The sequence below is a fragment of the Elephantulus edwardii genome, unplaced genomic scaffold, assembly GCF_000299155.1.
Source record: "Elephantulus edwardii isolate Elephantulus edwardi_28Jun2011 unplaced genomic scaffold, EleEdw1.0 scaffold00332, whole genome shotgun sequence".
Lineage (NCBI taxonomy): Eukaryota > Metazoa > Chordata > Mammalia > Macroscelidea > Macroscelididae > Elephantulus > Elephantulus edwardii.
The window spans coordinates 1688566-1739067 of record NW_006400082.1 but is presented as its reverse complement, the minus strand read 5'-3'; the positions used below and the strand labels follow the sequence as shown (position 1 = coordinate 1739067).

Genomic DNA, 50502 nt, shown 5'->3' with positions numbered 1-50502 from the left:
GGAGGCAAGGATTCTGAGGCTCCGTCTAACATACTTTGGACATGTTGTGAGGAGAGACCGGTCCTTGGAGAGGGACATCATGCTTGGGAGGATGGAGGGACAGTGCAGGAGAGGAAGGCCCTCTATGAGGTGGATTGATTCAGTGACTGGGATAACCGGGATGGGAGTGTCGGAGATAGTGCAATTGGCACAGGACAGAGCGGAGTTTGGGGCTGTTGTACATAGGGTCACTATGAGTCGCAGGCAACTTGACGGCACATAACAACAACAACAACAACAACAACAACAAAATAGAAAATAAATTTATGTTTAATAAAATATAAAAAATATTTTTAATCTAAATTATTATCACTCCCAACTGTAGAGGTGAGCTCTGGTGGCTTAATAGTAAGTAATTGGGCTCAAGGTACTTAGTGTGAATCCCTGAGGTACTCAACAGGAGAAAGATGGACAACATCCTTTCATGGAATTTAATGCCTCGGAAAACACACAAGAAGGTCAGTGATGGTTTGATTCCAACTCAGCAATACACAACAAAACCAAGGTCAGTTATGGGTTGATTCCAACTCATCAATACACAACAAAACCAACCAATGTTATGTTCAGCTTTTTGAGGAAGTGACAAACTGCCTTCCATAGTGGTTGTACCATTTTACAATTCAACCAACAATGTATAAGAGTGCTTGTCTCTCCACATCTTCTCCAACATTTATTACTTGCTGTCCTGTTAAACTTTGCCACTGCTACTGGAGTGAGATGGTTTTGATTTGCATCTTTCTTACTGCCAGTGGTTTTGAACATATCTTTGTGTGTCTGTTGGCCATCTCAATATCTTCTTCCGTGAAAAGGCTTTCCATGTGTTTTGCCCATTTTCTAATTATGTGATCCATCTTTTACTTTTAGAGGCCCTGTAGGGTTCTGTTAACTTTTGACATGAGACCCTTGTCTGAAATGGTATTGCCAAATATTTTCTCCCATACACTGGGTTTTCTTTTCACTCTGTTGGAAAATGGTTTTTTGATACACACAGGGATTTAATCTTTTGAAGATCTTTGTCATCAATTTTATCGTCTTCAGACTGAGCATTTCTGGCTGTATTTGGCAGTGTCTTTATACTGTAGACTAAGCCCTCCAGGCTTGATCTCAGTTTGTCTCTGATGAACTTTATGGATTTAGGCTTTACTCTCAGGTTTCTGATCCACCTTGAGTTGATTTTTGTGTATAATGTGAGATGTGGATCCTGTTTCAGCTGTCTGCAGGTAGCAGTCCATTTGTTAAAGAGGTTATAATTTTCCTACTTGATAGGTTTTATTTCCTTGACAAATATCAATTGACCATACATAGCTAAGTCCATGATTATATATCCTGAAACTCACAACACATATACCTAAACCATTGCCATCAAGGTGCTCTAAAGGAAGAGGCAAAAAACCAAAATCCCAGGAATTGATGGAATATCAATTGACATATCACAACAAACAGATGCTGCCCTGAATATGTTGACCAGGTTGTGCCAAGAAATCTGGAGGAAATCTACCTCGCCAACTGACTGGAAGAGATCCATATTTATTCCCATTCCAGAAAAAGGTTATCTGACAGATTGCTAAAATTACTGAACAATTTCACTAATATCACATGCATGCAAAATCCTGCTGAAGATTATTCCAAAACAACAGGAACAATACTTCCCACAGAGAACTACTAGAAGTACAAGCTGGGTTTATAAGAGGCTGTGGTCCAAGAGACATTAACACCAACGTCTTGGGTGGTTCTTGGCTGAAAGCAGAGTGTATCAGAGGAATATCTATCTGTGTTTCATTGACTATGCAAAGACATTTGACTGTGTGAATCACAAAAAAAACTTGAGGCTAACCTTGTGAAGAATGGGAATCACAGAACATCTCATTGTGCTCATATGAAACCTATTCTTGGACTGGGAGGCAGTCATCAAAGCAAGAAAACACTGCATGGTTCAAAATCAGAATAAGAGTGTGTTAGGGATGCATCCTGTCTCCATACCTTTTCAATCTATACGTGGAACAGATCATTCAGGAAGATGGACTTTATGAAGAGGAATATGGCATTAGGATTGGGAGGAAGATTCATCAACAACTTGTGTTATGTAGATGACACAATATTGCTTGCTGAAATGGAGGAAGACCTGAAACACTTGTTGTGTAAGGTCAAGGATTGTAGTGTTCAATAATGATTGAAGCTCAGTGTCAAAAAAAAGAAAGATTCTCATCCCTGGACCAATTAGTAGCAGCATGATAGATTGAGAAGAGATTGACTTTGTTAACAATTTCAGCTTGCCCAGTTCCACAATCAACACTCTTGATACCAGTAGTCAGGAAACCAATAGATGAATTGCACTGGGGAAGTCTGCTGTCACAGAAATCTTTAAAGTGCTAAAAAGCAATGGTGTCAGTTTAGAGATTAAGGATCACCTAATCCAGGCCATGGTCTTAACAATTACTTACTGTGCCTCAGAGAGCTGGAAAATGACCAAGGATGACAGAAGAAGAATCAATACCTTTGAGTTGTTGTCCTGAAGAAAAGTCGTGAACATACCATGGACTGCCAAGAGAACGAACATGTCTGTCTTGGAGAGAGTGAAACCAAGTTTCTCCTTGGAGGCAAGGATTTTGAAGCTCCATCTCACATATTGGGCACGTGTCCTTGGAGAAGGACATCATGCCTGGAAGGTGGAGAGACAGTGCAGGAGAGGAAGACCCTAGATGAGATAGATTGACATAGTCCCTGGGGTAATAGAGGTGAGTGTGTCTGATTCAGTGAGATTCAGGATAGGGCAGGATTCAGAGCTATACTACATAGGGTCACTAACAGTCACAGATGGCTCGATGGCACATGAAAACAATAACAATCCTTTGCCATGGAGTAAATACTGATTCTTAGTGACCCTGGAGGGTAGAGTTGAATTGTCCTATAGGGCTTTCAAGGCTATAAATCTTTAAGGAAGTAGATTGCCTCATCTTTGTCCTGTGGAACAGGCTGAGAATTTGAACCTCTGACCTTTTGGCTCGAGGCTGAGTGTTTAAACATTTAGCCACTAGAGCTACTCAGACTATATTTAGTCCTTATTATTTAGCTCTATTCACCTAAAAATATTTGTAGCCAGCAAAATATTGCTGAAGATTATTCAAATACAGATAGACTAGTATGTTGAAAGAGACTTTCCAGAAGTTCAAGCCGGGTTTAGAAGAGGTTGTGGCACTGGGGATATCATTGTTATCTTTGACACAGATTGAAAGCAGAGAGTGCCAGAAGAATGTTTATTTGTGTATTAATGATTATGCAAAAGCATGTTTAACTGTGTGGATTGTTATAAACTATGGCTAATATTGAGATGGTTGATTCAGTGACTGGGGTAATGGGGGTTAGTGTGTCAGAGATAATGAGATTGGCACAGGATGGAGCAGGGTTTAGGGCTGTTGTACATAAGGTCAACATGAGTCACAGGTGACACAGTAGCACATAACAACAACAAAAACAACAACAACATTGAGAATTAAGATCCTAGAATACTTAATTGTGCTCATACAGAACTTATATCTAGACCAAAAAGCTGTAGTCTGAACAAAGTGAGGGAATACTGCATGGTTTCAAGTCAGGAAATGTGTACCTCAGAGTTGTATCATTTCTCTATACCTAATCAATCTCTACACTGGACATTGTACACTGATAAAATAATTTAAAAACCTGGACTCTGTGAAGAAGAATGTGTGGCTCAGAGGAAAACTCATCAACAACCTACATTATGCAAACACCACAACCTTGCTTGCTGAAAGTAATGAGGACTTGAAATATTTGGTGCAGAAGTTCAAACACTGCAGCCTTCAATATGGATTGCATCTCAACATTAAGAAAACACAAATTTCCACCACTGGACCAATAGATGGGGAAAAGATTGGAATTCTCAATGACTTCATCTTACTTGGATCTACAATCAATACCCTTGGTGTCAGCAGTCAGGATATCAGAAGATATATTGCACTGGATAAGACTGCTGCTGTTAAGGACCTCTCCAAAGTACTAAGAAGCAATGATGTTGGTTTGAAGAGTAAGTCCAGGGTATGATCTTTTCAATCACTTGCTAGGCCTCTGAGAGCTGGACCATAAATAGGATGACAGAAGAAGAACTGAGATCTTTGCATTATGGTGTTGGAGAATACTGAACATTGCATGATTTGCCGAAAGAACAAACAGATATATCTTGGAAAAATGCAACCAGAAGGCTCCTTAGAAACAAGGATGGTGAAGCTTCATATCAGATACTTTTCAGCATGTTGCTTGGAGAGGCTATTCCTTGGAAAGGGACATCAGGCTTGGGAAGGTCAGCAAAAAGGGGAAGATCCTCAACAAAATAGATTGACACAATGACTGCAGCAATGGACTCATAAATAACAAAATGCCTTCCTTTGGTTTTCTCTTCCTGTCATGTGTAGAAACACATTGGATTAAAGAACAGAAAAGAATCCTATTTCAGCTACAACAGCCTGATTAATCTAAGACTCAATTTACCTATTAATGAAGGGATAATCTTACTCTATTACTTCATTCATAGTGTGTAAGATTGAATGTGATAATGGAAATAAAAATGTGTAAACCAGAACTAATTGCTATCAACTGGATTCCAACTCATGATGACCTCATTGTATTAGAGTAGAAGTTGTCTCTGGAGCAGGTAATGGCGGGTTTTTTTGTTTGTTTGTTTGTTTTTTTAAGAAGTAGATCATTAGCATTTTCTTCTGAGGGACTTTTGGTGGACTTAAACTTCCAATCTTTAGACTGGAAGTAAAAAATGTTAACCATTTGCATTGCTCAATGTCCTATCATTTCAAGTGGGTGTCCACAGATGGGACTTGACAAATGAATTCGGGGTCTCTGGCCCAGAGTCTGCCAGCATTTTGGCATGCCTGGATTTTAAAATACTGAAATTCTTGGCCACTCCTGCAGGCTGAGGGCTAGGGTGTTGTGAATAGATTTATGCTGGATCTTGGGATGGCCTCTTGCGTCTTGAGGAGGAACATGTATGGCACTCTTGCCTCCAGGAAACCCTATGAACCTGGAGAAACAATGAAAGTTATACAAATGTTCAGGTCTTTTATTCATAGGATCACTATGAGTAACCTACGACTTGATGACACTTAACAACAACAACAAAAACAAGAGAGCTCAGTTGGCCTAGTGGACAGAAAGTGATGCTACCAAGCCAAAGGCCTGGTTTTAATTGTTTTTGGTCAAACATTCTGCTAGGTTGTATAGCACTGGTCTGTTCATTTGCTATACAGAGGTGACTCATGGTTGTTGTGATGCTGAACACGGTGACAATGGTGTGTCAAATGTGGTAATGGTTATTCACGTTGGACAGTGTTTGGTGGAGCTTCCTGATTAAAACAAGCTTGGAAGCACAGTGTTTGGTGCAGTTCTACGATTAAAATAAGCTTGGAAGCAGGAGTTACATCCACTTCTGAAATAGCTTGCCTCTGGAAACTCTATGAACATGGAGGAAAAAAAGAAAGTTATACAAATGTTCAAGGCTTTCATTTATAGGGTCGTTATGAGTTGCCTATGACTTGATGGCATTTAACAACTACAGTCCGTTTTAAAGAGAAATGTCAGCATTTGCTTGCTTCTTTGCCCATTTCTCATAACACTTATAGCATGTTTTTTCACTCTGGATGTGGTCTAATAAATTCAGAATATAATGACATTATTACTTCTCACAACCTGTCTCTCACATTTATATTATGACAGACTGAGTTTGTTCTTCTCTTTCAAAGGATAAAGTGTATTTTTCTTGTTGTTTTTATGTGCCGTCAAGTCACCTGCAACTCATAGTGGCCCTATGTACAACAGCTTTAAACCCTGTTCTATCCTGTGCCAATCTCACCGTCTCCAACCTATCCACTCCAATTACCCCGGTCATTGAATCAATCCACCTCATAGAGGGTCTTCCTCTCCTGTGCTGTCCCTCCACCCTCCCAAGCATGACGTCCTTCTCCAAGGACTGGTCCCTCCTTGCAACATGTCCAAAGTATGTCAGACAAAGCTTCAGAATTCTTGCCCCCAAAGAGCAGCCTGGTTTAACCTCTCCAAGATGAACCTGTTTGTTTTCTTAGCAGTCCATGGTATATTCAACACTCTTCTCCAGCACCACAGCTCAAAGGCATAAATTCTCCTTCTATCCTCCCTAGTCATTGTCTAGCTCTCTAATGCATAACAAGTGATTGCAAAGACTATGGCCTGTATCAGGTGCACCTTAGTCTCTAGAGTGACACCATTGCTCTTCAGTACTTTGGAGCGGTCCCTAATAGCAGACTTTCCCATTGCAATACATCTTTTAATTTCCTAGCTGCTGGTGCCAAGAGTGTTGCCTGTAGGGCCTAGCAAACTAAAGCTGTGAACAATCTCAATGTCTTCACCATCCATCCTGATGCTGCCAGTTGGTCCAGTGGTGAGAATCTTTGTCTTTCTGGTATTGAGCCTCAATCCATATTGGAGGCTGCAGTCCTTGATCTTCTGCATTATGAAGTTGAAATTGTTTCTTTACACAGTGGACAGAATGTGTTCCTCGAAAAGGTGGTCCTAATACAACATCAATGCAACACACATTGCTAAATAGTTTGTATGAAGCAATCACTATGGTAATGAAGGAACATTTATAGAAGAAATAGACTTGCTTCTCAGGAATTTGTAGAACAGTTGGAGGACGAGACCAAGCGTTTAAAACAACCAGAGAGAAATGTAAGAAGGATAACATAATTTAAGGAAAAGTAGTTCAATGAGGCTTCAGAGACCCAGGACCCAAGTGTTGGCAGGGGAGTATCATGAAGAGTCCTGGCAAGGGGTGAGCATGGCCTGCATGCTCTGAAGCACGCTCAAAGCAAAAAGAGGTCCACAGTTGCAAGGGAAACAGAAGTAACACATGCAACGATCACAGAGGAAGCACCTTGAATTGAAATACATGACTTCAAGGGGAGTTTATAGAAGATCTTTATAGAAGCAAGTCATTTCAGGAAGTTGAAGCTATTTGAATGATAAAACTAACATGTAGGAAGGAAATTTGTCCTTTCCACAAACATTTCATAAGGATGCTTTTAGAGATAGACCATTTGTTATTCTGTTATTCAAGGACCTCAGTTACTACAGAACAGTTATTTCAGTTTGAAAACTAAAGTGCACTTAATTTAGGCCATGGTCTTTTAGAACATTTGTTATGCTTCTGAGAGCTGCACATCGGATAAGCACAACAGAAGAATTGAGGCCTTTGAGCTGTGGTGTTGAAGAAGAGCACTGAATATCCCCTGAACTGCCAAAAGAGCAAACAGATACATCACGACGAAGATATAGCTAGAGTGCTCTTTAGAGGCAAAGATGACAAAGCTTCATCTCATGTACTTTGCTCATGTTGTTAGGAGAAGCTATCATGTCAGAGATGATACAGATGACACAGGCTAAGTCAGGGTACAGGTCTGTTGTCATAAGGTCACTATGAGTTGTACTCGGCTCAACAACACCTAATAAGATAGCAACTCTATGTTCAACAGAATGAAACCCTGTTCAGGCCTGCACCACTCTCCTGAGCTCTGCTGAGCTTAAGACTGTGGTTGCAGTCCCTGTGCCAATCCATTTCATGGGTGATCTTTATTTTGCTGATCCCCTGCTTTTCCAAACAAGCTATCCTTCTACACAGACTCACACCTCCTTGTACTTAAGTGCACTCTAAGTATGTGAGATGAAGCTTCACCATCATTGTTCTAATGAATGTCCTGGTTACACTTCTTCAGAGACTGAGGACTTTGCTCTTTTTGCAATCCAAGTCACATCTGATGTTCTTCACCAGCTCCTAATAGATGAAGACAAAAGACATTACAGAAAAACAAAGATGTCCAAGAAATCTATGGAGATACCAGAGCACACAACACATTTTTAAGGAGTCATAAACACTTTATGGTTACCTCTAGTCCGTATTCATAGGACGGACACCAAAATTACTTGGGGTACTTTGACCAAAATCAACTGCAGGACCTCCTCCTTTGGAAATATTAACTGACAAATCTTGGCATGTGTTTTTTAAAAATGCCCTAGAATAGGATTCTACATCAAGCCCTTAGTTAAAAAACATAGTGGATTGAGATATACTAGAAAAGAGGCTTGTTTAGCCTGTTTGATGGATTCAAAAGTGTCCACTTTTAAAAGTGTTCAAAATGCTTTTCAATTTCTTCATCCAAGAGGTAGAGTTTAATTCCTTACCTATGAGTGTAGATTGAAATTGTTGTTGTTGTTATGTGCCATCAAGTTGCCTGCGACTCATAGTGACCTTATATGTACAACAGTTCTAAAGCCTGCCCTGTCCTGAGCCAGTCTCAATGACTCTGACACACCTACCCCCATTGCCCCAGTCACTGTATCAATTCATCTCATCCAGAATCTTCCTTTCCTGCACTGTCCCTCCACTCTCCCAAGCATGATGTCCTTCTCCAATGATCAGTCCCTCCTGTCCACATACCCAATGGATGTGAGACAGAACATCAAAATCCTAGTCTCCAAGGAGAAACTTGGTTTCACTCTGTCTAGGACAGACATATTTGTTTTCTTGGCAGTCCATGGTATGTTCAAGACTCTTCTCCAGCACTACAACTCAAAGGCATCAATTCTTTTATTCTTCTATTATCCTTAGTCACTATGCAGCTCTCTGATACATAGTAATGAATTGCGAAGGACATGGACTTGATCAGGTGTGACTAATTTTTTAAATGACTAGAATGAGGTAGAAGACAGTATGTGATTCCAAAGACTAGGTCATAAAAAAGGCATTGTGATTTTCTCTTTTCTCTTTTACAGTCTCTGTATTTATTTTGAGTACTGAGAAGCAATGATGTCAATCTAGAAACTAAGGTGTGCCTCATCCAGGCTATGATCCTTCCAATTACTTGCTATGCATCAGAGAGCTGCACAATGCCTAACTAAGGATGATGGAAGAAGAATTGATGCCTTTGAGCTGTGGTGCTGGAGAAGAGTCTTGAACATACTATGTGTCACCAAAAAAAGAACTAGGTCTGTCTCGTACAGGATAAAACCAAGTTTCTCCTTGGAGCTAGGATTTTGAAGCTCTGTGTCACCTACTTTGGGCACATGCTCAGGTGGGGCCAGTCTTGGAGAAGGACATCATGCTTGGAATGGTGGAGGTATAGCACAGAAGAGGAAGACCCCGGATGAGATGGATCGATACAGTAACTGGTGCAATGGTGCTAGGTGTGTTGAAATCAGTGAGACTGGCTCAGGATAGGGCAGGCTTCAGAGCTGCTTACATACGGTCTCTATGGGTACAAGTGACTTGACAACACACAACAACATATCTCTTATCCTATCTTCATAACTCAATCTGGAGGTTGTCAGATGCTTTGCCATAAATACACTCAAGCAGCTTTGTGGACAGACCTATGTGATTAAGAGTTGAGGCACACAATCATGATGACAATCTTAGAAGTTGATGCTGCAGCTTCAGTCAAAAGTTCAGAGGACTGGAGCTCTGGCTAACACCTTGACTTCAACATCCTGAGACATCCGAAGCTAGGGCTACCTGCTAAGCGGCTCTCAAATTCTTGACCCAAAGGAACTTCATGAAAATAAACATTTATTATTTTAAGCCAAGGAGTTTTTGGATAATTTTTTCATACAAATAGTAACTAAAGGTCTAAATATTTGTATTTTAGCAGATGCCATACTTTTAAAGAAGGAAAACAGCAGACTTTTTTTTTACAAGTAAAGCTCCTTTCTAGCAGTTAAGGGGATGATGAATGAGTGGAGATAGAACAAAGAGAACATTGCACTGGACTCACCATTGATCTCACCTATGTGCAAATCTTATGCTTTTATATTGGTAAGGCAGAAATACACCCTGCTGTTGTTAATTGTCCTCGCGTCTACTACAACTCACAGCAACCTTAGACAACTGAAGAGACTGAAACCTTCCCTTCTCCTTGCCATCCTCACAATCTCCACCAGGCTCAAGGTCATTGTAGCAGTCATTGAGTCAATACTTATTGAATATCTCATTGAAGATTCTTGTATGTAATCTTTGATTGCAGCTTTGAAAAGGGTACACAGAGGACTGACTAGCATATGTGTTATTTTCAAAAGCACTGTTTTATCAGGGCCTTTTATGACAATACTAATTTTCCCCTTTGGATGTCAATAGATGTATTTACTGACAAGAGTTCTCATTCTCATGTTACTTTCTCCATCTCTTAGGAGGGTCTGAAACACCTTGTAACACCTTCTTTTTCTGTGATATTGACTTGCTTTCTTAGTTTAAATACTAACTCAGAAGACCCTTCCCAACAGTGAGAGCTTAAACCATAGAGATGGGACAACTTCAGGACTAAATAATTCAAGACTAGCTAACTAAGACCTAGCAGTGTGTGGGATGGGACTATAACCCATCTTGCAAAAAGGAGTCTTGTAATTGACCTAACAGCTTTCTTCATGTGTATGAAAGGTTTATCCCTCTATAGAAATCGATGCTGGGATCAGTTGTTTATAGAAGAGAGAGTAAGATGAAAAGGATTTAAGTTCCTGCATGGAGTATTTAACTTGGAAGTAAGGAATGGGTTTATGATTGTAAAAATGGAAAAAAAAGGAAATAACAAAACCAAAACAACAAAAAAACCCCAGACCAACAAACCCATCACCATTTGCTCAGACCAGATTCAAATGTCCTTCCAGCGGGTTTTCAGAGGCTATAAATTTCATGAGAGGAGATTGCCTATTATTCTCTCATGAAGCAGTGAGGATTCAAACTGCTCACCTTTGGGTTAGCAGTGCAATACCCTACTGACTAGGCTATCAGAGCATTCAAGCATGGAAAGAAAGTATAACACTTATTCAACACTAGCACTCTTTTTACATATCCGGACCCTGCTCTTTCAAATGTGCGTTGTTAGAATTAGGTACTGTCAAGGACATTTTGACTCATAGCGACAGAGTTGGACTATCCAATAGTCTTTTGTCTTGGCTGTAATCTTAATGGAAACCGACTACCAGGTGTTCCCCTCCTTGAGGCACTGAATAGGTTGAAATTGTCATCTTGATCATTCTCAGCTGAGCATTTAATGTTCATGCCACTAGGGCTTCATTCTAAAGCTATAACTCCTGCTTAATTTTATTGAAAGGGAGTTCTGGTGTCTTAGTGGGTAAAGAGCTGCACTGCCAACCCAAAGCCTGAAACTCCCCTGGAGGGTCAGCTGTGTTCTGACTCAAGGGCAATTATCACCGTTAGCAACTGTAATGATTTCTTAAAATCTGTATTAAAGTACATAAGGAAAAAAACCCAACCTGAATAAACTAACAAATGTCAAAACTAAACTGATTGCCATTAAGGCAAATCCAAGTCACAGTGAACCAGTAGCACAGAACAGAACTGGCCCATAGGTTTCCAAGGCAACAAATCTTTGCGGAAGCTGAATGTCCCATCTTTTTCTCATGAACTGCCTGGTGGATTTGAACTTCCAAAATTTTGGTTAGCAAGGGAATGCTTAACTGTTTTGGCATCAGGGATTTTTTAACAAAGGTAATCATCACAATAAACTATCATCCAGTGAACAAGGAGAATTATACTTTGATAATTTACTTGATTTTTAAGAATGGTTACAATGACATACTTTGGTATTGGATCAAGACAGAACATGTGAATTAGTAATCTCTGAGGTTAGTGAATTTGCCACCAGATAGTACCCCCAAAGTGTGAGTGGAGCCCAAAATGTTTCTAAGAGAGATATATTTGTGGGTTTTCTTATTCCTTTAAAAGGCTATGCTAATTACCAAGACATAGTTATAAAGTATTGTGATGCAAATTTACATTGAAATTTCAGGCAAAATATCCAAATGAAATTGCATTTAAATTTGAAGAATTTGTTCAGTTTTTGAAGACTGGGAGCATTGTTTGAGGCAAATTTGTCTCCCATTATTATCAGTGTGGGGATGTTTAAAGCAATGGAGATAAATAGAGACAGTCCCTTTGCCAATTGGAGAAGACTATTGAACTCATGGATTGCAAAGAGAACAAACAGGTCTGTCATGGAGAGGGTGAAACCAGGTTTCTCCTTGGAGGCAAGGATTTTGACATACTTTGGGCATGTGGCCAGGAGGGACTAGTCCTTGGAGAAGGACATTATGCTTGGAAGGGTGGAGGGACATCACAAGAGAGGGATACCCTGAATGAGATGGATTGACACAGTAACTGGGATAATAGGGGTTGGTGTGTTGGAGACAGATTGACTTAGGAAGGGCAGGATTCAGAGCTAGTGTGGGTAGGGTCATTATGAGTCACAGATGATTCGTTCGCACATGACAACAACATTTGCCAACGTTCTTTTGTCCTCTGAGTAAACATAACCAGCAAGTACTCTTGAATTATAGCAGCTGGGTATGGGTACTATCTGATTGGAACGCAGTACCATGGTAGAGGGCATTTTTGAAGTCAGTGTTTGGGATCTTAGCTGTGACACTTCTCTCAGACTGTTACTAATCTCTTTCTTTTCTATGAACATCCATTCAACCTCTCTCTTGACTACAAACTTTATTTATCCTAGAAGCTTGTCGGACTTCTGCTTCTGATCTTAGACACAACATGAATTTTAAACCAATGTCAAATAACTGTCGTATCAGCCCAGAGCTGGAAAAGTGCTTATGAAAGAAAATCCTTCCCCAGAATGTTTCTGTTGTGGTCGTCTTCCTCTAGGTGGCAGCACACTCCTGTTGAAGCAGGACTTGAACAAGGACTCGGCCAAACAAATGCCCTTTCCAAGAGTATCATTGGCACTGGGAGAGCAAGGTAAGACCAGGTCACTGCTCCAGTTTTCCACCCTCACTCTGGGCCCTCTTGCTCTTCCAATCCATTGTCCATTACCCACTCTCCACATCTCAGCCTCTCTCTGCCTCTTGTCTCTCCTTCCCCTTATCTTTCTCTCATTCTCCCTCATTCTCTTTCTCTCTTACACACCCCCCCAAGCCCCACCCCCTTTGCCTGCACTTCCCTTAGGTCACCCTGTTCTCTTTTAGCTTGAAAGGTTAACATAGTGGCAACTCTGGGCTATTCTGCCCTCAGGTCAGTCTTAATTGTTTGCTAATATCTTGTTAATGATTCCTCAGCAGATTAAATGACAGGGGAGTATATTTTGCTTCCTGAGGGTAATCCCCAGACAAGAGGGCTCCAGCCTGTCAAAGTGACATCAGGGTGCTGACATTGGAGCTGCATGCCCTGCACCTGCCTGCCATGGCTATATTAGGGGACAACAGTGCCCCATGAAGCATGCTGCCTTCCAAGGCCATGCCCTGCAGATCGCAGCTGGGATGCCCTCTTTGGTAACACACTTAGAGCCCACAAGATGCCAGAAATGCCAACAACTCAATCAGTGCACTTGGCACTACACTTTGAACTTGCAAATGCCCGCAGCATGTGATCGTGGGCAATGTTGACTTAGAAGCCTGCTGAATCCTAGTTCTTACAGCTGTTTATTGGAGGGCCGCTAGTGCTGTTATAAAGTGTCCTCAAGTACAAGGCCATGAGTGAACACTGAAACATGTGAAATGCGTACTAAGCCTTTCTGAATCTGGGAGTCTTTTGGTATGGAAAAGAGCAAGGGTCTTGGCTTTTTATAAACAAAAGTACAGGTACCAGTCTCAACAATGCCACCCTTCTGAAAAGTGGCTTAATTGCTCACGATCTTTGTTTGGAAAATAAAAGATGTAATACTTGGCAAAGTGGTGAGGTCTAGAGATTGTGCATGAGTATGTGGAGCCTACTGTTTGACAGTGCTTTGTTCATACAGTTATAATAAGCTATACAAATGAAAGACAACAATTTCAGTGGGGTTGCCCAGCAGCTTGTCCTCTGAGACCATTCCTAGAGCTGGTTAAGAGCTCAAACAGGAGCAGTCTGTAGCATGCCTGCTGATCATACATGGAGTCTTAGAGTCTGTTAAGTTTTCATTTCTCTGAGACCCCTCAGGAAGTTAACACACTTTCAGTAAAGCTAAAGGACCTTGAACAGGCGATATGGGGTAGAACCACTCATTTCTTTCTTCCCCTCAGGCTAACTCTCTTTGCATTGTTCAACACAGCAGCAGCTTCTATGTTCATGCCCTACCTCAATGTTATCAGTAAATCAAGACCTCTGTCTGCTGACCTAGAGCTTGGGAGCTCCAAGAAGCAGCTCTCTGTCTCAAAACATGTACCATCTTGGTCTTCAACAGGATAGTCTGCAACTCAATCTACCTTCTCTGAATTTTAAAATGCAAAGGCAATTTTCAAAGTTGATGGTTCTCTTCTTGAAGTCAACACATTTTACTCACCTATGGAGCTTTCCCCAATAAGCAAAGTGTGGAACACATAACCTCCCTGCATCTTATCTGTAGGGATCAGAAGTGATATCTCAAAGTTAGAATTCCACTGTTCTATATCTTGACAAACACTGTGGAAGGACGAATACTCTCAACAATCTCCTATTCTCTGCTTTGATGACTGCATGACAGAGAATATGCCGTTGTCAAATTTTCATCTAGACCTGGTATTTGTGTGTGTGTGTGTGTGTGTGTGTGTGTGTACTTTCGCATTAGATTCAACTGGTACAGGAGGAAATTGCCCCTGCTTCTCCAGCAGAGCATCTGGTGGATTTGAACTACGTGCTTTTGGGGATTGCAGCACAGCTTCTTGCCACTAGGCCAGCAGAGCTCCCTAATGCCTGGTATTTTTAATATAAATCATTATGTGTAGAATATGTTTGTTTATAAAATATAAGCATCAGCAATTGTTATAGTAGAGAAGACCAATATCAAAATCATACAGCATGAATAGTAAAGTATATCAACCAATAATATCATAATATGTAAGCAATCGGTACTGTTTTTTCTAAAGAGCTGGCCTTGCATATGGAGAGAATGAGAGGAAATGGTGACTAATTAGGAAGTACATACAAGATAGTTAATGGATTTCCTAGACCTGGAATTTTGCAATATAATGTAGCTTCTGAAAATAAACACTTAGTTTGGAATCCTGGATCCTTCATGTACTGGTTTTGTGGACTTAAGAAAAAAGGCAAACCCAATACCATTGAGTCAGAACCTGTCCTTAACCTTCCACTTGTTTCTGAGGCTATAAATTGTGTGAGAAGAGACAGCTTATTTTCTTCCTTGAAGTTGTTGGTAGATTTGAACTCCCAGAGAGTTAGGCAAGTGAATTAGCCAATGTAAACTGCAGTTTCTTTGTAAACACTAACCATAGTTGTATTCCAAGTAGATATCTAATGCAGCTGAGATAGCCCACACATGTTACATGGTATGTACAAACATTGGTAGCTACTTACTATTAGATAATCACACCCTCTAACAGAAATAAAGGATGAAAACCAGCACAATATGAATAATCTAGAAAAATGAAACCTCTTGTTTCCCTGTTTATTTTTCTCAGATAAGTCAAACTGTCAACATGATATCACTTTTGGGTTAGAAGCATAAGTCTCTATTGATTATATCCCCAGAGCTGAGTGTCTCTCTCTCTCTTGCTTTCTCTCTCTCTCTCTCTGTGTGTGTGTGTGCTCATGTGTGCATGTACGTGTGTGTACCATTAAATCAGATCTCATTGGCACAGGAGGAGACTGTCCTTCCTTCTTCAGCAGAGCATCCGGTAGATTTGAACTGCTCACCTCTGGGATTGTAGTGCAGGTTCTTGCCAGTAGGCCACCAGAGCTCACCTCCACAGAGATTTTTAACAACCTTCCTTGGTGAAACTGAGGAGGACCTGAAGCGCTTACTGCAGAGGGTCAAGGACTGCAGCCTCCAGTATAGACTGAGGCTCAATGTCACAACAACAACAACAACAACAACAACAACAATGTTGGAGAATGATAAAGTATTTGCTTTATAGCATAAATGAGATCATATAACCAAAGTGTGTCAAAGTTTGTCAAGCTTCACAGCAACGTAAAGCAATATGAAGAAACAGAGCTAAAAAATTATGAGTGATTGTCAAGGTTAGTGGAGCCTGGGCATGAACTTTAGACTTAAGACTACTTATGACTGTAGTTCTGGTGACTCATTCTTCTCAATTAAGTGTCACAATCGAGTAGTTATGCTCCTTTGCATGGAGTTACTCTCGGTCAAGTGCCTCTGGCCTCCCTTGGGAAATATGCAAGAGCATAAACAGCCCAGCAGAGCTTGTTCCAGGGAGACTGGATTGGAGTGTCATTGTCTCACTCTGACGCCTATCTGGTAGCTTCAAATATGACATCAAAGAAATGGAAACAACCTTGTACAGAGTGGCGTCTACTTGGATGACGATGGTACACTTGGCAGGCCCTGAAGAGATCTTTAAAGATAAATTTGAAGAGGACACCGTAGGCTGCACTCCCGGCACACTGCGGGGAAAGGCTTTTCTAAAATACTGTGGGAACTGTGGAGCAGAGGTGAAAGACTTTTTTTGGTTGTTGTTTCTGTCATTGTGAAAGTGTCTTAAGCAGGACTTTACAAAGATAGGAAAACAAATTGTCAGAGGACATGTTCAACTACCCTGGAAATAATACAGCTACAAAGAGGGCTGCTTTAACTGCAAAGAGCCTAGGCAAGTCACAAAAGGATTATAAGACAAATGGCACCCTTGCTGTGAGGCTAGTCTCTCCCATTTGCCCTGGCACACTCAGAGAAGAGAAGCCAGAGATGTGGTCCCCTGGAGTTAGGACCTCAGTGCAAAGCTGGGGCAACAGTGCTTTGAGGAAAAAAGGAAACGGATTCTGTTCTTCAAAAGTCAGACATTATCTTCCTATTGTCAAAGTGTCATACTTGGACCAGCAGCATCACCATCTCCTGTGGACTTGTTGTTATGTGCCACTGAGTCAAAACTGACCCATAACTGACCTTCCTTTGGGTTTCCGGAGGCTGTAAATGGCAAGGGAGGAATTTGCCCATCCTCTTCCTACAGAGCAGCTGGCAGATTCCAACCAAGTGCCTTTGGATTGGCAGCGCGACTCCTTACCACTGGACAAGAACTGTGAGAGGTCAAGATTCTAGGAGCTGCTGTGGTGTGGTGGGTTATGCATTATGCTGCTAGCTAGAAGGCTGGTGGTTCATTTTCACCACCTATCCTGTGGCAGAAGTATGAGCAGACTCCTCCTGTAAAAGATGTACAGCCTCGGGAACTGAGTGGAGTTGCCATGAATCAAAATCATCTCAACGACAGTGGGTTTGCATTGGGTACACCAGCCCTACTGAGTCAGAATTTCATGGCTGAGACCCAACAATCTGTGTTTAAAAAGCACTCCAAGTGTTACTGATGTTTGCTAAAGTTTAAGAACCCTTGGTTTATTTAAACATCAATCTGAAGGTATGAATATTTATTCAAAACGTCAAGGAGTTAAGCAGAAATTTATAGCTCCTCTAGTTCTAGGAATTTATTTTCATTTCTAGTAATTGATTCTATGAATACATTCATACAAGTGTGTGAAGGGGTAGCTGTGAGTTGTATAAAAAAAGGAAACAATCTAAAGGCCCATAGTGATGGTTAGAATTATATTTCACCCTAATTAGGCCAAGGTTCTCATTAGTTTGGCAATTAGATAATGATGTAGTCTGTGAATTGACACGTGGTGATGATGTAATTCAACAGTTCTAGAATGATGTGATCATTTCTATGATGTGATCTGCCAATCATTTGAAGTGAGAATCTCCTAGGAGGTATACTGGCTGTATCAGTATATATCACAATTTCATTGTGATTCAGTCAGAACTAACTCCTAGCGGACCTTCCTTTGGGTTTTTGAGACTTCTTTCTCCTGAGGAGTGGCTGATGGCTTCAAACTATCAGAAAAGCACAGTCTTTGGGTTAGCAGCCCAATTCTTTAAGGACTAGGCTGCCAGAGTTTTCTCTTTTTTAAAATTTTTATATTATTTGTGTACAAAAATCCATACACATTGTGCTTCATTCACATATATTGTGTTTCACATATTTCTACATTCACATTGTGTTTCATATGATCATTCATATACATTGTGTTTCATAAAATTACTCACCATTGATCTATAACTACTATTACCCTGTCTTTGCAGCTTCCCATTGGATCTTTTCTACTTCCTTCACCCACTCCCTTCACCCTCCAAACTCTATCATCCTAGTGATTTCTCCCTTTCCCCACATTTCACACCCCTGCCTCCCTCTACTTCCCCTTGTGGACTTTTATACACATTTTACTAGTCATCCTTCTATTTTTTACAATCATGTTCTTAGGCAGTTTTCATCCTTATGAGACTGAGTTAGTTCACTCAGCATTGTTGTTACTGTGTACCTTTGAGTCAGAACCAACCCACAGCTGATTCTCCGGTGGGTTTTCAGAGGCAGTTGATCACACAGGAAGAGATTACCTATCCTTCTCCTGTAGAGCAGCTGGTGGATTTGAGCTGTGTGCCTGCGAGATTGTAGTGCAACTTCTTGCCACTAGACCACCAGAGCTCTCTAAACTCTCCCATATTATATAATATTTATGAAATTGTTCCTCCTTAGTGCTGCATAGTATTCCATAGTGGGAATGTACCAGAATTTCTCAATCCATTTCTTTGTTGATGGACATTTGGACTGTTGCCATTTTCTTGATATTGTGAGTAATGCTGCTATGAACAGAGATAAATGAATCTCCATTCCTGTTTCAGTTCTATTTTCCTTGAAATATATTACTCACAATGGAATGTCTGGGTCATAAGGGCTTTCTATGCTCAGCTTTTTGAGGAAATGGCAAACAAACTTCCTTCCAGATTGTTTATACCATTTTATAATCACACCAACAGTGTATAAAGAGTTCTAATCTTTCGATATCCTCTCCGAGATTTATTGCTTGCTGTCCTGTTACATTTTGCCACTGCTGCTGGTTGAGACTGTGATTTTTTATTTGCATCTATCTTATTGCCAGTGATTTAGAGCATTTCTCCACGTGTCTGTTGGCCATTTAAATGTCTTCCTTTATGAAAAGTCTTTCTATGTCTGTTACTTATTTTGTGATTAGGTTATAAGTCTTTTCCTTGTGGAGGCCCTGTAAGGTTCTGCAAATCCTTGACTGAGATGCCATTGCCAGATGTTTTTTCCTGGTTTTTAGGTTTCTGTTTACACTATTGGAAAAAGTTTTTGAAGCATATGGGGACTTAATCATTAGAAGGTGCCATTTGTTGATATCTTCTCCTGGTTGTGCATTTCTGGCTGTATTTGTCAGCCTATTTATACCATAGACTGGGGCTTCTAAATTTGGTCCCATATTTGTCTCTTATCTTTATGGTTTTGGGCTTTACCGCTAGGTCTCTGAACCACATTGAGTTGATTTTTGTGTATGGTTGAAATGTGGATCCTGCTCCTTTTTTTTTTTCATATAAGTCCAATTTTGCCAGCACCATTTGTTGAAGAGGTTGTCATTTCCTCAGCATAGTGAAAAGCATATATGCAAAACCAAGGACAAGCATCATTCTCAATGGAGAAAAAAAACTAAAGGCATTCTCTTTCAAAAAAGGACCCGACAAGGATACCCATCATCACTATTCCTATTCAATATTGTATTGGAAGCATCTGCTAAGGCAATAAGACAAGAGAAAGAAATAAGAGGCATCCAGATTGGCAAAAAGGTGACAAATTTATCACTATCTGCAGGTGGTATGAAAGTATACACAGAAAACCCCAAAGATTCAACAAAAACCTGTTAGATCTAATAAACCAATTTAGTAGAGTGAAAGGATGTAAGATCAATATACAAAAATCAGTAGGATTGTTCTACAATGACAAAAAATATGTAAAAGGAAACTAAGAAAGAAATACCATTTGCAATTGTTGTTAGGTGCTGTCGAGTCAAGTACAACTCATAGTGACCCTATGAACAACATATCTGAATTCTGTCCTAGCCTGTGCCATCCTCACTCATCATCATTGCTGAAGCCACTTTGTCAATTCATCTCATTGAGGGTTTTTCTCTCTTTAGCTGATCCTTCACCCTTCCAAATGTAATATCCTTTTCTAAGGGATAGCCTCTTCTAGCAGCATGTCCAAAGTATGAGAGATGAAGTTTTGCCATCCTTCATCCCAAGGAACACTTTGACTATACCTTTCCCAAGACATACCTGTTCATTCTTTTGGTAGTTCATGGGATATTCCATATTCTTTTCCAACACCAGAGCTCAAAGGCATTGATTCTTCTTTTGTCATTCTTATTCATTGTCCAGCTCTCAGACATATAGCAAGTAATTGAAAAGACCATGGCCTGAATCAGGTGCACCTTAGTCTTCAGACTGACATCATTGCTCTTCAGTATTTTGGAGCTGTCCCTGACAGTGGACTTGCCCAAAGCAAAGTGTCTCCTTATCTCCTGACTGCTGACATCAAGGGTGTTGACTATAGATCAAAACAAGAGGAAATCATTAACAGTTTTGATTATTTCTCCATCTATCATGGTGTTATCCCTGGTCAAGTGGTAAGGATCTTTGTCTTCTTAATGCTAAGATGTAATCCATACTGAAGGCTGTAGTCCTTGATCTTCTGCAATAAGTGCTTCAGGTCCCCCTCTCTTTCAGCAAGCAAGGTTGTTGATGAGTGTTCATCTTATCCTGATACCACATTCTTCTTCATGGAGGCCGACTTCATGAATTATTTGCTCAGCACACAGATTGAATATGGTATGGAGAAAGGATACATCCACAATGCACATTTCCCTAATATTAAATGATAAAGGGTTCCCCTTTTGCATTTTGACAATAGCTTCTTAGTCTAGTTATGTTGTTGTTGTTATGTGCTATTAAGTAGACCACAAGTCATAGCAACCCTATGCACAGCAGCTCTGAATATTGTTCTATCCTTGGCCATTCTCACCGTCTGACACACCTACCTTCATTACCCCAGTTATTGTGTCCATCCATCTCATCCAAGGTCTTCCTCTCCTGTGCTGTCCCTCCACCTTTCCAAACATGATGTCCTTTTCCAAGGACTGGTCCCTCTTGGCCACGTGGCCAAAGTATGTGAGATGGAGCTTTAAAATCATTGGTTTCACCCTCTCTAAGACGGACCTCTTTGTTCTCTTGGAAGTCCAAGACTCTTCTCCAAGCACCACAACTCAAAGGAATCAATTCTTCTCCTGTCCTCTCTGGTCATTGTCCAGCCCTCTGATGTGTAAAAGGTAATTGTGAAAACTAGGGCTTGGATCAGCCACACCTTAGTCTCTAGTCTGACATCTCTTTAGCACGCTGGAGAGGTCCTTGACAGCAGATTTTTCTAATGTAATTTGTCATTTGAATTCCTGACTGATGGTGCCAAAAATGTTGATTATAGAACCAAGCAACCTGAAATTGTTAACAATTTCAATGTCTTCTCCAGATATCATGATGCTGCTAATTGGATCAGTGGAGATAATCTTTATTTTCTTGATATTGAGCTTCAGTCCATATTGCAGACTGCAGTCCTTGACCCTCTGCAACAAATGCTTCAGGCCCTCCTCAGTTTCAGCAAGCAAGGTTGTATTACCTGTTTAACACAGGTTGTTGATGAATCTTCCTCCAATCTTGATGCCACATTCCTCCTTATAAAGTCCAGCCTCCCGAATGACCTGTCCCACATATAGATTGAAAAGGTATGGAGACATAATGCATCCTTGACACATTTTTTCCCTGATTTTGAACCATGTGGTGTTTCCTTGCTCTGTGCCAATGACGGCCTCCTGATCCAAGTATAGGTTTCCCAGGAGCACAATGAGATGCTCTGGGAGTCCCATTCTTCTCAAGGTTAGCCATAATTTGTGTAGAGTTCCCACTTCTGTTTTTTATAAAAGATATTTGCAATTAATAAATCACTGATTGTACATCTCCAGCCTCATTTCTGTCACCAAACCCATATTTTCCAACTACTTATCTTTCTTCTCTGTTCCCAACTTTTGCATTCTAGTCACCCATTATTATTAGTGTGTCTTGGTTCCATGTTCGATTGCTTTCTGACTGCAAAAGTTGGTAGAAATCATCTATTTCTTCTTCTTTGGCTCTGATCATTGGTGCACATATTTTAATGATGGTGGTATTAACAGGTGTTCCTTGTATGTCTATGGATATTATCCTGTTGCTCACAACATCAGTTTTCAAGATGGATCTGGAACTAGTGTTCTTTTACTTCATTCGAACAACAGCTTCTTGATCTAGGTAGATTTAAGATTAGCAAAATTAAGTGTTCTGGGCTTCCTGTTCTTCTCAATGTTAGCCATAGTTTGTTGTGATCAACACAGTCAAATGCCTTTGTATTGTCAATAAAACAAAGATAGATATTTACACAGATGAATAACTAAAACAATAACACCCAGATGGGCATAAATAAACTATTTACAATAGCTGACCACAAATTGTGATACTTGGCAAGAAACCTAACCAGAGACACCAAAGACCTTTATAAGGAAAAAGACAAAATCCTACTACAAGATATAATAAGAAACCTAAGTAAAGAAAAAAATATTACCTGTTCATGGATAGGAAGACTCAACATAGTGAAAATGACAGTCCTGTTACACACAATCTACTTGTTTAATGCAATCCCAATACAGATACCAATTTCATTTTTAAAGAGGTAGAAAAGGCAATTGGCAAATTTATTAGGAAATGAAAGATAGCCTAAGAAAAACACATCTGAAAAACAAAGATGAAGTGGAAGGCATAGCACTCCCTGATCTCAAAACATACCACACAGCTGTAATAACCAAAAGAACATGGTACTGGTGCAATGATAGACACATAGATAGATGGAACAGAATTGAGAACCCAGAAATTAACCCTTCTATGTTCAGCTAGTATTCGACAAGTAAACAAAATTTATCTCTGTATATGTATGTGTGTATACAGGCTTGGTCTAGATCTTAAGTCTAGTCCACCATAACTGATGTCTGGTGTTGCTGTTCATCAACCTGGACAGCTTGTGAGTCATCAGCCTGCTGTGTAACCTGCTGGTCTTGGATCCATTAGCCCTTACACAGAAAACCCAGCCTACACATGACTTAGGGAATGGTATTTTGTCAGTTTTACAAATTCACAAGTCATTTCTTTTAAGTTACTTTCTTTTCCTCTTCGCTGGGTTTTTTTTTCTCTCTGTAAAATCCAGCCTAAAACAGCTATCAATAGTGTTGCCATTGTTAGGTGCCATTGAGTCAAGTACTACTCATAGCAACCCTATGAGTAACAGACCTGAACCCTGCCCTACCCTGTGTCATCTTCAACAGCTCTGGTGACCTTGAACCCATTACTGTGGTCACTCTATCTATCTCATTGAGGGTCTTCCTCTCCATCACTGATTCTTCACCTTCAAAAGCATGATTTCCCCCCCCCCCCCAAGGAATAGTTTCTCCTAGCAACATGCCCGAAGTATGAGAGATTAATCTTCCCAATTTTTCCCTCCTTGGAGCACTGTGGTGGTACTTTTACCAAGTCATATCTCTGTTCTTTTGGTAGTCCACTGGATGTTCATTATTTTTCTCCAAAATCACCACTCAGTGATATCAGTTATTCTATCATCCTTATTCATTGTCCAGCTCTGAGTCGCATAGCAAGTGATTCAAAAGACCATGGCCTGAATCAGGCACACTTTTGGTCTTCAAACCAACATCATTTCTCTTCAGCATTTTGAAAAGATCCCCGACAGCAGCAGACTTGCCCAATGGAATGGAATATGTCTCCTGATTTCCTGACTGCTGGTACCAAGGATGTTGATTGTGGATCCAAATAAAACGAAATCTCTGAAAATGTCAATCCTTTCTCCCTCTGTCATGATGTTCCCTATTGGCTCAGTGGTGAGAGTTTTTGTCTTCTTGATGTTGAGATGTAATCCATATTGAAGGTTGTAGTCCTTAATCTTCTGCAGCAAGTGTTTCAAGTGCTTCTCACTTGCAGCAGGCAAGGTTGTGTCACCTGCATAATGCAAGTTGTTGATGAGTCTTCCTCTTATCCTGATGCTGTGTTCCTCTTCATAGAGTCCAGCTTCATGAATTACTTGATCAGCATACAAATTGAGTAGGTAAGGAGAAAGGATACATCCCTGGTGCATACCTTCCTGATTTTAAACCATGCAGTGTTCCCCTTTTCCAACTATTTGGACAACAGCTTCTTGGTCTTGGTATAAATTTTGCATGAGCAGAGTTTAGTGGTCTGGGATTCCTATTTTTTTTTCATCAATAGAGAATTGCCATCAATAGAGTAATACTTAAATGCAATAGAGTAATACTTAAATGTATTTTGAGGTATATAAATATACAAATATGCATATATATATGTAAGTGAATTATATTTGCATAATTTAATACATACATAAAATATATATAATTATACATATTTTATTATCTATTTATCAAGGTATGTATGCATGTATGTATGTATGTATGTATGTGTGTAATGAAATCAGAAGGGAGCTCCGATGTCTTAAGGGGTAAGAAGTTACATTTCCAACCCAAAGACACTGCCAACCCAAAGCTGGTGGTTCCACCAGCTGTTATGCAGGGGAGAGAGGGGAGATCTTCTCTTGTGTGATTTACTGCCTCTGAAACCCTCTGCAGGTTTTCAGCTATAAGTGGTTTCCAACTTGACCTCACAAGTTAGGTCAACATGTGATTCGAAGAGAATCAGTTAAGCCATGAGTTTGTTCTGACTTGACAGCACCTAACATAATAATGAAATTAGAAGTTATATTATAAATAAGGTACATTTCTATATACCGGTTTATAAAGTTGCCCACATGAATTATTAAAAGAAAAGGGGGAGGGTTGCAGAATGGTATACGAAATGTAATCTTATTTGTGATTATGAAGTGAAGCAATGCCTGCACACACAATTGGTAGCTTTTGTCTTGAGGAATATATGACATGAATAGGTATTCATAATTTTAGAATATCTCTTTACAAAAATATCCAAGGCAAACCCCCACAGATCTACAACCTTTCCTTGAGGCACCTTCTTTCAGAAGCCCTTCCCTCGGCACTGTTGTTATTATTATTATGTTCTCGTCAAGTTCATGCCTAAGCTCATTTCCTCCTGTCTGTCCTCTATGGAAACCTAACCATAAGGTTTCATGATGCTTGAAGACATTAAACAGCTTCATAACCTTTCTTTCCAGGATAAGTATTTTAATCTCATTTCTCCTCAGAAAACCTTAGTTATCTCTGAGAGTTTTTTAATGAAAATGTTTAGAGTTGTGTTAATTTGAAAAGATCAGGCTAAGGTCCAATATGTTTCCCTTTTGTTGCAATACACTGTGGAGTCAGAACTGACTCATAGTTCACCCTTCGATGGGTTTTCAGAGGCACTAAATTGCCCAGGAGGAGATTGTCCATCTTTATTCTTTGAGCAACCAGTGAATACGAACCATATACCTTGGGGCTGGGGATCCAATTCCTTACCCTGAGCCATCTGAACTCCCTTTGTTTCCCTAGGCAGCTTAATATTTTAGAATCATTATGAATCAATGGTTATCATGTGCACATGCCTGAAGTAATCATTTACCAATGACAAATATTCTTGTTTGGAAGCAGGAGTGGCATCCACTTCCTAAACAACATACCTCTGGAAACTCTGTGAACTTTGATAAATGTCCATAGTTGCAGAGGGGCTTCAGGCCTTTTGTTTATAGGTTTGCTAGGAGTCATGCTTGATTCGAAGGCAATCAACAACAACAACAACAACAACAACAACATTTAACTGATAGATCAACAGAAGAAAATTTTAAAATGAGGTGCAATAAATGAATGTGAAAAACTAACAGAAACAATGGTCTGAATATGGAAGTTGTCAATAACTAGTCCTTGATCATGAAACTTCATTGAAAAAGTTCTGTGGCACAGAGAGACTGTATACAAAACTGATGTCCCAGGCTTTCTCCGAAAGGATGACAAGACTGACAATCAAAATACTCTCAAATGAGAGGATACATGCTGATAAGATATTAAGACCATCTGCTAATCTCTCATGTGGTGGGATTGGAAAGCATCAACAAGGACAGCTGCCTCCACAAAGGAGTACTGATTACCCAGGGCTTTCTGGATCCTAACTAGATACCTTGGGAAGAGACATTTGCAGACATATTTAATCAAAAGCACAACTGAAAACCCTTTTCCATGCTCTGGAAATTTCAGGTTGAAGTACAAATGTATATATGTGTATCTATGTTTTATGACTATGTGTAACTGGAGAGAAAATAGATAAAACCCAGCAATGATTAAAGTTGTTAAAATGTAACTAAAGATGTTAAAAATAATATTTTAAGTCTGTTAGTGGATGCTCAAAATTATTCTTTCTTAAATTGCTCTATTGCAAAGATACATTTACTTGTGTAAATTGTGGGAGAAAAAAGAAAAACTGTTGTTCTCATTTGGAACCCAATTACACAACAAGGAGCTTGGATTGCTTAACTTGAATAAAGTTGTTCTAATTTAATAACATTCAAATGACTTTCTTTCACTCAATACTTTGTGAAAGAAAGAATTTGAAATACTGGACAACTACAATGGGTGAGTTGCATCACAACTTGGTAGTGGGGTGGCATCTATTTGAGACACACAATAAAAGTATATACAAAATCCAAGTGCAGGCTTCTACTCCTTGTAAAGCTCACTCATTGTTGTTGAGTTGGAATCAGCTCATAGCTGACCTTCCAGAAGGGTTTTCAAGACTGTAAATTGCCTGAAAGGAGATTGCCCATCTTTCTCCTTTGCAGCTACTGGTGGTTTTGAACTAACAGACATATGGTTTACCTTTCTGTTAGCAGCACAACTCTCTAGGGATTATACCGCCAAAGCTCCCTTGGACACTGATTAAATTCCTAATCACTAGTGGCTGAGAGAGTATCATTTTCTTGGTTCTGACCTGCTTGTCATTTTTATTATCTATACTTAGTCTTCACAGTTTTTGTTTTAGTTGTCTGTATTGTTATGAAACAAATTATCTCCACATTAGCAGTTTAACCACAAATACTTATCTCACATTTTTCTGCAAGCCAGGAATTGGTAGTGCCTTAGTTCAGTGGTTTTGGCTCCAAGGTCTTTTGGGACATTGCAGGCAAGACGTTGGCCAAGGCTATAGTCATATGAAGACTCCTTTGGCTTTTGTCAAGACATCTCAGTTTCTTACCACATAGCCCTTTCGATAAGGTTTCACAAATGTTTTCATAACATGGTAACTGGCTTCTCAATCAGTCAATCAAAGATATGAGCAAATAGTAAACTCCAAAGCTTTTCCTGTCCTCATCTCACAAGTCACATAATCTTACCTGTATCATATGCTATTAGAAGCTAATCACTACATGCAATTCACTCAAGGGAAAGGGAATTAAGCTATCTTCTTTGAAGGAGGGAAATTAGATTTTGTGGAAATATTTTGTCACCACCAATTGTTGATAACTTCTACTTGCTTGGTTCGACAAACACTCTCGGCAACAGCAGTCAAGAAATCAAAGATGAATTGCCTTGGGAAAGTCTACTGTCAGGCACCTCTCTAGAATACTGAAGAGCAACCATGCCAGTCTGGGGACTAAGGTGTGCCTGATCCAGGCCATGGTCTTCACAATTACTTGTTATCCACCTGAGAGCTGGACAATAACTAGAACGATGGAAGAAGGATCGATGCCTTTGAGTTGTGGTGCTGGAGAAGAGTGTTGAACATACCATGGACTGCCAGGTGGACAAACAGGATCATCCTGGAGAGGGTGAAACCAATCTGCTCCTTGGAGGCAAGGATTTTGTAGATCCATCTCACATACTTTGGGCACATGGCCAGGAGGGACCAGTCCTTGGAGAGGGACATCATGCTTGGAAGGATAGAGTGACAGCGAGGGAGCGATACCTAGGATGAGATAGATTAATTCAGTGACTGTAGAAATGGGATTAGGTGTGTCAGAGACAATAAGATTGGCTCAGGATATGGCAGGGTTCAGAGTTAATGTACCTATGAATGTCGTTATGAGTCACGGGTGATTTGATGGCAAACAACAACAACAACAACAACAACAACAATTTTCATGCAGTTGTTGTTAGGTGCCATTTTTCTAAGGATTGGCCCCTCCTGCTAACAAACCTCAAGTATTCTTCCTTCTGAGGAGCACCCTGGTTGAATGTCTTCTGAGATTTGGTTTTTGTTTTTTTTTTTTAAGTTCATAATACATTTATTCACTGCTCTTTGCCAACTTCACATTTTAAAAGCATTGATTCTTCTTTGGTCTTCTTTTTCTTTGTTCTACTTTCAGATGCTTCAGAAACAATGGAAATTAACATGGCTTGGATCACATGCCCCTCAACCTTTAAGCAGCAATCTTTAATCTTGGCTCTTTAACACTTTAACAAAGTTCCTTGCTCGATGCAACACATCTTTTGGGATTTTGACTGCTGCTACCACAGATGTTGATTGTAGACCCTTTATAAAAGGAAATAGTTGGATGATCATATTCACACTGTTACTTATGATCCTGTGTACCCATTTGTGCATCTATTCACTTGCTCATCACATACTTTAAATGCAGAGATGCCAGAAATGTAGCACTATGCTAGATTTGGACTGAAGAATAAAACCATACATTGTATTTTCTTTTGTGTTGATTTCTTTCATTTATCTTAAGACTCTTGAATTAGAGCCATGTTTTGTCAGATTGGTAGTTCTTTTATTGCTGGACAGAATTTCATTGCTTGGATATATCAATTAATTTTGTTTATTGATTCATCATTTGACTTAATTTATATTGTTTTTAATTTTGAGTTATTATTAATGACTTCTATAAACATTTATACATGAGTTTTTGTATAAAAGGAACTTTTCATTTGTTTTGGATAATTACCTAGAATTAGCATTGCTTAGTCAAATTGTAAGTAAATTTTTAACTTTTAAGAAACTGCCCATCTACAACCAGGAGAGAATAAAATAGATGAATGGGACCTTCTAAGAACCAAATCCCTATGCACATCCCAAGACTTCTCCAACAGGGTATAAAGGGAAGCCACAGACTGGCGAAAAAAATATTTGGTTATTACATATCTGATAAAGAACTTATATCTAGAATTTATAGAATATTCGAGCACTACAACAATATAAACAACACAATTGCAAAATGGGCACAGGATATAAACAGACACTTCACCAAAGAATACTTTCATACGGTGAATTAACAAATGAAGAAATGTTCAAAATCCCTAGCTCTAAGAGAGATGCAAATCAAAACAACTATGAGGTATCTTCTCACCCTAATAACAATAGCATAATTCAATAGAGAAGCAAACAACAAATGCTGGTAAGGTTGGGGAGAAACTGGAACCCTTATTCACTGTTGGTGAGAGTACAAAATGGTACAACCACTATGGAAGGCAGTATGGCACTTTCTCAAAAAGTTGGAAATAAAAATACCATTTCACCCAGCAATTTCACTACTGGGAATATACCCTAAAGAAACCTTAACTGCCACCAAAGAAGATATATGCACACCCATGTTTATTGCTGCTTTGTTCAGAATAGTAAAGAGTTGGAAATAATCCAAGTGCCCATCAACAAATGAATGGATAGAGAAACTGTGGTATATTCACCCAATGGAATACTACACAGCACTGAAAAACCAAAGAATTCATGAAATAATACACCAAATGGGTGACCATTGAGGACATTATGCTGCGTGAAATATCTCAGTCACAAAAAGACCAATATTGGACTGACATGGGGGATGGGGGAAACGAAGAGGGAATAACATGACATTGAAACAGATGAGGGAGAGAACTGTATAAAAGGAATATATGATTAAGTGTTATTGGTATGATACGAGTCCATAATAATAGCTGCATAGTAAAGTGGTCTTGCAGGGGTGGGGGGTGGCGGGGTGCTGTATAACAAAGAAAAAAGTCAACTGGGGAGAAGGGAGGCAAGGAGGAAAATGTGTAACAATGAATTAATTGAAATCCAAGTTCTTTGTAAATTTACAATAAAATCTCAGTTTTTTAAAAAACCACCCTTCTTTTAATTTAAAAACATTATTTAAGAAGTGAAAATCCAATCCAGATACTGGAAAAAATATTGGTAACGCATACAGTCAATAAAAGATTTGTTTAGAAAAAAAAAAAAAAGAAACTGCTCAACTCTTTTACAGAGAGATTGTAGCATTTTATAATCCAAGGGGGCTCTAGGGCACAGACTGTAAGGAGTTGTTTTGCTAACTCAAAGGCTACACTTCTTGGGTGGTTTCAACCCACAGCAGCTCTAAGGCAGAAAGATGGGCAGTCTCCTCCCATGTGATTAACCGCCTCAGAAACCCAATGGAGGATCAGCTACAACCTCCAAGTAAACCAATGTGTGAGAGTTCTACTTCCTCCTCGTTCTCATCAATATTTGCTATGGGCAGCCTCTCAAATGTCAATAAACTTATTGCAGTTTAGTATGTCTAGTTTAGTTTTGGTATGTTAAACATTATTTCCTCTGCCTATATGATAGTTGTCTATCATCTTTGATGAAGTGAATTTTCCTTTTATCCTTTGAAAAGTTGAATTACGAATGTTCTATATATTCTAAATATATGTTGTTTATTTTAAATTGCAAAAAAATTTAATTTACACACCTTGACTTTTTGGTAAATAAAAAATAAGATTTTTTTTTTTTTTTGTTTGCACTATCCTTTGCTTCACACTATCCTTCTATAGCTTGTCTTTTGAAAATCTTATTGGTATTTTTAAAACAGTAAAAGTTTTCACATTTGATGAAGGTATTTAAAATACTGCTGGCTTTTATTGTCCTAATAAATTCATTTCTAATTTGAAGTCAGAATTACTTTTCATATGTTTATGTAGATTCATACTTTTAAATAAAGGTAAGGAAATTTTGAATTCTAGTGAGCATAAGAAGTTCAAAACAAATTTTCTGACTCATAATGCTGTTTTTGGATGCTATCATGTCAATTAAAACTCTTAGTAGCCCTATGAACAATGAACCTGTACCCTGCCCTCACCATCTCTGGACACTTGAGCCCACTGCTATAGTCACTGTTTCAATCCATCTTGTTAAGAATCTTCATCTCCTTCACTGACCTTCCATCTTCCCAGGTATGATATCCTTTTCAATGTCCCTCTTAACAATATGTTCAAAATATGTCAGTTGAAGCTTCACCATCCTTGCTTCCAAGAAGCACCTTAGTTATAATTCATTTAAGGTATATTAATTTTTTTTGAGGTCCATAGGATTTTGCAGTACTCTTCTCAAACACCTTCAGCCAAAAGCATCAATTCTTCTTCTGTCATCCTTAGGCATTGTCCAACATTCAGATGCATAAGGAGTAATTTCATCATTTAAATTAGATGCACCTTAGTCTTTAAAGTGACATCTTTGCTGATTAAAACTTTGGAGAGGGTTCTGGACAGTAGATTTACCTAATGCAATATACCTTTTGATAGCTTCACTGCTGGTGCCAAGGGTATTGTTTGCAGATCTGTTATTGTTGTTGTTGTTATGTGCTATCAATTTACCAGTGACCCATAATGACCCCATGTACAGCAGCTCTGAATCCTGCCCTGTCCTGAGCCAGTCTCACTAATTCTGATGCACCAATCCCCATTGCCCCAGTTACTGTATCAATCTATCTTATCTGGGGTTTTCCTCTCTTTCACTGTCCCTCCACCCTCTGAGAATGATGTCCTTCTCCAGGGACTGGTCTCTCCTAGCCTTGTGCCCGAAGTATGTGAGATGGAGTTTCAAATTCCTAGTCTCCAAGGAGAAACTTGGTTTCACCCTCTCCAAGACAGACCTATTTGTTTTCTTGGCGGTCCATGGTATGATCAAGACTCTTCTCCAGGACCACAATTCAAAGGCTTCAATTCTTCTTCTGCCATGCTTAGTCATTGTCCAGCTCTCTGGTGCATAATAAATAATTGTGAAGAACATGGCCTAGATTAGGCACACCTTAGTCTCTGGACAGACATAGTTGTTTTTCAGTAAGAGGTCCCTGATAGCAGATTTTTCCCAATGCAATACATCTATTAATTTCCTATCTGCTGGTTCTGAGAGTGTTGATTGTGGAGCTGAGCAAGCTGTAATTGCTAACAACCTCAGTCTCTTCTTCATCTATCATGGTGCTGCCAATTGGCCCAGTGGTGAGTATCCTTGTCTTCTTGATGTTGAGCTTCAATTCATATTGAAGACTGCAGTCTTTGACCTTCTGCAGCAAGCACTTCAGTTTCTCTTCAGTTTCAGCAAGTAAGGTTGTGCCATCTGCATAACGTAAGTTGTTAATAAGTCTTCATCCAATCCTGATACCACATTCTCCCTCATAAGCAAGATGAAATAATTGACAATGTCAATCTTCTCTCCATCTAGCATGATGTTGTCTATTTACCCAGTGGTGAGAATTTTTGTCTTCTTGATGTTGATATGTAATCCATATTGAAGGCTGTAGTCTTTGATCTTCTGCAGTAAGCGTTTCAAGTCCTTTTCACTTTTAGCAAGCAAGGTTGTGTCAACTGCGTAATGCAAGATGTTGATGGATCTTCTTCTGGTCATGATATCACACTCTTTTTCATAAATTCCAACCTCTCAAATTATTTGCTGTGTTTACAGATTAAATAGGTATGGAAAAATGTTATGGTCCTACTACGCACCTTTCTTGATTTTAAACCATGGAGTGTTTTCTTGCTCTGACAGCTTCCTGGTCTAGTATAAATTTTATATGAGCAAAATTACCCTAGTGATGTCAGACAGATTATATGTTCCCCTTGTATTTAATTTGCATTTAATCTAATGCACTAATACTGTTAGTTCTCCTGCCTTGAATGGACTTCCCCCCTCAAATGTATAAATTTGACTAGTCCAGTGTTCTCAGTAGTATGTAAAGTCTAGCCTCTGTGATATTAATGAGGAAGGATTTGAGGCAGTTATGTAATGATGTAGTCATTCTCCATGATCTGAGATGTGATAGACCATTCAAGTTGTAAGAGGAGTAAGGTGAAATGCAACAAACTTAATTAGCTTACAGCCCTGATTTGATGAAAGGCGAGTTTCTCTGGGATGTGATCTGTACTTTTATCTCACAAGATATAAAAGAAGTAGACAGAGAGGATGGGCAGAGGGCTTGAGCTCATCCTTACCCTGAAACTAAACCAGGAGTAAAGCATGCCCTTTGGATCAAGATCCCTGTACTGGAAAACCCCATGACACAGAGATCTCTAAGAAGTGTCAGAGCTGACACTTTTCTGACAGAAAGAAAAAGCTTTCTCCTAGATTCAGCAACCTGAACTTGAATGCTCTTGTGTGAAGCAGTTGGATTCTGGATGGTAGATTCTCTTTGCGTAGTTGAAAGTTGGGTGTAAACTGTTGATTTTTAAAATTTCATTCATAATTGTGTGTGGGCTGATTGGATTTACTGGATTTAGCTAAGAATCAGCTGTGGGCTGGAAGCCTCTTGTTTAAGTCAATCAGGACCTGGTTGGTTGGCCTTTGTATTTAAATGTCAGTTAGGTCCTGACTAAGTTGGGTCTTCAGACTTTGTGGTAATTATGTTTGGGAAGAACATTCTTCTAAGTGGTACAGCATTGGTCTGTCATTTTGCTGTTCTGAGGTAACTTGGGGTTACTGTGGTACTGAATATTGTGCCACTGGTGTGTCAAATGTCATAATGGTTACCCATGGTGGACAGTGTTTGGTGGAGTTCCCAGATTAATACAGGTTTGGAAGCAGGATTGGCATCCAGTTCTTAAACAACATGTCTTTGGAAACTCAATGAATGTTAGAAAAATGATGATAATTATAAAATAGGATTCCGATCTTTTGTTCATAGGGTTTCAATGGCACTTAACAATAATAATAGCATACTAAACTCTAAGATAATAAATTTGCTTGTTAAAAATAGTCTGCTTATCAGGGTTGGGCCTGGAGTCAAAGCCATTACTGCAGGAAAAGGTCCCAATACCTGAGCACTCAAGGTGTGTGACTTCACCGAGGACCAGACCGCAGAGTTTAAGGAGGGCTTCCAGCTGTTTGACCGATCAGGTGATGGAAAGATCCTGTCCAGGCAGTGTGGGGAAGCAATGATGGCCCTGGGCCAGAATCCCACCAACGCTGAGGTGCTCAAGGTCCTGGGAGACCCTAAGAGTGATGACATGAATGCGAAGGTCCTGGATTTTGAGCACTTCCTGCTGATGCTGCAGACTGTGGCCAAGAACAAAAACCTGGGCACCTATGAGGACCAAGTGGAAGGCCTTCAGGTGTTTGACAAGGAAGGGAGTGGCACTGTCATGGGTGCTTAAATCCAGCATGTCCTTGTCACACTGCGTGAGAGGATGACAGAGGAAGAAGTAGAGATGCTGGTGGCAGGGCATGAGGATAGCAATGGTTGTATCAACTATTAAGTGTTTGTGAGGCATATCTTGTCAGGGTGACAGGCTCTTGGGAGTTCATCCATATGGTGCAGAATGTCTGAGGGTAGCCTTTCCTGTGTCTCCAGAGTCCAATGCCTTTTCCTGTGTGAGAGTATACGTACCCTTGAAAACCTCCTCATCTGTCACAACACCGTTCCCGTCTTGTAGCTCATAGATGATGCTTGCCAACACCATTCACCAAACAAACATTCTCTTTAAGCACTCCCCCCCTCCCCCAATATAAAATAAATCCACTTCTAAGGTTTTGGTAGTGTAGTTCAAAGGGAGTTTTGCTGCTGATCCAAAGGAAGCACCTGTTGGCTCTCTGGCAGTTCAAATTTGTTAAAGCTCTGTGGGAGAAAGACGGGCAATCTCCTCCTGTCCATTTCAGAGCCTCGGAAAAAGTGCCGGAGGCTCAACTGTGAGTTGTTTCAGGCTCAATGAGAATGAAATAAACAAATAAGCCTCCCAAACCGTAAGAGAATAAATTTATTTGTTAAGGTCATTCACTTGTGGTATCTCTGTTATATCTAAGATAATGAAGCCACCTACCTTTCAACTTTGGCTTTTTACTCATTTATACATTGTGCCTTTTTGCTGTATTTAAAGATGCTCAACACTCAGTTAACGGATCACGCTAAAACCCTTCTCAGTTGGTGTTGCTTATATCTACTTCACAGATTTGTGTCTTTACTTGAGCAAATGTTTCTTAGTTAGGGTTTTCTCCCACACTGATTTATTTCCTCAGAGACCCAACGAAGAATCACCATGAAGCAGAATTGATTGGACAGCAATGTGTGTGTGTCTATTATAAAAATATAATTTGTGTAATTGTTCTTTTTTACAGCTACTTCTAAAACCTCTGGTTGCTTAGTGGCAAGAAGCTGTACTGTAATTCCAAAGGCACAGGGTTCCAGGCCACCTGCTGCTCTAGGGGAGAGCTATAGGCAATACCCTCCCATGCAATTAATTGCTTGTGAAAACCTGTCAGCTATGGATCGAGTCTAACTCTATGGTAAACAATAGCAACTTCAAAAAACACTAGTTTATAGCTTCCTCAGTGTTTCATATTATCCATTTTTTTTCCTGGCACACTCATTAATTAAATGCACAGGAAGAAGTACATGGAATATTAAATGAATGTTTTCTCTTTGTTATCATGCTGTTGTTGTTATATCTGTCCAGTCATCTGCAACTTATAGTGACCCTGTGTACAGTAGCTCTGAACCCTGCCCTATCCTGAGCCAATCTCTCTTTCTTTTTTTTCTTTCTTGCTCTCTTTTGGATTTTCCTTTTCACAAGTCTCTGGTTTCTTTGAAGATTCTAGTAATACAGTTCTAAAAAAGACAATTCTGTCCTAGGGCCTAGAAACCTGCATTTTAGTAAACACTTATGTATTTTTTATGTAGAATATGAAAGAACCACCTTTTGAAACAAAGTAATGAATAAGGATGACGGAAGAACTGACTTCTTTGAGCTGTGGTGTTGGGGAAGAGCACTGAACTGTCTTGGAGAGGGTGCAGCTGGAGTGCTTTTGGAGGCAAGAATGATGAGGCTTTGCCTCACATACTTTGGGCATGTTGCTAGGAGAGGCTATTTCTTGGAGAAGGACACGATGCTGGGAAGATGGAGGCTCAGCGACGGAGAGAAAGACCCTCAACCAGATAGACTGACACAGTGACTGCCACAATGGGCTCTGTGTCTTGGGAAGTATGAGGATGGTGCAGGATAGAAGAGGGTTCAGATCTTTTGCTCACAGGGTCGCTATGAGTCGTACTCAACTTGATGGCACCCAACAACAACAAAAACAGTCCATAAAATGGTAAATGTTTTTATTGTCAGCAAGTGGATATACCTGGAATTGAGTAAGGTCAGATCATAGGTGCTATGACAGAGAGTAGTGGGATCATGGAATTTTCACTCTGCCTATTGTTACCAGAAGAAGTTCCATTTGTAACATTTCTCTTGAACTGTTAAACTCATATCTGGAAAGCATGAGAGGCTTTATGTAGTTCAATAATAAAATTTTCCAAGAATAACATGCTATGTTGATAACGAGATTCTTTTTTCAGTTATTGGTGAGCCTATTAAAATAAGAGGAGGGAAATATGTGTAGTTCTTATTCCTCTTTTCTTTTTAGTCTCATTACTATCTTGAACTGAGACTCATAACCATGCAGCTATTTATAAAATGTCTTTTGAAACAGGGACTAGAGTTAACAGGATCTGGTTCCTTGGCCATCATGCTTTCTGTAGAGTGAAACCATTATCTAGTTAAATTACTCTCTCAGATTATTGTTTCTAAGACCAGTTTTAAATTTATCAACAAAATCCTCCAATTATTTGGAATTAAAATGGCAAGAAGGCTCAGATAACCAGAGAAGTGATTTGGTGGTATTTCTTTTTTTTCCACACACTGTTAGGATATTAGTCCATTAGAAGCACATGAGTCTAGGATATAATCCACCTAGCACAGGTTATCAAACACCTATAGTCATCCTAGGAAGTTCCAGTGGCCTAATAGGAGAAGCTGTGCTATGAAAAACAATGTATAAGGACTTTTGAAACTAATATTTTTATTTAATTTTTTTTTTAAAGCTGTGCTGCAATCCCAAAGGGGTATGTGGCTTCAATCCACCAGCTGCTCACTGCTCCACAGGAGAAGGATGGGCAATCTCCTCCCATGCAATTAACTGTCTCTGAAAAGCAGCTATAAGCTCAGTTGTGGGTTGGATCTGATCTGAAGGTACTCAATCACAACAACAGATTCGTATCAGGTTATCCACTAGAGGAGAGAGAAAGTAAGAGTTAAAAATCTGCTCTCCCTTGAGGCATTAATAAAAGCAAAGATCTATCTTCTTTCTACATGCCAAAACAGTCTTTCTCTTACTTCTGTTAAAGAGAGAATCTTGACAAGCAGAAGATCTATGGCATAAAAATCACAGTAGTAACTCAGTTCTAAGAAATGTTCTAAACATCTTAAAGAATTGTTTCATGTTTGGTTAATGAGTATGTTTGTCTTCTTTTTTTTTGTTAACCATGAATTATTCTGGTTAGCATTTAATTGTTTAATTTTCTTTGGTTTTGGATAGAAAAGTTACCTCATACATACATACATATATACATGATTAACTTTTAAAATGAGAAGAGTTTGCAATTGGTAATGTTGCTTGTGGAGTGTGCAAATTACACACACACACACACACACACACACACCCCCCACACCTGTTTAATTCTTAAAGTTACTTCATAAAATAAATATTATTGTCTCTATTTTACACATGAACAAATAAAGAAGGTTGGGAATGGAAGAGCTGGGGCTAAAACTTAGATCAGATCTATACTTTAACAACTTGGCTATTGTGGCTTTTTTGCTGTGACTGAGAAACTCCCTTATCATTTTCTTCTTTAAGTAACTCACCTCAGACCAATTAGTACATCAAAGAACCAACAGTATTCTGTTTGTTGATCATGCTTGTGAGTGAGGGCAAAGAGAGACTCAGAAAGGGAGGGTGAATGCTAAAATTGAGAGCCAGAGACAAAAAGGGAGAGAGAGGAGAAAGAGTTAGAGTCAGACAGATGGGAAGCCTGTCCCAGCAGGGAAGAAAGTTTTAAATTAGGAATTGGGATATCTGAGTTCAAGCCCTCAGCTCTAAAGTGAAGTTATTCTGTGCATTGGACCAATTGCCTTAAATTTTCTTAAGTTGTATTTTCTTTTTTTCTTATTGATTTCAAAAAAATCTATTTCCTGATCTCAAGCCTAATTTCCCACAAATGAACAGAAGACTGAAATCCTTCTATGAAAGACAAGCATTTTCATCACAGCTTTTCTTTCCCTCCAAAAGTATTGTGAAATTGTAAAGAAAACAAATCATCTCATACACTATTAAATTACAAAGGCAGACTTTGTACATAGAAAGGGAATTCGTACATTGAATTTGAATCAATGATATCCAAGCTAAGGTGTTTTAGGGGCAATGTATATGAACGTTTGCAATTTTAAATTAGATAAAAATAAAAATTGATGAATAGGTTGATAGAGGGATGAACTGATGAATAGATGTGTGTGAAATTACATCAACATGTAAATTGTAGACCTTAGGCAGGGGATTGATGAGTATTCATGGAATGTCTTCCAGTTTTCCTGTATGTTGGAAAATTTGCATGGTAAAAGGTTGGGGAGGGGGAAAATGCCATGTTTACTGTTGGGGCTCCCCATGCCCGGCCATCACGCCTCTGAAAGCTGCTTTTTTCAACTACATTGCTCTCCCTCCCGCTGCCCATTCTGAGGCTGATGTTTTTCACAGAGGCAATGGAGCTTTTGAGCTGTTATTTATCAACCACTTGCAGGCTGGAAAAAACAAACACTTTCACTAGCAAGCACAGAAAGGTGTCTCCCATTTGCCTTCACTGGGCTGGCTTCTCTATTTCCATTCCACTCATTTGCTGTGCCTGTGTCTCCTGAGGACCCAGCAAAATGTGAAAGACCACTGGGCAGTCCATCAGGGGAGGTGATCATCTCCTATTCACAGCGAGAAACTGGCTTTAATGTGATAGCATGGGCATGAGGCACAAACCAGAGAGGATGTTAAATAAAAGAGAATGCCTGCTAATTGTAGCGTTTGTTGTGTTTTACGACCCTGACATTTAGCAGACAAGGGCAGGCATGAGAGTGAGTGGCAGCCTCCTTCATTTGTGGCAGAAAATGAGAACTGTTCCAGTCTGGGAGGCTGGAGCCAGGGGAAGAAGGGGAGTGCATTGTCTCCTGAAGTCAGAGACATTTGATGCAGGTGATTGGTTCCCGGGTCACACACTGGAGCTGTGATCCAGTTGTAGCACAATCACGCCTTGTTCCTGCGAGTTCCAGGCCTAAGTTGCATCAGCTTTCAAAGGACTCTGACTAATATGTTCCTACCACGATGGAAGATTCTGAGAATGAACATGAGGGAAGTAAATGTCACTATTGTGTGGGACTGAGTTTTTGTTTACCATTTCAAATAAGACCTGGCTGGCCTTGCTCAGGGCTCCACTGACAGTGCATTGTGCAATCTGCTGGGAGTTGAAGGCTGAGGAAGTTTGGACTGGCAGAAGGGTATGATTCAGTAGTAGCACAAGAGAAATTATTCTGGCTAACTGTGGGAGCCAGATTATAAGCAAACTAGTTTCAAATCCAACACCCTTTCTTTAGCCAAATGCTTTAAGTCCTCAAATCATCATTATTATCATTAACAACCGTCAGACACATTTCAAGTGGACAGTGATTGCTATCTGACATCTTATTATTAATTATACTAATTATAGCATGTTAAATATGCTAATTCTTCCCTTGAAAAAAACATCATGCTTGGAAAAGTAGAGGGTTTGGGAAAGAGAAGAAAGCCCTTAATAAGACTGAAGTGACTGCAGCAATGGGCTTGAACATGCTGTGGCGAGGATAATATAGGACTGGGCAAGATTTGGATCCACTTGTGAGGATAGTACAGAATAGAGCAAGGTTTCAACCCATTGTTCACAGGCTTGCTAGGAGTTTCAGTCAACTCAATGACACCTAGCAGTGACAGTCATTATCACAGACATCATGAGACTATAGGATCAAAATGTGTTAGTATATGAACAGATCTTAGATAGTTTTCACCTGCTATTTTATTGATGAATTTGTTGAGTAGAAAATGGTGATGACTTCCCCGAGATTATCTGCCAAGTTAAAGAGCTTAATTACCTTGGTATTTTAGTCCACAGTAATATCCACCATGGCAGTAGTCCCTGTTTACTGCAACGAGGGAATTATCCAGGGACCTTTCAAAGCTCACTGGTTTCTAGGAAGTGTATGCTTCTAGATTTCTGGGACTCTCACATAGTTCTCACAAGGATTAAGAATCATTGCTTCTTCTATAATGTTGCTGTTTTGTTATGTGCTGTTGAATCAACTGCGGCTCATAGAGACACTGTGAACAATAGCTCTGAACCCGGCTCTAGCCTGAGACAATCTCACTGTCTCCTACATACCTGTCCCTATTGCCACAGTTTCTGTGTTAATCCACCTCATCAGTCTTCCTCTCCTGTGCTTTCCCTCCACCCTTCCACGCAGGATATTCTTCTCTAAGGACTGAGTTCGGCAAATGTTTCTTGTAAAGGCCAAGAAGTAAATATTTTGTGTACTAACCTGTCTGTTTGTGACTTTGTATTCTATACTATCTCTTTCAACTGCTCTGCTCTGTTACATAGTTTTGAACCATAGTTCTAGTTTACAGACATTAGCAATGAATGAAAATATATTGTTGTTATAGATTATTAGTCAGAATGAATTCATAGCTGACCTTCCAGCAGTTTTCAGAGATAGTAAACTGCATGGGAGTAGATTGCCTATTATTCTCCTGTGGAGCAACTAGTAGATTTGAACCATATGCTTTTGGGTTGGCAGTGGCAACTCCTTATCAGTAATCAACAGAGCAACTTAATGAAAATATGGACTCTAAAAATTCAAAGACATACTTAAGAATTTGAAAAGAACACAGAGGTGTAAAACAAGGTCTCTATGTACAAGACATAATGGCCTAGTCAGAGAGAAAAGACAATATGCACAGATGATAAATACAAACAGTAACAGAAAATACATCAAGGTACAGATCAGAGCAATGCTTCCAAAACTAACCTCTGTAGGATATTCTGGGAAAATAGGAAACATTTGCAGTATCAGGCACACCAAGTAAGAGTCTCCTACAGTTAGTGCTTGAAGAAGCTGTCAACAAGTCCTATGTAACTTTCTCATGTAGTCAGTCACGATTCTGTGTTTTAGAATCAAGTGAGATATGAAAAACAACTGCTTTAGAAGCTTAGATAAGGAAACATATTCCTGAAAATATCAGAAAAGACTTGATGTTAAGTTGGAGTTTGCAAAGTTCAGAAAAGCTCAATTAGGTATGGAGAGAAACGTAGAAGTTGTCTTGGGGCACTTATGATATCCAAAGATGAAAATATGTGTGCATTTTAGGTACTATGAGTAGATAAGTCTGGCTGAAAAAGGGTGCTTTCAATGAAGATTTGAGCTTGTAGGTTTGGGATTCAAATGATCCCACTGTAGGTGCAAGAGCAGAACTATACAGCATGTAGGAGCAACGATTTAAAAAATTACTGGAGAGCACTATGCTGAGTGAACTAAGATTCACAAGGACAAACACTGTATAAGACTGTTATGGTAGAAATAGTAAAATGTGTATCCAAGGCGGGAGAGTAGAAGCAGAGAGGTGAGAATGGGCAGGGGGAATATCATAGGATTAAACAATTTGATGGGTAGATGGAGGGGTGGGTAAAGGAAATGGAAAAGACCTGGCATGGATCTGGAAAGACAGGGCAGTAGTGGGCATAGTTCAATGTTGATTAACTTTGTGAAATATAATGAAAGGAAATGATTGTATGAATTGTAATATGAATGAAGAGAGTGTGAAACACAATGTATATGAACTGTAAGCAAATCAATGTAAAATAAAAATAAATTATATGTATGTATGTATACACACACACACACACACACACACACACACACACACACACGCTGTTGCTGTTGTTGTTGTTATGTGCCGTCGAGTCGCCTGCGACTCATAGCGACCCTATGTACAACAGCCCTAAACTCCACTCTGTCCTGTGCCAATCGCACCGTCTCTGACACTCCCATCCCAATTATCCCAGTCACTGAATCAATCCACCTCATAGAGGGCCCTCCTCTCCTGCGCTGTCCCTCCACCATCCCAAGCATGATGTCCCTCTCCAAGAACCGGTCTCTCCTCACAACATGTCCAAAGTATGTTAGACGGAGCCTCAGAATCCTTGCCTCCAAGGAGCCACCCGGTTTAACCCTTACCCAGGAAATCTGTTTGTTTTCCTAGCAGTCCATGGTATTCTCAATACTCTTCTCCAGCACCACAGCTCAAAGGCATCAATTCTCCTTCTATCCTCCTTGGTCATTGTCCAACTCTCTGATGCATAACAAGTGATTGGGAAGACCAAAGCCTGTATCAGATGCACCTCAGTCTCCAGAGAGACACCATTGCTCTTCAGTACTTTGGAGAGGTCTCTAACAGCAGACTTTCCCATGGCAATGTGCCTATATGAAGGAATACACAGAGTCACTCTACCAGGTTTAAAAAAAAAGAGGATGGAGAAATACCTAAAAGAAACTTGATGGAGACAGCAGAAGTCAGGGAATGGACCAAGGTGGCTTTGGTGGAAAAGACCTAGAGGTTCTGGGGTCCTCCTGGACCTTTGATGGAAGAGATGAAGGAATGAAGAAGGGTACGTGGAGGACCTGGGCAGATGGATAAAGGTGAGCAGGGCCAGGAGCGCGGAAAAGGCCCTATTAGAGGAGATCCCGCAGAGCTGCATTGATTACCAGATTTATTTTTTAACCAGACAATGTTTTAATTTTATAATTCCCTATTTATAATGTTTTGGAAGCAGGAGTGACATCCACTTCCTAAACAATATGCCTCTGTAAACTCTATGAACTTTGATAAATGTCGATAGTTATAGAAAGGCTTCAGGACTTTTGTTCATAGGGTCGATGACAATGAACAAACCAACAACTTATAATGTTGGTCACATTATGATTATTCCTTGTCTGTACTTTAGTATTTTCACCATTTGTGGAAAAATAACCCAAACATTAAAACAAGTTAAATGGTAGTGTGCAGAGATTTTTGTATATATTTTTTTTTCTGTCTTACAGATGGTTGTTTACCAAGACTAAGCCAACAGGAACTCCAGTATGTTCAGTGTCGTTGTGGAGACTCAAGGGGGCCTCTAACTGTAACAATGTTCATGGTTGTGATTTTTATTTTTTTTTTGTATTTTTCTCCCTTTTAAAAATTAAAATTCTAAATGTTTATAAATAAAAAAAGAAATATGGGAGGACAAAAAGGAAAATTGGCGAATGTTCATTATCTGTATTGAAGTTGTATTATTAGAACTGTACATTAATCAAGAAAGATCCAGACAGAGCTCAGTGAAACAGAATAGAGTCCAGTAGTCGACCCACATGGATGTGGTTGATGATTGTTGACAAAGGTGTTAAACACAATTCAATGGAAAAAGGCTAGTGCTTTCAGCAAATGGTGCTAGAAAATTGTACAAGCACACCTCACAACTTATACAAAAAGAAAGTAAAATTCAGTATATAAACATAAAATGTAAATCCATACAAATATATAAACCAAGAGGAATTTTTTTGTGACTACAGAAGACACCTTTGCTGTTGAGTCAGAACCAACTGGCTGATCCTGCATTGAATTTCTGAGGCTGGAAATTGCATGGGAAGAGATTGTCCGCCCTTTTTATTTTATTTTATTAATTTTAATGAACACTTACAGAGATTTTGGATCTTCATTCATTCATTCATTGTTGTCCATCCTTTTATTGAGGAACTGCAGGTGATCTGAAGCCACTAAGAGGTACAATCTTGGTGTCAGCAGCTCAACTCCCTATGGATTATGCCACCTATGTAAACATTTATTAAATGTAGCACAAGGGCTAATCCATAAAACATGATTGGTTGGCTTTCATAAAAATTAAAAATCTTGCTCTGCTAAAGATACTTTCTAGGGTTGTGTTATCTGCATAATGCAGGTTGTTGATGAATCTTCCTCCAATCCTGATGCCACATTCCTTTTCATAGAGCCCAGCCTCCTGGATGATCTGTTGTGCATATAGATTGAAAACGTATGGAGAGAAATGCATCCCTGGGGTACATTCTTCCCGATTTTGAACCATGCTGTGTCTCCTTGCTCTGTTCTGACGACTGCCTCTTGGTCCAAGTATAGGTTTTGCATTAGCACAACCAAGTGTTCTGGGACTCCCATTCTTCTCAGAGTCAGCCACAGTTTGTTGTGATCCACACGGTCAAAAGCCTTTGCATAGTCAATGAAACACAGATAGGAAGACCCCCGATGAGATGGATTGACTCAGTGACTGGGCGTATAAGGGTAGGTGTGTCAGAAACAATAAGGTTGCTTTCAGGATAGAACAGGGTTCAGAGACATTGTACATAGTGTCACTATGAGTCACAAACGACTCAATGGCACATAACAATAAAAAGAAATCATAAACTTCAATATTCAATAGAAAGAAGAAAGAAACCCAAAACACCAAACCAACCCAAACTCAACCAATCCATTGCTGATACTCAATTCTGATACTGTAGGACAGAGAGAACTGCCCTGTAGTTTTCCAAGTCTTCATTGCTATTTCTCTCTCATACAGAGCAGTTTGGGGTTCAAACCATTGCCCTTTCTTTCAGTCAGTAGTCAAATGTCAACTATTAATTAGTTCTGAGCAGCAAAAAAATGGTGGAAATAGATCATAAGTACTGTTGTACTTATACTCCGCTAGGAAGCTCTGGTGGTCTAGTGGTAAGGAGTCACACTGTCAACACTAAAGCACACATTTCGAATCCATCAGCTGCTCCATGGGAGAAGGATGGGCAATCTCCTCCTGTGTAGTTTACTGTCTCTGAAAACCCACTGGATGCTAAGTGTTGGTTCCAACCTTACATTACACAACAACAACACATTCTGTTACAATTTGAAGAGCTATTTTGTTTGTTTGTTTCAAGTGGAGAGGTTGGATGTCATCTCTATTATCAAAGAAACACACAGCTTCCGTTTTGAAGGGATTACAAATGACATCATCTTAGGTTTCCAAAAGGCTGAAACTCTTCTGTTTTGCTCCAGTGCTATCTCTGAAGGTGTGATGAGAAGCTAGAGCTCTCTCACTGACAACTTAGAGTGATTCCCTCATATTCCTTACTTTTTTAAAAGAATAGATTTGGTTTTGAAAATCCTTCAGGGATAGTTAACAGTTGGAGACTAACTGTACACTAGGAAAGACAGATTACATACTGAAGACCTCACTGTTCTTAAACCAGAAGAATTCAAGCTGAACTGTTTTTTTTTAGAATTGAGCTGTCTTCACATTTGTTACTTGCTAACAATATGACCTCAGTCTTCTTATCTGTAAAGGGGCACAGTAATGCTACTTGCTTTATAAATTGATTTCAAGGATACATTATATAAACAGAATACTTGTCCCTGGGACTTGGTCTGTAAAATTTGCTCATTCTTACCAGTTGTCATTTAGTTGTCTATGACTCTCAGTGTACCTTTGAACAATAAAGTTGAACCATGCCTATCCTCTACACGTAAGCTCTCTTCCATGTGCAAGCCTATAGTCGCATTCACTGTGTTAATTCATCTTGTTGAAGGTCTTCCTCTTCTTCACTGACTCTCTGTCTTTCTCAGCACAGTTTTCCCAAAGAATTTGTTCCTCTTGACAGCATCCAAAAAATATGTCACCATCCTTGCCTCTCAGGCGTAGCTTGGTTACACTTCTCACAGACAGATTTGTTTATTCCTTTGGCCGTGCATGGGATATTCAGTACTTTTCAACACCAAAGTTCAAATTTAGCAATTATTAGTGCTTATAAATGGATCTATTTCATAATGATTTCTTTTGTCTGGATAACTCATTGCCATAGAGTCAGAGTGATTCATAGCTGATCCTCCAGGGAGTTTTCCGACTGCTTCTTCCAAGTTGTAAATTACAAAAGAAGAGATTGCTGCCTTCCTCCTCCTACTGTGGGTAGAACCAAATAGGCTGCCTTTTGGTTAGTCATAAACTCTCCTGATACTGTTGTTGGCTTGTACCAATCCTCCAGTGGGTTTACAGAGGCTGCAAATCACGAGAGAGGAGAATGCCTATTTTCCTCCCCCTCAGCAGCTGGTGGATTTGAACCACCTGCGTTTGGATTGGCAGCACGATTCCTTACCACCAGGCCACCCACCACATCTCCCTTTTAACCAAGTTCTATAAACTATACCAAGAAAGTCTTAACTTGGACCCCCAATCAACACCCTTTGTATTGTCAGTCAAGACATCAGGAGATGTATTGTACTGGGAAAGTCTGCAATTAAGGACCTCTCCAAATTATTGAGGAACTATGATGTTAATTTGAGGTCTTAAATGCATCTGATTAAGGCCATGGTCTTTCCAATCACTTGCTATGCATCTGAAAGCTAGACAATGAAAATGGGTGACAGAAAAAGAATTGAGCCTTTGATCTATTGAGTTGATGAAGAGCACAGACCATCCCATGGACCACCAAAAGAGCAAACAAATGTGTCTTGGAAAAAAGCGAAGCCATAGTGCTCCTTAGAGGCAAAGACGGTAACGCTTTGTCTCACACACTTCAGACATGTTGCTAAGAGAGGCTATTTCTTGGCAAGGGACACCACGCTTGGAAAGGCAGAGGGTCAGTGAAACAGAGGAAGACCCTCAATGAGATGGATTGACACAATGACTGCTGTGATGAGCTCTATCGAGTGTGCCAGGAAGTGTGAGGATGACACAGGTCAGAACAGGGTTCAGATCTGTTGTTCATAGGGTTGCTATATGTTGTATTTGCATCTACAGCACCTAACACAATGGACCAAGCTCCAGAGCTCCCCTTTTCTTTAGATGAAGTGTCTCATTTCCTCCACAGATATCCAAATAAAGTAATGAAGAGTCTAAATTACCCTACAAACTTGAAATGGAGAGTAAAACACAATCCCATAATTATAGGTCAATTTCTAAACTTCTTTGCTCTTGCCATGTTTCAATTCTACACATTGTCTAGTACTAGAGTGTCTTTATTACTCTAATATGTATGTAACTGGGTGACATGGATGACCTGCTACTTTTTCTTTTAAGAGTATTTTTGCTATTAGTTATTTGACCTTCCATATACACCTTAGGATCATCTCATGAAAAACTGAGACTTTTACAAGAATAGGGTGAAATCTACGAATTAATCAGGAAAAAAGTTGGTGTAACTCCAATGTTGAGTTTCCCTAACTATAAATACAGAATTTTTCCACGTTTAATTAGATATATATTTTATAAGCTCTTTTAACATAGTTTTAAAATTTACTTTGTTAAGATTTACTTTGTACATGGTTAGTATATTTCCTCTTAAAAGCATTATTTTTGCTGCACTTACAGATTGTACCTTTTAGAAATTAAATTTCACCTTGTTTTTGATAGAAAGGCACTAGACTTCTGTGAATTGATGGTTCATTAATATAAATTTGTCAAACTCTTTTTTTTCTTTTTAAAATTACTTTGTTTTATTATTTTGTATGTGTGTACTATCAAATTGAATCTGACTGGTACAGGAGGAGATTGCTCCTCCTTCTCCAGCAGAGCATCTGGTGGATTTGAACTGCATACTTCTGGGATTGCAGTGCTGGTTCTTGCCACTAGCCCATCAGAGCTTCCTAGATTTGTCAAACTCTTAATAATTTTAATAATTACTTTGTAGAATCCTTATTTTAAGAAGACAGATGTATTCAGTGAATAGATATATTTTAATTTACTTCTAAATTTTTTATCCTTTGATTCTTTTGCAATTTATATTTAGACTGTCATCATGCACATTGTCTCTCTCATCTTCTAGAGGCCTTCCTGTTCCTTGACTGACTTGTAGTTGCAACAGGTAAGTTGACATACTTTAATCATGTTGCTAGGAGAGGTTATTACTTAGAAAGGGACATCATACTGGGAAAGGTGGAGGGTCAGTGAAACAGGAAAAAACTCTCAATCAGATGGATTGACAGAGTGACTGCAGCAATGGGCTCGAGTGTGCCAGAGAGTGTAAGGATGGTCCAGAATAGGACAGAGTTCAGATTTACTCTTTACAGGGTCACTATGGGTCGTACATGAATCAATGGCACTTAACAACAACGCAACATAACCTGCATTAAAATGTTAAACAGAAAAAGTAGAAGCAGACATTAATAACATCCTGCTGAAAAAAAAAAATAACATCCTGCTGAATCCTTTTTGCCACATCTCTTGGAAATCATCACTTGGGTACTTTCCTCTAACACAGTAAAATAATAGATTATGTGCTAAAATGAAACTCTAAATTTATCTTGTATTCCAAGTTGGAATAAACCAGCCTGTCTATGCACTGTTATAATGTTTATACTTTTCTATGATTTTGTAAGGAAATTCTAAAGGCATAATCCTTAGTAAGTTGTGCTGCTAACCCCAAACTCATGTCTCTCTGGTGGTTCAAAACCACCAGCCTCTTGGAAGGATAAAGGCAATCTCCTCCCTTGTGATTTCTGCCTCAAAAATCAAACCGTCAACTATGAGTTAGGTCTGAATTGAAGATAATGAATTTAATCTTTGAATTTTGATCTTTTTTTGGTAAGTTACATTTTCTTTACTTTTTTTCATTCATAGGAAAGTATTTGTTATACTATTTAGCTTTTATCAAGGATATATTATCATTATACAATAGGGTAGGAAAGATTTCTTCTTTTTTATTCTATAAAAGCATTTGTTTAATAGTAAATTTTTTTGTTTATTAAATACTGTGTTGTTGTTGTTGTTAAGTGCTGCCGAGTCATAGACAACTAATAGTGACCCTATGAATGAAAGACTTAAACACTTGCACAACTTTCTTTGTTTCTTCAAGTTCATAGGGTTTCCAGAGGCAAGCTATTTTGGAAGTGGGTGGCACTCCTGCTTCCAAGCTTGTTTTTTATTTTTTTTATTTTTTATTTTGTGTGCGTGTACCATCAAATCAGATCTGACTGGTACAGGAGGATATTGCGCCTCCTTCTCCGACAGAGCATCTGGTGGATTCGAACCACATATCTCTGGGATTGCAGTGCAGCTTCTTGCCACTAGGCCACCAGAGCTCCCCTTCAAGCTTGTTTTAATGGGGAGCTCCACCGAACACTGTCCACCATGGGTAACCATTATTGCATTTGACAGATCAGTGTCACAGTGTTCAGCATCACAGCAACCATGAGTTACCTCTGTACAGCAAATGGACAGAGCAGTGCTATACCACTTAGAAGAATGTTTGACCAAAAATAATTAAAACCAGGCCTGAGGACCACAGATTAAAATAACCCACCTTTGGCTTGGTAGCATCACTTTCTGTCCACTAGGCCCACTGAGCTTTCTCCATGTTGTTGTTGTTAAGTGCCATCTAGTCATAGATGACTCAATTAATTTGTAAAACCTACATCAAACTAATTTTTTGTGGAAATATTTTTATGACTATTTCAATCTATTAAAACTGTTTGTTCTTTACACTCAATCAGAAATGACTCAGCTGACCCTCCACCAGGGTTTCAGAGGCTTTAATGCATGGGAGGAGACTGCCCATGTCTCTCTCATGGAACAGATGGTGGATTTGAACCACCTGCCTTAGGTGGCATTTTTATCATTCAGCCACCAAGGCTCCTTATATATTTAATAGTCACATAATACTCAAACTTTTCATTCCTCCTTGGGACAGTTTTGGTGATTTCTATTTTTTTCTATTACTTTGTACATTTGTCCTATTCTCAAAGAGTCTAATGTTGTTTATAATTTAGGTGTGCCTGGTCCAGTCCATGGTGTTTGCAATTACTTACTAGGCACCAGAGAGTGGGACAATGACTAAGGATGACAGAAGAAGAACTGATGCCTTTGAGTGGTGGTGCTAGAGAAGAGTCTTGAACATACCATGGGCTGCCAAGAAAACAAATAGGTCTGTCTTAGAGAGGGTGAAACCAAGTTCCTCCTTGGAGGCTAGGCTTTTGAAGCTTCATCTCACATACTTGGGCAAATGGCCAGAAAGGACTGATCCCTGGAGAAGGACATCATGTTTGGAAAGGTGGAGGGACAGTGCAGAAAAGGAAGAGCCCCCTTGAGATAGATTGGTACAGTAACTAGGGCAATAGGGGTAGGGGTGTGGGAGTCAGTGAGACTGGCTCAGGACAGGGCAGGGTTCAGTGATGCTGTACATAGTGTTGCTATGAGTTGCAGGTGACTTGACAGCATATAACAACTTAACAACTGCACATTAACTAGTAAGGTGTTCTGCTGGCCTGGTGGGCAGAGAGAGTTGCAATGACAATTCATATGCAAGTGGTTAAAATATACTACTCCTCCATGGTTGAAAAATGGGCAGCCTCATCTCAATTGTGATTTATAGTCTATGAAAACCCACTGGAGGGTCAGCTATGAGTTGATTCCAACGCAACATTACATAAC

The 50502-nt window shown here is 39.5% G+C and overlaps 1 pseudogene; it reads left to right on the top strand.

Annotated features, from left to right (window-relative positions):
- The first annotated feature begins 16360 nt into the window (after positions 1-16360).
- Positions 16361-34438, top strand: LOC102870527 (annotated as a pseudogene).
- The last annotated feature ends 16064 nt before the right edge of the window (positions 34439-50502 follow it).